Raw genomic sequence first — 72,089 nt, 5'->3', positions numbered from 1 at the left:
GCTACAGAACTTTGAATAGAGATCAGACCTGATGGCCCTCCCTAGAGGGTAGAATGAGCTTATTTTGAGAACTAGGGAACCTGGGGCAGGGTGGACAGCTCTTGGAAGAAACCACAAGCTGCCAGTGGGAAAACTGTTTTTTATATTATCTTTCTTCTGACCAGTCAATGTAAAGAAACATGTGTGGTCTGGTTTTTAAGTCTGGTTTTTTACTCTGTGCTTTGTATGCTCGGGGTCGTCTCTCGTCTTGAAGGGGTGACCCCATCGCAATCAGAATAAACTTATGCCTCTTGCTTTTCCATCGAACTACAGTCTGTGAGTGTCTTTGGGAGGGGAGCGGTCTGGAGTTCCTGCATCGGGACTGCAGGTCTTACAGGCATAACAATGGTTACTGGTTCTAGTGGTAAACTCACATGTACTGACATACTGAGAGCCAAATCTGAGAGCCAGACCATTCCTTCAATTCCAGACTCAAACATGTTTCTCTCAAATGTCCTTTAAGATCTGTGCTTAGAAAGATTCCTACTCCTTAACCCTTGTGCTGTAGAGCAAGGAGAACAGAAAATATTTAAGGGTATTCAAGACACTGTGCCCTTGAGAACAGCTAGAACTACCATTGCCAGCAGAGGCTACTATTTCCTGCCCATGGTATAAATATACCTAGTGTGGGCATAACGAACAGGGAGCTCACCCAAGAAAGTTGAAACCTCCTTAACAGGCAGTGCAATCACTGCTTTCTTTGTTATTATAAAACTCCACAGCCAAAGCAACCTATAAGAGAAGGCATTGAAGCTGACTTACTCAAGTTGGAGACACTGAAGGCAGGCCCAACTGAGAGCTCCCTTCTTGATCTGGAAGGAGGTAGTAAATATTTTGCAAATAAGGTTCAATGTTCAGGTTTATTTTTCAGATCCCTAAGCTTAGCTGGCTCTGCCTTGGTGTGACTTATAAACCTCAGGGTTTGTGAAAGAAATCGATATGTCAAAAACATTTAATGAAATCCAAGCAACAATGACCTTTCCCTATAAAAAGTTATAGATATAATTCTTACAGTTTAACAGTTTTATGGGAAGATAATCTTGATTAGGTAAACTAGGTCATACATGTAATTTGGATTTAACTCTTTTAAAAATATTTTATTAATTCTTTGAGCATTTCATAATATACATTTTTATCACATTCCCCTGTATCTCCCCCTTCTTAAATGTTCTCAGTTTGACCCTCCATTCAACTTAGACAGAAAAGAGTTTGTAGGTAAGTAGATAAAATTAGAAAAAAAAATCATTCTGAGTGATATAACCTAGACCCCAAAAGACAAGAAAATATTTATTCAGTATTTGTTCACTGTTCAGTCTTTGATAAGCAAGCTACTATCCTTATAACCACAGAGGTTAGGTATAGATATGGAGCTAGTGAAGAGGGAAGAAACTCTTTGGGGAAAGGGAAAAAGAATAGTTATGGATGAATAGGGAGGGGCAGGAAAGGGAGACTCAAAAGGTCAGGGGAGGAAAGAAGGGTCAAGAAAGGGAATACAGAAAGGAACAGCTAAAACTAAGTGTCATTTGAGGGGTTATCTGGAAATTTAATGCAGTAGAAGCTTCTGAAAATAAAACATATGTATGATATAAAATAACTATAAATTGGAAACATTAATAACAAGGGAGACAAAGCCCTAACTGGACATCTCTTATCATCAAATTAAACACCAGCACTGAGAATGGATTACATCTAACTCAGCTGTTGGCCCAAGGGGTACCAAGGAAATCCCCCAAATAACCCAGGCTATTGTCAAGGCTACTGTCTGCTGACTACAAACTGATGGCAAGGCTTTAGAGGTGACAACAATACCTACTTAACTCAGTGAACATAGAGATGTTGAGCTGGTGCTTACCTAGAGCTTTCATACCTACTGAATACTAGTGTTCATGGTACCAGAAGACACTCTGCGGACTCCCGGAGGGTAAAGATAAACATAATCCTGGCTGTAAAACCTGCAGTCAACATGGTGTTCTACCTACAAAGTTATCCTGGTGTGGTAGTGGCACAAAAGTCATGTGAGCAACCACTCTCTTATTGTAATTAAGGCCTACTCTTTGAGATAGAACCCATGCCTGACACTGCTCCAGTGGCAAAGAACATGAGGCTGGACAGGCCAGGGACCTAGGAGAAACCAAACACTATAGATCTTCTAAAGCAATGTAGCAATAGAATGACTCCTAATGACATCTTCTATGCTCATAGATCAGCACATTGCTCATTTGTCATCAGAGAAACTCCTTCCCTCAGAAGATGACAACAAATACAGAGACCCACAGCTGCACACTATGCAGAGCATGAGAGACTTGAAAGACTCAATCTCAAATGAATTGTCTTCATCAAAACCCTATATTCCTCAGAGGCAGAAGTCATGTAAGAGCCAGTAGGGATGGAGGGCACTATGGAAACATGGCCCTATAGACACAACAAGTCTTAAACAAAAGTGAATTCATAGAAACTGTGGTAGCATACACAAGGCCTCACAGGACTAAACCAGATGGGGTTCCAGTGCTGAGAGTGGAAATAGACACAACCTCTCTTTCCTACCCAAATCTATCTCCATTTGATAACGGCATTCAGAGGGAAAGGAGTTGTTTTTCCAACCAATTCTCACTGAGTATGCAAACCAGACTGAATGACAGGCCTCGTGAGAAGCATAGTTGGCCAACACAAAATGAACAAAATGGTATTTATTGTTTTTTGTTTACCCTACAGACCATTTGCTTACCTACTATGGTTCCCGATTTTGTTCTTATGGGTTTTCTGTCTGTGGAAATGTGTTATTGAACTGGAGGGAGTTGACATCTTGCTTCCAGGTGAGACTCTTGTGATGTCTATGGTACCTTGCCACGGACCAACCCAACCGGGTCCCACAACCGTGGGAGAATGAGGGGATTTGGATATCAGGAAGGCACAGTTTCCGGCGAATGACAGAATGAAAGTCAGAGACGACACCGAGATGGTTTTGACCCTGCTGTAATTTTACTGAAGTCAGGCTAATAATTTTATAGTGATTTCACAAGGAAGCACCTTAAAATTGGCATGCTTTCCAGAACATTCAAACTTTTACCAAGGATACAAAGTTTATGTTTTAACTCGAAAGTGTAGCCAAGCATAAATCAATGCCCACAAGAAATCTCAGCCTAGAAACTTTCTGACCAACGCAAACAAGAAACAAAAACCTCAAACTGTGGTTTCATTATCACTGACTAGTGAAGGGGAAAGTCAGGAGCTCTAATAGTCCTCCGAGCAAAGTCAAATACCTGCAAAAGTCTTTTTCTACATTAAAGTCTAAATACACCTTGGTCACCCATCCTCCTATATGTCTTGATAAGATTTATAATCTTCCTTAGAAACAAGACGCTAAAGGGAGGCATGCTCAAGCCTGCTGTACTTGCTTATGCTATTTTTTCCTAAGAAGAAGCCCATTATTTATTCACTATTCTTATAATGCTTTCTAATACTAAATCTGCTTTATTACTTATTTTTCTTTTCCTCTATTCTTGCAAAAGCTTTTAATAATCTATCAGAAGTATATTTTCTTGAATAGTTAGCGGTGCTGTACCAAGAATCATAGAGAAAAATCAAAAGGCTCATTCAATCCTTCATCTGAAAAAGCAGGATTTTTAGAGTACATCTTTTTGGCAAAGATGGCCAGGGGGAACAACCTGGGACTTCAAGGGAGCAGATTCCCGTAGGAAACATGTCTCCTCATCTTAGCAGCATAATTTTATGCTTATATAGCATATTTTTATGCTCATATAGACTCTGGACGTTTTCTTTGACTGAGGTATCCATCTCTTTCACCTTGTCTTCAGCACCCAAGAATCTCTTTTTCCATGTCTTGGACTGTGTGGTTTTTTGTTTGACTCCCTAAAGTTTTCATTTCCAGTTTTATCTCAGTTTGGGTGTTCCTTAGCAATTCTATTTCTACTCTTATGTCTTGAACCATTTTTTCCCTTTTACTTAGTGTTCCTTTATATTTTCATAGACATCTTTATGGGATTTTTTTTCATATTCTCTTCAAGGTCCTTGAACATAGTCATAATTGCTGTTTTCAAATCCTTGTGTTTTCATGTTGGTGTCTAGGCATTTAGTTAAGGGGCCCTGAAGAGATTCCAGGTTTTGATATCTGGTCTGTGTTGCGTGAGTTTTCTCTTTCTTGGTTTCTGTTGCCCTCTCTGGATCTTAGGAAAGTGTGGTGCCTGTGGGTTTCCTGGACAGAGTACTTCTACAGTTTGGTTGGTGGCAAAGAGGAGAAGAGGTGAGCTAGTTTTAAAAAGCTGAGCAGACTCCTGGAATGAGGTCAGGGGCTCCTGTGCATATCAAGAGATGGGGTCCCAAGAGAGCTGAGGTGTGGTGTGAAGAGGGCCTCTGCAAGTAGCTTGCACTAAGGCAAAGGATGATCTGGAGAGACAGGATTGAATGAAGCCTTCAAGGGTGGAATCTCCAGTGAAATCAACTGAAGCTGCTGAGAGTGGAGAGGTCCTAATGGAGGACAGGCAGGAGAGTGCGATTCACTAACCTAAATCCCTGCCAGATGTGGCCTGACAGTGCTGTAACACTCTCTTCCCCTCACTACCAAAAGGGGCTGGAGAAAAACATTTGTTCCCTCTCTAATAGAACTTTTGTCATAGCTCCATTATTCTTTCCTTCATTGTGTCACTCTTCACCAATCCAGACAAAAACAAAAATCAGAGGACACTGAGAAGAACAATTATATGAACTTAGAATACCACCTTAGGTTCAGGAAGACATGCTTTTTTAAAAAAGTGACACAGGTTGTTATTTCCCATCAGCTCTAGGAGCAGACAAAGCTTTCTCCAGAGCTCCTATTAGACAACCACAAAAGCCACTGGTTTCTGTTTGTCTCAGACATTCTCAGGGAATTGCTAACAAATATGTCAAACATAAATGTTAAAGAGCCAAAATCAGTTCCCCTGCACAGGAGAGAGAGCTAGCAAGAGAGAGAAAGAGGGAGAGGGGGAGAGAAAGAGAGAGGAAGTGAAAGAGAGAGGAAGAGAAAGAAAGAGAGGGAGAGCGATAGAGAAAACGCTGTGTCCATCCAAAGGAGTGGAATGTTAACCCCCCCCTCCCAGTAGAAGAGAGTGTCCACAAGGAATCAGTTTGCAATGCAGTTTCATGTCCCTACATGACAGGAACCCTAAGTTCACATGTTTCTTATCCAAAACTCTATAGAAATTGGGTTCAAATAAACAGGAGCCACTTTCTTAGGCAAAGAATTCTGAGAGACAAGCAGAATTCCTTACATTTTTAGAAACTGGAGAAAGTAAGTGAGAGGAATGAAGAACAATCAAGAACAGTTTACTGAGAACATTCCAATCATGAAAGCCAACAGCACAGCTTACTTGCAAGCAAGGTCAGGCAGGAACACATCACGTAATCTCTTTACCAAATGCATTACCAAATGAGAAATGCTGTTAATGGGGAGTTGAAGCCCATGGAGAGATCTCTGAGCAACAAGAAATGCTGAGAGATTAGAACCAGGAGCTGAGGCCCAGTGGCCTGTGTGTCCCTGGGCAGGTGCTTGGGGAAGAAAGCTTGTGGCTGGGTCAGTGCTGGCAAAGCTTCTGGAAACTTGAGGAAGACACTAAGGTGGCCTCTGTGTCAAAGGGTGGCAAGGGGACCAGGGTGATGCTTCTGTCTCTTTTGAGGACCTGACAATGATTTCTGATAACACCCAGGTCCACGTCTTTGCCATTTTCACATCACTGAGTCTTTGAGTTCAGTATCTCCTAAACAGTATCTCCTTTGATTTCAGTATCTCTTGAGTTCAGTATCTCCTGCTCCACTAGTGTCCCGATCCATGCTGAGATTTTTTGCTTGGCTTCCTCTCAGCTGACACGCAGTTCATAGTCCAGATATCTCTGAGCTTTCTTATAGGAGAAGGAAAACATGCTGTTTAACCGTGTGATCAAGTGGCGGTGAAAGGGATGACCTGGTCCACAGGTCATTTCCAACAAGACTTAAGATGGAAGGGGAGAAAGTCCTCCCCAATCTGAGGACTTGGAAAGGGGCAGGGAGAAGCTGAGGGAGGGAGGGTGGGATTGGGAGGGAATAAGGGAGTGGGATACAGCTGGGATACCGGGTTAATAAAATGTAACTAATAATAATAAACAATAATAAAAAAAAAGAAAAAAAGAGAGGGGCTGAAATTGGGTGGGACAAGAGACACAAAGAATGAAGACCAAAGCAGGCTGTCTGATCAAGGTCTCAGTTAACTACTTTTAGTATATCCTTTATATAGGCAGGGCAAAAGGAATGTAATTGCCTTTAGCAGGGTTACTAAGTAGTAGTCACAGGACGACCCACCACAGGAGTCACAATTTGTGTTAATAATGATTGTTTAAAAAGTTCCTCAGAAGTGTTGCTCAGAGTGCAATTTAAATCATCATAGTTTGGTGAGAGGTGTCAGTGGATATTTGAGGTCTTGTAGGCCCCTGGCTGCCATGTTTGCCCAGGTCAGATTATCAACATATACTAGATTTGCTCTGGAGAATTTGCCAGTAACATCCAGAACACCCATATTTTCAAGGGCCTGAATAATCATTAAGTAATCATTGTTTAAAATAATGGAATTTCTTTCTCCTTAAATGTACATGAGCCAGAAGGCAAAAGTGTGCAATATGCCATCATTTCTCAGTGTGCACTCACTGGCTTCTAGCCCCACCTTCTCAGCCATTTCTTTGCTGTATGGGTAAGGATCAGTCCATGAACTTTCCAGATGGTCTTCCTCACATCCATTCAGGACAGACTCCTTGTAGTTTGGTCCAGCTGCTAAGCTGCTGCAGATGAAGACTGCCACACTGACTGCCACACAAGCATCCAATAGGATCTGAGTACCCGCTCACAGGAAGCTCACCATCACTGTTGGGAAATTATCCAAAGGGCCCACTGTGGCAATGGAGTCAGAGCCAACTCCATCCCAACTCTGGTGGAAGGGTTACCCCAGATATAAATGCTTTCTTTTTTTTTTTTCAATGCAGTTTATTCAGGAACCTTGAACAATCCTTGGACCCTGGGGAAAGCCAGCCCACAGCTTAAATAGCCTCTGGGTAGCCATCCCAAGCGTGCCACGTGGGCAATGCAGATAGGTCCACATACATGGAAGCAAGCCAGATCCTCAGCCTTAGCCACATGTGGAATTGTTCGTGACAGAGAGCACTCACCATCGGGAAGGTGGAAGGCGGAAACCAGCTCCATCTTTAAGGCATAGCATTCCGCAGCTCTCTGCAGTTCCCCCTTTTTGTTTTAGACGCATCAGGCAAGAGTAGAGGTCTGATCTCTGATATTAGAAATAAATTGGGACTTTGTACAGATGTTCATTTAGGTGTCATCCACCCAAAGAGCATCAGACCCATCTGATACATTTTTCTCAGAGGCGGGACCTGGGGCATCAACCAGCATGCAATCAGACATGCTTTTCTCTGGGTCGAAAGTGGCTGACTCTGAGTGCAGTGCTTAGCCTCGCATCCTGAGCATAACATTTTAGCTTTTTATGGTATCCAACCATGCTTGGGGAGAATATCCTGCTTCAATGGCTGTAAAGGCCTGAATGATCATGGCTGCATCACACTGTTGTGAGACTCTAATCTTGCATATATACCACAGGCAAACCAAGGAGACCAACACCAGAAGGCCTGCTAACGCTCCCATGCCCGCCCATTCCTTCAGATGATTCATGGCTGCAGCAATCCATGTTGATAATCCTGTGGCTAGTCCTGCATCCACTCTGGTAGAATTTACTGTGACAATGGCCACTCTCAGCTGCTCCATCGTAGTATCGAATTCTCCAGTCCAATTACCTAAAATATAGCTCGACAATTGTTTAGACAGATTTGCAGCACAGGAAAAATTCTCATGTTATATGCTAGTGACCCAAAGTCCAGCATATTTTCATTGACAGCCAAGTTGAGCGTTTTGCCATAGGGTATCAATTTGCTCCTGCACGAGATCAATCCTCTGATTGAACACCATCAAGCTTCCTTTTAGTTGAGCATTAATTCCTTTATGTACAACTAAGGCATGAGCTACATTGGCTAAATGATTATTCAGGGTCTGAGCAGTCTGCCCAGTATGACTCATGGCTAATGCCCCGGTGGTAGCTCCAACAGCCTCCAATGAGATGGTAGTAACAATGGTGGCTGTACTTCCAAGATCCCAATGTAAAGAGGTGACATTGTAAAGAGGTGACATTTACATTCAGGAAAACAGAGATTTCCAGGTTTCTAAGTTTAAGTAGTTTAAGTAGTACACCCCCCCACCCCCCGTGAGTGTATGTGTTTGTATGTGCTTGTTTTTTTCGTTTGTTTTGTTTGTTTTCAGTCCTAGGGAACAACCCTAGGCTCTTCCACAGGTTACACACACCCCTCCCACTGAGCCACTGTCCTACGTTGTTCTAACAACAAGAGGAGAGAGGGGTTCATACACGTCCAGATCACAGCTCATCTCTGAGGAAAGTCACTGCAGGACCACAGGCAGCAACCATGGATGCTCCTACCTACTACCTTGCTTCCATAGGCTGCTCAGCTCACTTACTCAGATAACCCAGGAACACCTGCTCTATGTAGACACAGCCCACGGTAGGCAGGACCCTCCCATATGAATAATTAATCTAGGAAATAACCTACAAAAATACTCCCATGACCATGTCGTGGAATCAGTTCCTCAGTGAGGTTCCTTCTTTCTAGTTTACTTATATGTGTTGAGCTGAAGAAAACCAAATTTGTGATCTTACTTTGGAAAGTTCTTCCCTAGTTGTTCCTTTAGGTTTTCTAAAAACTGACACCAATAAATACGTTTGGGGATACTGCTCAGTGATTGATGGTTTGCATGTTTTCATGTTGTGATAGCTAGAAACAACAAAAAGTGTTTAAAAGGATGCCCACACCAAATTAAAGCACTTACTAATATTCATGCATTTCCTATCATTAAGGAGGGAGAGTTTTAAATCCGAGAATGCACATTCTCAGAGGTAGTTCAGAACTTACAACATGCACACTCAGGTATAGGGTATAGGCAATATGTATGTTTATTTACTTTTATTTTCTAGATAGAGTCCCTAATGGCAGTGTGCCTCATGCAGGGTGTACCAGTACTCCACACTGGCTGAGCTTGACACTTTTCACATGACTTTCTTAGTTTGCACTTTCCTTTTTCAGCTATCTCATGATAATGGGGATTCTGTTGTTCCTGGTATAGGTTGGGGAAACACAGAAAGCTCCAGGGACACACATCAGCCTACTGAAGGGTCTATTGTGCCTGTGCCTTAGTCCAATCCATGCTCACTTCATGCACGTAAGCACATGGCTGACTGTTTGGGGACAACTCTTCTGAGACATTCATGTTAACCGAATTTGCAGTGAAGCCAAAGAATAGTTTGACAGAGGCAGAAGTAGAAATACACAGCTGGGGATATGGATATCTCTCTTGGGACAGATTAAAACTTCTGCTGGATTAGTTTAGTCTAGGTTCCTCTCTCCAGTCAGGCAACCCCGAGGAAGGCCTTGAAGAAGAGAAAGATGGGTATGATAGTTAGGGTTTCTGTAGCTGGGAAGAGACACCATGATCAGGATAACTCTCATAAAGGAAAATATTTAATTGGACCTGGCTTACAGTTTTAGAGGTTTGGTCCATTACCATGGTAATAAGCATGGCAGTATGCAGGCAGACTGGTGCTGGGGGAGCCAAGAGTTCTACATCTTGATCCTCAGTTGGCAGAAGGAGACTGCCTTCCACATTAGGCATAACTTGAGCATAGAAGAGCTCAAAGCTCATCCCCACAGTGACATACTTCTAACAAGACCACCCTGCCTAATATGCCACTTTTTATGTGCTAGCTTTAACCACAAGTATTTATGGGGCTCATTATTATTCAAACCACCACAATAAGGAAAAGCTGTCCATGAAGAAGACAGGTACCAGGAGGTGGGTTTCTTTCTGTATGCTCTTTCCTCTCCTTTGCGCTGACTTTACACTGACTGTATCAAATGAATGGCTGTGACATGGCAGGTGGAGCCAGACACAGAGTGTAGTAGACTCACACCTTGTTCTTTGCTGGTGTTGTGATCCCAGGAGGGGGCATCGTGGGTGCTTTCTGGTAGAGCCAAGCTCCCATCTTGTCCAAGATACTGTGGACTTGGCAATTGTTCTGCAGTGTCACATCATGGAGGGGATGTCGTGCTGTGAGCTGCAGTAGAAGGAGATCAAGAGAGAGGTTCCCACACACCAACCTTTAAGAGGACAGAGCTCCTGGACCCCAGCCTTTCTTTCCCTTATCTTAGCTGCAGTCTCTTGGGGATTTCCCCTAACATCTGTATTGCCTCCTTCTCTGTGTAATCAGAAGACAAAGTCACCTTCGCTTACTCATTTCTTGGGACAGGGGTGGACAGTGTCATAAGACGTTTCCATCATTAAGATGTCTCTTTGGGTGGATGACACCTAAATGAACATCAGTACAAAGTCCCAATTTATTTCTAATATCAGAGATCAGACCTCTACTCTTGCCTGATGCATCTAAAAAAAAAGGGGGGGGGGAACTGTAGAGAGCTGAGTAATGCTGCGCCTTAAAGATGGAGCTGGTTTCCGCCTTCCACCTTCCTGATGGTGAGTGCTCTCTGTCACGAACAATTCCACATTTGGCTAAGGCTGAGGATCTGGCTTGCTTCCATGTAGGTGGACTTATCTGCATTGCCCAAGTGGCACGCTGGGGTTGGCTACCCAGAGACTATTTAAGCTATGGGCTGGCTTTCCCCAGGGTCAGATCATTGTTCAATTTTCCTGAATAAACTGTATTGAAAAAAAAAAAGATGTCTCTGATGCAAAATGGACACCAGAAGGATCTTCTGCTGTTACTGAGAGGAGGGAGCCTCAACTAAAAAAAAAAAAAATGCCTCTATAACATAGTGCCAAAGGAAGCCTGTAGGGCATTTTATCATTAGTGATCCACATGGGAGGGTACTTTCCATTGTGGGTGGGGCCATCGCTGGGCAATCATACATATGTTCTATAAGAGAGCAGGCCTATCAATCCATGAGAGCAGGCTATTAAGTAACACTTTATGTCCTCTGCATCAGCTCTTGCTTCCAGTTCCTGTCCCATTTGAATTCCTATCTTGGTTTCCTTCAATGATGAACAGTGATCTAGAAGCTTAAACCAAATAAACTCTTTTCTCCCCACATAGTTTTTGGTCCTGATGTTTCATCACAGCAATAATAACCCCTAACTTAGACAGAAATATCATGTTATTTATTTCTTTTTGCTTTCTTGCCTTGAGACAGGGTGTCTAGGTTGTTTCTAAGGATGTTACAAAAACTATAAAACATTTGGTATTTGGATATATGAAACAAAGGGAAACAACTAAGTATGAGGAGAAAGTGTGACATGTTTTAGTAGGATGTAGAAGGAGAATTATAAAATAGAATATTTTGCTGTGAATAAGGGTTAAGGTAATGTTTGTTTGTTTGCTTGCTTGTTTTCCCTAAAACTACAATCTGCTGTGTTTCCATTACTGAAGAGAGAGATAAGACCCAGAGTGATAGAAACTTTTGGATTATTCCCAAAGGGTTTCATAAAACTGCACAAGAATTTCAGAAAGGCACAGGACTTCTTGTAGATTCACAGAAGTTCTTGTGCCCACAGAAATGCACTGTAAGAACCTAGAATGTAAGCATACAGAGCTGGTCCTTGAAGGAAAGAAATGAAGTGCCAGTTATCTGTCCAGAAGCCTGGGATCAGATGTACATTCTAGCCTGGTGAGCTCTGTACAGTCTGTGTGGCTGGAGACCACACTGAACCCTCCTCTACACCCTTATCATACAGGTTGTTTTTCAATCTATAGAACCCATCTTTGTATATGGACTTTAAAAAGTGTTTCGATGTGTTATGTCTGGTATTTACCTTACTTTGTTCCTCAAGGAGATTTATGTGAGCTTTCTTGTGTACATGAGATTGAGGTATTTATCACCAGGGAAGTTTTCACCAAATTGTGCTGTGCTTTACAATTCTAAATTAAACCACTTGGATCACACTCCAGAAAAGTGAAGCAACACCAGCTACTTAGTCATGCTGATCTGAACTACCTTCTTGCCTCCCTTGGATTGTTACCCTGTTGGTCTTGGTGGTGGAAGAGACCCTCAACTTCTCAGACAGATACATATGAAATCAAACAATGTTGACTTTTGTAGATAAGAACAGATATTATATTGCCAGGTTCACGGGACCCTTAGAGACCATCAGGAGGTGACTCAATGCAATAGCAAAAGAGCTTTATTACGAGAGTGATAAACTCTGTACCCACGTCTCTATGACACAGCAGTAGAGAAGTGAGACCCCGAGCTCTGAGTGAACAGGATTTTTAAAGGGAAAGTCTGTGAGCAGGGCATTTCCATGGCAGCAAGGAGAGGGGCACAAGTCTTGGAGTTACAGAATTGGGTGAAGTTTTACACGGTGGGATGAACTTTTCTGAGGCACACAATCACAATGGCTAAGGCATATAATCACAATGGCTATTTTTCTAAACCATATCTGAAACATTGGGGAGAATTTTCCCACCCAATTCTCAGCTGATTCCCATTGATTATTGCCAGGGATTTTGTATCTATTTTCTATGAAGCATTTATTCTGCTGTATTTACTCGAGGCTCTTGCTAGGAGAGTTAACTTTGTTTTCTGCCAGCTGTATATTCTGTGATATTTCCTGGTACCTGAATTCAGTTCCCAATCAAGATCTTTATTTCAAAATGGAGCTATATTCAAGCTAAGTTAAACTCTTCAATATCAGGAAATAGGAAACATTGGTCTTGTAGTCAAGCCTTTGATTCTCTATGTCCAAATTTTAGAGTTTTCTCAACAAAGAAAGAAAGAAAGAAAGAAAGAAACAAACAAACAAACAAACAAACAAACAGGCTTTGGATTCAATCACCAATTCTATGAAAAAAATGAAACTTTGGTTCTCTATTTTCCATTGGAGAATTTTCCCAATAAACAAAAATCCTTTTTGTTCAATCCCCACTACTCTGTATACCAACAAAGCATATAGAGGTTAATTACATCTGATTTAGTAGAGGATTGTCACATCTTCTTGCTCGCTCTCTGGCACAGGTGGGAAATACAGATTCAGATATTTCTTATGCTTTTTTTTTTTAATTTGTGATTTGTGTGTGTGTGTTGTTTTGTAATATTTACCAAATACTGTAACCTCTTCTATCTTTTTCAAACTAAAATTATTTGGGTTTTTAAAAACTTGTCTTACTTATTTTTGTGTTATAGTCACTGACTTTAGCCTGCACATGTGCCTATGCAAGGGTGGCAGGTCCCTTGAAACTGGAACTATACACAGTTGTTAGTTGCCACGTGGGTGCTGGGATTTGAACCCCTGTCCTGTGGAAAAGCACCCAGGAATCATAACCACCAAGCCATCTTTCCAGACCCGAAATCCTATGTTTTACTACTGCCTCTGGGATTTCAGAAAGCCGTGCATATCCAAGGTATATGTATATAGAGATCCATATTTACAAATACGCCTTTGCACATGTCCCAAGTTTATATAAGCACTCTAGAAATCTGATATGTTTAAATATATTTTATGAACTGTCATTCTAGAATAATATATCTAAATGCTTCAAAAATCACCAAATCAATTTTTTCTATTTTTCTTAGGGCAAAAATGAAATTGCATCAAAAATGTGTTTTTTGGCTCAAAACTCCTATAGGAATAGAATTTGCTTTGTTTTTCTAGGTTTTTGCTTTGTGTTTGTGTGTGTATTTTCCTTTTAAAATTTTGCAACTGTCAGTTCCCAAAACTCTGAGGATTATTACTTTTAAAAGAAGAATACTGGCTCAGAACCTTGAGATGTTAATCGTTCTTCAATAATAGATAAAATTAAACTTGACTGTGGAGTCCAGATAAGTGTGGCCAGAGAACCAGTCTTTCTAATCCTCAAATGTGTCTTAGAGTGTTTACATACTGACTTGTGGTGGGTAGAATGAGAATGGTTCCAGGTTCCAGGTGATTTGTGTATTTGTATACCTGGTCCCGGTGGGTGGAAACATGAGGGGGTGTGGCCTTGTTGGAGGAGGTGTGTCAGTGGAGGTGGCCTTTGAGGCTTCTGAAGACTTGCAGCATTCCCAGTTAGTTCTCTGCTTTGTGCTTGTTGATCAAGATATGAGCTCTCAGCAACTGCAATAGTGCTATGCCTGTCTGCATGCTGCCATGCACTCTGCCATGATGGTCATAGGTTCTCATCATCTGAAACTGTAACTCCCTAATCTGTTCCTTCTATAAGTTGCCTTGGTCATGGTGTCTTATCAAAGCAACAGAAAGCTAACTAAGATGGGTTAGGGTTAGGGTTAAGGTTGAGGCTTCAGTCACCTTCCTTCTTCATAGGACCAAATCAGACCAGCTCCAGGGATAGGTTCACCTTGGGAAGTGGGGACAATGAAAATGAAACTCTAGGATTTCTGAGAAGTGATTTGATTCAGACTCAATCTGATAAAGCCAGGGATGGTTGAGTGGAATCCCAGAAACTCGTTGTAAATGAACTCTGGGGAATATGGAGGAAGTGATGGCATTTATGATGGCCTCACAGCAGTAGCAGAGGACCTTCAAGCCACCTCCACAGAAGGATGTAAGAATGTAGAATCTGGGAAACTACACTTGTATCCAGTGCTTACACTTGGCCTTGGGGTGAGGTAGAGAGAATAGAAAAAAAACAATAAAGTACCTCTCCAGCAAAGTGTTGTCACTTCCTCTGAGGATGAAAGACAGAAAGGAGGAATGATGGGAAAGACTTTTGGGGATTCCTGATGACACATGTGAAGTCCTGTGCCCCTCACTATGTTTCTGTACTGTCCATATGCTTTCCAATCTCCCTGCTGCCCCATCCTCACTCCCCTTCCCTACAGCCTTCATAAGTTTACCTTTACATTATAATCACTGCCTGCTATGATCTGAACACTCTTTCTAGTCATTAATAAACATAATAAACATAGGCAGATTGAGAACATTCAAAAGAGGCATTGGCCACTGCTAAGGTCTCTGAGTTAATAACCTTTTTAGTATGGCACAATATTGCACAATATTTCCAAGTTCAGATCCTTTAGGACATTAAAGAACATTTAGAAACAGAGAACCCTTATCTGCAATGTCTAAAGAGATCACCTGCAAACCCAAGGTGATCCCATCTGTTTCCACCATCTTCTAGTTCTGGGTCAGGCCAGAACCACTTTGTCCAACTGTGCAGTGGCTTTTGTGCTGTGCAAACCATGATTATTTCTGTTTAGGTCATTTATTGATCTGCCTGTGTTTTGTTTTGTTTTGTTTTTTTTTTTTTTTTTTTTGGGTGGGCAAACAAGTAAGCATTCCAAGAATGCCTAACTCTTCACTTCTCCACAGATCAGGAGACTGGGCTTTCCTGTATCAGTTAACAATAATGTCAACGTCCCATAGGCCAATTTGATCTAGGCAATTTTTCAATAGAGGTTTCCTTTTCCTCATGACTCTAGGTTATGTCAAGTTTACAACCAAGGCTACTCAATACCTGGCCAAAGGGTAGTCTTTCTGGGGCTTACATGTAATGCTTTCTGTTATTGTTTATAAAATCTTCTCTTGGCCTCAACCTCTTTGAGCATCTCACAGTTAACCGTAGTCATGCACGTGCTCATCTGAAAGACATATCACTGTTTACTGGAATAAGCTGCTTTTCATGTTTGTTTGTTCAGATTGACAACAGTAGCTGAGTAAATGAATAGCCTTATGGGAGAAACACACTAAGGCTTATGCAATCTACAGCCCAAAGGTCCATGTGGCCAAGAATCGCTCTGAATGCAGCCCAACATGAAGTTGAGATTTTACTTAGAACATGATGAACAGTTCATGCCATTTAGTGACTTTATTATGAGGTTTCTGAACATGAGCTTTGGAGGTGACCAAGTCTAGGTTCATTGAAGGGGTTCACTGCCTTTTGGTGTTTGAGGTTCACTTGGAGCCCAGTGTAGGGCCCACATTGGACTACTGTGCAGAACCTTTCTCTACAATCACAGCAGCCTTTACTTTGTACAGGAGAGCTCATATGTTGTGCTGGTTCACACCTAGCATAATACCTGAAAGTGGTATAAACATGGGAAGGGACGTGCTTAGGTCCTGCACGGGCCTTGGCATGCTGCCTCAGTCTCCGTGAGTTCACATGTGTATTGATCATAGGGAATAAAAAGGCATTGTGTTTTTGGTGTTCTCCAGGCCCTCTGGCTCTTGCTATTTTTGCCTCCTCAACCATGGGGTTTCCTGAGTCCTTTCTGGGCTCTCATATTTATATCTCTCAGCGTCCTAGACCATGTCCCATCTGTATGGTGCATGAGGCAGGCTGTTATCAGCTGGCAAGGACCATGCCCTTAAGGAGGCAATTACCAGCTGTGGACAAACTAAAGCCCAAACTAAAATCTTGCACTTGGCATAAAAACAAAAACGTATTTACAAAACACAAAGAAACCAAACGTTCCAGTACAGATGTGACCCAGTCCTGGTACCTGAAGCTTCATTTGCTGACAGGAGATACTAAGTTTGGGCTCTATCTTATCCAGTATTTGTTAATTTTATTTAGACCACCTTCATTTATGTATATATTTTAGGAAGTTTCTACTTTATCAGGTGTCCATGTTACCCATCAAATGGCCTTTAACTTTAGTTGTCCCCCAATATTACCTTCATCTTCTCCTTCTTTCCTCATCAACTTTATTCTCTCATTCCAGTCACTTCTCTTTATCCACTCATAGATATTTATTCTATTTCCTTTCCCTAGGGAGATCTATCTGTTTGCCCCCAAATCATTTATTGTATGCCTAAACTTGGTTGTTTTAGTAATTGTAGCTTCTTATCACTGACTCAATAGATAAATATCCACACATAATCAAATACATACCATATTTATCTTTCTGGGTCAGAGTTATCTCACTCAGGATGAGTTTTTCTAGTTCCATCTCTTCCACTGCCAAGTTCATGCTGTTACTTTTCCTCTCAACGGTTTTCCCACATTTTCACTATTCATTCATTTGTTGATGGACATCTAAGCTGTTTCTAACTTCTGGCTCTTATCGAGAGAGCATCGATACACTTGGCTGAGGAAGTATCTCTATGGCAGGATGAAATGTCCTTTGGGTATATGCCCAAAAGTCTTGAGGTAGACCAATTCTCACCTTCCTGAGGAACCCACAATAACTTCCATATTATTTGTACAAGTTTGCACTCCCAACAAGAATGGATGAGTGGTACCCCTGTTTTACATCCTCACCAGCATTACTCATTTCGTTGACCTTATCCACCCTGACTGGTGTAAGGTAAAATCTCAAAGTTGTTTTCATTTGCATTTCCCCATTGACTAAGGATGTTGAACATCTTTAAGTCTTTCTCAACCATTTGAGGTTTTTTTTTTCTTTTTCTTTTAGACTTATACACCACTTTTAACTGGGTTGTTTTCTTGTTATCTAGTTTGTTGAGCTCTTTATATAATTTGCATATTAGCCCTCTATATTGAATGTGTAGTTGGTAAAACACTTTTCCCATTCTGTAGTCTGCTGCTTTGTCTGAATTCTGGTGTCCCTTGTCCTGCTGAAGCCTTTCAGTTTCATTAGATCCTATTTGTTAATTATTGATCTTAGGGCCTGTGCTAACAGTGTTCTGTTCAGAATGTCTTTTCTTGTGCCTATGGGTTCAAGGCTATGTCCCACTTCGTCTTCTTTCAACTTCAGTGTATCTGGTATTTAGTTTTTACAGAGTGGTAAGTATGGATCTATGTGTGTTTTTCTACATTCAGGCATCTAGTTTGACCAGTACCATTTGTCAAAAATGCTGTGTTTTTTCCAGTGTACATTTAAATTTTTATTTAAAATTAAGGTGTCCATATGTTTGTGGATTTATGTCTCAGTCTTCCATTTGATTCCATTGATTGTATCTGCTTTTGTTCTAATAGCACACTGTCTTTAACACTATAGGACTGTTGTACAAATGAGAATCAGACATAGTGATACCTCTAGAAGTTCTTTTTTAATTCAGGAATGATTTATCTTGGCCAGGGTGTGTGTGTGTGTTTCCATATGAAGATCTTTGAAGAATTTTCTTGGAATTTTGGCAGGGACTGCACTGAATCTGCATGTTTGCCTTTGATAGGATGGCCATCGTTACTATGTTAATCCTTCCGATGAGCACAGACATTCTTTCCATCTTCTAATACCTTTTTCAAGGTCTAAAAAATTTTATCATTCAATCTTTAACTTGCTTGATTAAAGTTATCCTAAGATATTTTATATTATTTTAGGCTATTGTAGCGACTTTTGTTTCTCTGATTAATTTCCATGTCTATTTGTCATTTTTGTATATGAAGCTACTGTGGTTTGTGAATTAATTTTCTGTCCTGATACTTTGCTCTAAGTGTTTATCAACTGTAGGAGTTTTCTTTTCGAATTTTTCATACCATTTAAGTATACTATCAGAGTGTCTGCCAATAAAGATGTTTTGACTTCTTTATTTTCAATATGTATCCCTTTGTTCTCCATCAGTTGTCTTATTGCTCTAGCTAAGACTTCAAGTACTGTATTGAATAGGCATGGAGAGACTGAACAAGATTGTCTTGGTCCTGATGCTAATTAAATGTTTTGAGTTTCTCTCTGTTAGGCTGATGTTGGCTATAGGTTTGATGTAAACTGTCTTCACTATGTTGAAGTATGTCCCTTGTATCCCTTATTTCTACAGTACTTTTCTGATGAAAGGACTTTGGATTTTGTCAAAGGCCTTTCTGCTTGTAATGGGATGATGCTACACCCATGCCAGTGTCACCATAGTAGCATAAGCTACAGGGCGGGGATATGATTTCCCTGGAAATTCGCCCCCTGGAAGGTCCCTGGCAAACTCATCCCACTTGGAAAAGAGACCTGTTCTGAGATTTCTACGCTTCTTCATTTGTGGCTCTGGGGCTAGAATAATGAATTCTTCGATCTTTCTCTGTGACACCTGAAATAGCACAACTATCTTTATAAAGAAGTTTATTATTAGTAGATTGTTAAAGGCTTTAATAAAAATAAGTTTAAGAAAAGTAATGAATTAGATTTAGTATTAATAGGCATTAAGAATAGTGAAATAATAATAGGCTCCTTCTTAAGAAATAATAGCATGAGAGGTGCAGCTGGCGGGAGTTTCTCCCCTTCAGTATCTTGTTCCTAAGGAAAATCATAAATCTTAAGCAGGACATATGGGAGGAGGGTTAACAAAGGTGTAGTTAGATTTTGATATAGGGAGGCACTTTGGCAGGCATCTGACTTAGCTCCTGACTTTCCTCTTCATTGGTTAGCAATATTGAAACTATATTTGAGGTTTCTTTTCCTTTGTTTGCTCTGATCAAAAAGTTTTTAGGCCAAGATTATTCCTGGGTACTGCTTTATGTTTGACTGCATTTTGAGTTAAAATGTAAACTTTGTATCCTTGCTAAAAGTCTGAATGTTCTGGGAAGTATGCCAATTTTAAGGTGCCTTTTGTAAAATCATTATAAAAATACTAGCTTGATTTCAGTAATGTTGCAGCAGAGTCAAAACCATCAAGGTGTTTCTGTCTGTCAATTTTTCGCCAAAACCGTGTCTTCCTGTCTAAAGCCTTGTTCTCCCGCGAACGACAGGAGCCCGAGTGGGCCATTCTGTGGCAGGTGGCGCCCGAACAGGGACCTGGGACAGGTAACTTTCTCTTCTCTTTATTTTCTTTTATCAAGGCATGGTAAGGCTCTAGTCAGGATACTGCAGGTCCGCTGACAAGGAGGTCAGTTATAGACGAGTAATCAAACATGGGGCAGTCCAAATCAAAGCAAGAATAAATGTTCCTTTCGGTTTCAAAGCATATGTTAGCAAGTCGAGGCTTTAGAGTTTCAGAAAAAGTCTTAAAGGACTTTTTTGATTTTATTAAGAAGGTCAGCTCTTGGTTCCTGGTGGAAGGCTCCCTGACCTTAGCTGATTGGAAACGAGTGGGTAAAGACATGAGAAAATATGTACAAGAACATGGAGAAGGGGTACTCCCCAATCATGCTTATCCTCTTTGGCTACAAATGAGAGAATTATTAACTGATGAAACATATTTTGAAGGTCTGGTTCATGAAACCTCGTCTCTGTCTCTAGAGCAGACGAATGAGGTGAAACCTATTAATCAGCCCACTAAATCTTATGGAACAAAAAAATAAGCCATCTTTAAAATTTGATTATATTAAACATGAATCCTCCTCCTTGTCTAGTGAAAATGAAAATGATGATTCTTCTGATGGTGATGATCTGGAGGATGAGGCAGCTATATATGAGCCCTTTGAGGAAAGGGACCATTTTCATGATCAAGACCCTCCTCTGGTGGCTCTGGCCTCTAAAAAGCAAAGAAGGGATAAAGTTAGCAGGAGGAGAAAACCTCTGGCACCTGTTGGTTTTCAGGGAGCGGTGGAAGAAGCTAAAAGAAAAGGAGATCTAACATTCACCTTCCTGGTAGTGGAAGGAATAGATGATGAGGAACCTATTTGGAAACCTCTCTCGTTAAAAATTTTAAAAGAGTTACAAACTGCGGTGAAGACTTTAGGGGCCTCCACTCTTTATACTTTACAGGTGTTGGAGATGGTTGCAAGTAATTGGTTAACCCCACATGACTGGCATCAGACTGCAAAGGCTACCCTGAGTCCTGGAGACTATGTTCTCTGGAGAAATGATTATGAGGATAGATCAAAAATTACTGTTACCCAATTTACAAAGAAAAAAGGGCCAAAATCTGGGCTGGATATGCTGCTGGGTATGGGAAAATATACTACTCCTCAATCTCAAGTAAAAATACCAAAAGAGATCGTGGAGGCAATTACATTAAATGCTGTCCAAGCATGGAAAAAGTTGCCACCTCCTGGAACCAAGGGAACTACTTTATCAGGAATTAAGCAAGCAAATGAGGAATCATATCAAGATTTTGTGTCTCGACTTGAGGAAGCAATCAATAGGATGCTACCTCCATCTGAAGGAACAGAAATGCTATTAAAGCAGTAAGCATGGGAAAATGCAAATTCCCTATGCCAGGATCTGATTAGGCCTCTGAAAGGGACGGGGACTATTGAAGATTACATAAAAGCTTGTGTGGATGCCTCACCAGCAGTCGTGCAAGGCATGGCGTATGCTGCAGCTATGAAGGGTCAGACGTATAGTGCCTATGTTAAGAAAACATATAGAGGAGGGAAAAGAGACTCCTCCAAACCCACATGTTTTAAATGTAGAAGGACAGGGCACATACAAAAGATGTGTCGAGGAGAAGATAAACAGGAGAGGTCAAGGAAAGGTCCTACTCCTGGTATCTGTCCCTGATGTGAGAAGGGGAGACATTCAAAAAGCGAATGCAGATCCAAGTTCCGTAAGAATGGAACTGCTCTGACAGAAATAAAGGCGAAAAAGTCAGAGAATGAGACAAAAAACTAAATGAGGGGCAACCTCTCAGCCCCGAAGCAAAAAGAGAGAAAGAAAATTGTGAATTAAAAGGTTCACTTAATCCTGAGGCTCCAGAATTTACTATTCATGATTTGCCTAGGGCCACCCCAGGAAGTGCTGGTTTGGATCTCTCAGTAAATAAAGACACAATCCTCTCATCATGGGATGGAGTATCTCTAATCTCCACCTCTGTTTTAGGGACTTTACCTCAAGGCACAGTTGGATTAATTATTGGCTGAAGTTCAAATTACAAGAAAAATTTTGAGGTTTTGCCTGGGGTAGTAGATTCAAGGAGAAATAAAAATAATGGTAAAGCCGTTAAAGGAAACTATACAGCTACATAAGGGACAAAGAATAGCTCAATTGTTGTTGTTGCCATATTTAAATTTACCAAATTTAATATTAAAACAGGAAAGACAGCAAGGTCAGTTTGGCTCCTCTGATGTTGTGGCCTGGGTGTAAGACATAGGTTGTAAAAGACCATTTATGACAGTTAAAATAAATGGAAAAAATCTACAAGGCTTTATGGATACAGGGGCAGATAAAACTTGTAAAGCAGGGAAGGATTGGCCTTCCTCTTGGCCCTGTGAAAGGACTTCTTCCTCTTTATTAGGGCTGGGGTTGGCATCTAATGTGGCCCAAAGTTCTCAGATTTTAAAGTGGGAACTAGAGGGAAAATCAGGAATGATTCAGCCCTATGTTATACCATCCTTGCCATTTTCATTATGGGGCAGAGATATGATGCAAAAGATAAATGTAAAATTGGTTACCTCAGATAATTTAAGCGATCAGCATTTTTCATAGGGGTCATTGAGAGCTCACTTTATGCAGATAAAATTGATTGGAAGTCAGAAGAGCCTGTATGTCTCAATCAGTGGCCCCTAACGGAAGAAAAAATACAGGCTATAGAACAATTGGTAAAAGAACAGCTAGATAAAGGACATATAAAAGAGAGCAATAGTCCTTGAAATACTCCAATATTTGTTATTTAAAAAAAAATAAAAAAATGGAGACTTTTACAAGACCTTAGAGCTGTTAATGCTACAATGATTGATATGGGGGCATTACAACCTGGCCTCCCCTCTCCTGTAGCAGTCCCTAAGGGATGGGAGATAATAGTAATAGATTTGCAGGATTGTTTTTTCACAATTAAGTTATATCCAAAAGATTATAAAAGATTTGCTTTTAGTGTTCCGTTTGTAGATAAAGCTTTATCTTGGCCCATTTCTCCAGGGAATTTATACAAGAGCTTCTCACTTATACTATTAAGCAACTTACTAAATTTGGTTTAATTATAGCTCCAGATAAGGTTCAAAAGAATAGGTCAATTAATTTATGATGATTATATAAGTTCTCAAAAGGTATCTATCAGGCTGGATAAGTTACAAACATTAAATGACTTCCAAAAATTATTAGGCAATATTAATTGGGTCAGGCCTTATTTAAAATTGACCACAGGAAAACTGAGTCCTTTGTTTCAGTTGTTACAGGGGGACTCTAATCCAAAGTCTCCCAGGAATTTGACTCCTGAGGCTGTTAAAGCTTTGGCTTTGGTGGAAGAACAATTAAATAAAGCAAAGGTTAAACAGATAACTTATAATCAAGAATGGGATTTAATTATTTTCAAAACACCATATACTCCTACAGGATGTTTATGGCAAAATAAAATTTTAGAATGGGTGCATTTACCCCATACTCAAGCAAAAATGCTTGCTTCCTATCCATATATGTGTTCCTTAATTATAAAGCAAAGAAAGGATGAGATCAAAAGAATTATTTGGAAAAGAAATGCATAATATAATTTTTCCATATAATAAAAAACAAACAGATATATTATTAATAAAAGATGAAGACTGGGAAATAGCGTTACAGAGTTATTCAGGACAAATTAAATATCACTACCCCCGACATCCCTTAATAGAATTTTTTAAAGAAACAGAGGTAATTTTTCCAAGAAAATGTTCTTTACAGCCTATAGATGGCGCTCTTTGCATTTTCACAGATGGTTCCTCTAAGGGAAGGTTTGCAGTTTATGTCCCAGGCAGAGAACCGCTAGTAAAACAAGATGTACAGACTTCTGCTCAAAAGGCAGAGATTAATGCGGTTATTTTGGCTTTACAAACTTCTCAAAAATATTTAATCTTTATACAAATTCAAGATATGTAGCTAGCCTTTTTCCCGTAATAGAAACTGCTCTTTTGTCGGGGCATTCTCAAATTATTCATTTGCTTCAGGATTTACAAATTTTAATTAAAAATAGGACAAAAAAATTTTTTATAGGCCACATTAGAGGGCACTCAAAATTACCTGGTCCATTAAGTCAAGGAAACTATATGGCAGATGCCTTAACAAGAGGAATAGTAATAAATATATTAAAAGCTCAAAAAAGCCATGCTTTACATCATCAAAATGCATTAGCCCTTAAAAGGCTATTTCATATTACAAGAGAACAGGCAAGACAAATTGTAAAAAATTGTGGTGATTGTCCTCAGGTGTACCATCCATTAAAGATGGGGGTTAATCCTAGAGGACTTAAAGCTCTATCACAATGGCAGATGGATGTTACTCATGTTCCAGAGTTTGGAAAATTAGCATATGTCCACGTTACTGTGGACACATATTCTCATATGATATTTGCCTCAGCAAGAACAGGAGAGGCAGTTAAGGACATCATTCAACATCTAATCCAATGCTTTACAACTATGGGATGTCCAAAAAGAATAAAAACTAATAATGCTCCAGCATATACATCAAAAGCCCTTGCAATATTCTTACAGAACTGGGACATAGAGCATGTGACAGGTATATCATATAATCCCCGAGGACAGGAAATTATTAAAAAAACACATCAAATATTAAAAAATCAAATTATCAGACTTAAACAAGCTCACACTTATTTCTCGCCTGGTCATTTGCTGAGCCATTCATTTTTTGTATTAAACCATTTAAATACTGATGAGCAGGGCAATACTCCTGCTATGAAACATTGGTCTGGGCTTAAAAATGAACAGCTTCCACAAGTATATTGGAAGGATTTGTTATCCAGATCCTGGAAGGAATCCGGATGCTCTAATTTCCTCTGGAAGGGGATATGCATGTGTGTTTCCACAGGATGCCGACTCCCCCATCTGGATCCCAGATAGACTCATCCAGGCCGCTAATATCAAGACGGCAACAACAAAGACGAAAGCAAAAAAGAAAATAAATGGAAGCGAAGCTGCAGAAGCTCTCGTTGATGCCCAAGAAAATAACAACATGGACACAACTAAAACACCTGATAAAAAAAGCAGAGAAATTGGTGAAGGCTCAGCAAAAGCCTAAAACCCCTAAATTTATATTTCTGGCTATATTGTCATTACTTAAATGTCAGAATGCTGTTGTGCATAGTAAAAGTTATTGGGCTTATGTACCAAAACCACCCCTTATACACCCTGTGGGTTAGATGGATCCAGATTATGTAAAAGTACTAACTAATGATACTAAACTTCTCGGAGGTTTCCAGGATTATGAGGAAAAAATAAATAGCTCAGCTTATTTAAATTTTGAGGGCAGAACTGATTTGCTCCCCATTTACATTGCCCTAAAAGGATCTCCACCATATGGTTGTCTGCCTATAAATTATCAAACTTTTCTTACAGATGCTCCTAATTTGACAGTTAAAGGCAAAAGAAAAAATGATAAAAGATTAATGTGGGAGCTTCAAATTTCTACTTTGGGGTACCTTAATTATAATGTAACTTTTAAAAAGGCTCCTTTTATGCCTCTCCCTCTTTGTGCAGAAAAATTTAGAGATAAAGATCAATTTTGGGAAAGTAGCCTTACAGGTGCCCCTAAATGGTTAAAATGTGGCTTCCCTCAGGCTGCAGCTAAACATGTGCCTGTAGGGACCCATATGGAGGTTTGGGATTTTTCAATTGTTTCAGGTAATTATGATTATACTAAATATTTAAAAAATAATTCAGATAAGTTCAATAAATATATCCCTCCAGGATTGGGACAAAAAGTACAAAGATGGTTTTCACCTGGTTATGTGGAACCTATTTGGGTCTCTAGAGATCCTAAGACCAATGCTATAATTTCACATCATGAGTTGTTTAGATTGGCAGCTAGTGCCAATATGATTTTACAAAAAAGGCCTAAAAGAAAAAATTCTGTGCCTTTGGCAACCAGGGCATGTGTTGCTTATCCTTTTGCTCTTCTTATGGGATATACTTCTCAAATTAATATAACTCATGTTGAAAATTCTTATAAAATTCATTGTGTAGCTTGCAGGGTTACTAATTGTATTGATTCTAGTCTGGATAAAAACATTGCTGTTATGATTTTAGTTAAAAGACCTGCTTATGTTATGCTTCCTGTTGATTTATAGAAAAAAATGGTATGAAAATACTGCTTTAAAGACTTTAAAAAAGAAGTAAATTGATGAGGCCTAAGAGATTTGTTGCAGCACTTATTTTAGGAATTTCAGCATTAATTGCAATTTTGACCACCTTTGCTATTGCTACTACAGTGTTAGTTCAAGAGATACATACAGCAGATTTTATTAATGAGATAAATAAAATATTTCTTTAGCCCTTTTAAAACAATTTATTATAGATAAAAATTTAAAATCCAAGATAAATGCTCTGGAGGAAGCAGTTTTAGCCTTGGGACAAGATATGGTTAATATTACAACGAGGATAAAAATTCGATGACATGCTGCCTTCTCATATATTTGTGTTACACCTTTACCATACAATGCTTCTGACCAATGAAAAAAGGTAAAAAATCATTTACAAGGAGTTTGGAAAGATATGGATATTACTCATGAGTTAGAAAGTCTACAAAAGAATATAGCAGCTATTAGCAAGGCTCATTTGGATGAAGCAAGTTTGAGTTTTTTAACTTCTGATTTAGAGTTAGGAATTAAAAATTTAAATTCTTTAAATTGGATTCATTATTTAGGGATGATAGGGGCCCTGATTTTATTATTTTTATTGGTTGTGCTCCTGTTTCCTTGTCTTTTTAAATTACTGCTCCACTCCATCCGCACTGTAGAGCGAGATTTGTTTAAATTGCGTCTTAAAAACAAAAAAGGGGGAGATGCTACACCCACGCCAGTGTTGCCATAGTAGCACAAGCTACAGGGCGGAGGATATGATTTCCCCGGAAATATGCCCCCTGAAAGGTCCCTGGCAAACTCATCCCACTTGGAAAAGAGACGTGTTCTGAGATTTCTACGCTTCTTCAGTTGTGGCTCTGGGGCTGGAATAATGAATTCTTTGATCTTTCTCTGTGACACCTAAAACAGCACAACTAAATTTATAAAGAAATTTATTATTAGTAGATTGTTAAAGGCTTTAATAAAAATAAGTTTAAGAAAAGTAATGAATTAGATTTAGTATTAATAGGCATTAAGAATAGTGAAATAATAATAGGCTCCTTCTTAAGAAATAATAGCATGAGAGGTACAGCTGGCGGGAGTTTCCCCCTCCCTTCAGTATCTTGTTCCTAAGGAAGATCATAAATCTTAAGCAGGACATATGGGAGGAGGGATAACAAAGGTGTAGTTAGATTTTGATATAGAGAGGGACTTTGGCAAGCATCTGACTTAGCTCCTGACTTTCCTCTTCATTGATTAGCAATAATGAAACTATATTTGAGGTTTCTTTTCCTTTGTTTGCTCTGATCAAAAATTTTTAGGCCAAGATTACTTGTGGGTACTGCTTTATGTTTGACTGCATTTTGAGTTAAAATGTAAACTTTGTATTCTTGGTAAAAGGCTAAATGTTCTGGAAAATATGCCAATTTTAAGGTGCCTTTTGTAAAATCATTATAAAAATACTAGCTTGATTTCAGTAAAGTTGCAGCAGAGTCAAAACCATCAAGGTGTTTCTGTCTGACAATTCTTTGCCAAAATCGTGTCTTCCTGTCTAAAGCCTTGTTCTCCCGAGGACGATGGGAGCCCGACTGGGCCGGTCCGTGGCAGGATGATCCTAAGGATTTGGGCTGTCAGTTGGTTTATATGGCCTATGTTCATCAACATACACTTGTTGAACCATCCCTGCATCTCGGGGATTAAACCAAATTGACCATGGTGGATGATCTTTTTGATGTGTTCTCAGATTCATTTGAAAGTATTTTATTGAGTATCTTTGCATCTATGATCATAAAAAATTGTTCTGTAACTTTCTATTTTTTGGTTTCTAATTTGGTTTGGCTATCAGGGTATTTGTGACATCATAAAACAATTTGGTCACTATTTCTTTTGTTTCTTTCTTGTTTTTTTTTTTGGAATAAATTGAGGAGTATTGGCAATAACACTACTTGGAAAATCTCGCAGCATTCTCTTTTAAATTCCTCTGGCCTTGGGCTTTTGTTGTTGGTGGTGTTTCTGGGAGAATTTTAATGACTGTTTCTATTACACTAGGTTGAGTAAGTCTGTTTAAATTTGCTTATCTTATCTTGACTTAACTTTGATAGGTGATGGGTATTGAGAAAATTATCTATTTGTTTTTGATTTTTCAATTTGGTGGAGTACATGTTTTTACACTATGTCTTTATAATTGCAATTTCTTCAGTATCTGTTATGTTCCCTTTTGAGCTCATACTTGTTAATTTAGTTTTTCTCTGGCTTTTTGTTCATTGGTTATAAGGGTTTACCAATATTATTGATTTTCTCAGAGAATCAGCTCTTTCTGCTGATATTTTCATATGTTTTTGCTTATTTCACATATTTCAGCCTTGAGTTTAATTATTTCTTGCTGTCTACTTTTTTCCTGAATGCTAGCCATGGCATTGGGAAGCTGCATTAGGGTGGCTTTGAAGGCAGTAGTCTAGCTCTGGTTCTACCTTTGCTCTCTACCTCATGGTACACCATGATGTAAACAGGTTAGAGAATTCCTAGATAGTCATAAACATATTGTAAGGCATGACTGGTCACAGAGTAGAAGACTAGAATGCCAATATATATGTAAACACTATTTCCATATGAACTGTATTATTTCAAATGTAAATGAAGACTTTATTGGCCAGAAACCACTTGTCTTAGGTTTTGACAATCTCTTTGTCAAAAAGTGTAAGTGCAATCTCTTGATAAACCTAGGACAAGTGTTTTCTTTGGGCAGAGTGCAGGGAATTCTTTGAAAGAAGTGGAAAAATGTAAGATCAGGTGAGGACAGGAACTCTACAAGGAGAGCAAGAGAACCAAAAAATCTGAGCACAGGAATCTTTCCTGAGACTGATACTCCAATCAAGGACTATGCATGGAGATAACCTAAGACCCCAGCACAGATGTAACCAATGGCAGTTCAGTATCCAAGTGGATTCCACTGTAATAGGAACAGAGACTGGCTCTGATATGAACTGATTGGCTGGCTCTTTAATTACCTCCCCCTGAGGGGGAAGCAGCATTACCAGGCCACAGAAGAAGACAATGCAGCCACTCCTGATGAGACCTAATTGATTAGGATCAGAAGGAAGGAAAAGAAGACCTCCCTTATCAGTGTACTTGAGGAGGGGCATGCATGCAGAGGGTGGAGGAAGGGAAGGATTGGGAATGGAGGAGGGAGAGAATCACGGAGGGGGGGGAATACAAAGTGAATAAAGTGTAATTAATAAAGAGTTAAAAAAAGAGAGATAGTCTTTGTTTCATTCATCCTCTAAAATATTTGACTAAAGCTCAACTCAAAAGTAGTGGGCTAACTAATCTGGAAAAGGAAATCTCACTAGGCCACTGTGGTCTTTTGCATTTAGGCTCCACTGGATAAAAGTGTAAGTGCATTTGAATACACTAGCATTCAGAATACAGTAATTTTGAGAGGTCTAATCCTTGTCTCAGAAAGGAACATTCTTCTCTTCTCATAAATGTACATGGGCCTTAAGGCACAAGTATGAAAAGTGCCATCATTGGTCACCCATTGACTAACATTGTGTTCCTGCCCATTCCTTTGCTGTGTGAGTATGGATCAGACCATGTACTTTCTTTTTTATTGTATTTCAGTGTGTTTACTTTACATCACAAATGTATCCCTCCCTCCTCTCCTTCCAGTTCCCCCTTCACCTTCTTCCCTCTTCCCCTCTTCCCTTCTTCCCAGGAAAGGGGAGCCTCCCTCACCCCATATCAACCCTCACCAGAACATCAAGTCACATCAGAACTGAACATATCCTCATCCCCGAGGAGAGGCAAGGCAGCACTACCAGAGGGAATTGATCCCTGTGCAATATAGTGTGAAATCAGAGATGTTGCACCACCACTATGATTACCCTATAGTTTTACCTGTAGGAATTTAAGAAATTGCCGAACACTTAAGGGGAAACCAGATAAACAGAGAAATCTTCATCCTCCTCTTTGTAGGATTAAGCCTGTCCTCTCATCAGGAGGGGAAAAAGGGGCCTCTGGAAAAGCACTAGTACAGACACAGCTCCTGGCTGACAACTTCCAGGACTCGCTTGACCAGGTCATGGCTTCCACAGCCTCCAGTCCCTCCAGCAGCAGATAACCTCCCTTGTTGGGTTGTCTTACAAAGCAGGAGAGCTCTTGACCTGCTGACAGCTGGGCAGGGAGGGACTTGTGTTGTACTGGGGGAGGAATGTTGTTTCTCTGTTCATGAATCTTGGCTGGTGTAAGAAAAGATACAGGTATTAAGGATCTCCAGTGAGATTTCTGAGCCTGTTATGCCCAATTACTCAAGCTCTCTGGCAGCTTGGATCTTCCCCATTTTGGCCCTTTACTGTCCATTGGGACCTTCCTCCTCTTGGCCCCCTGTTTCAATTTCTAAAAGAGAAAACCTCAAAGCCAAGTCAGTTTTCCTACACAGTCAAGGGGGAGAGGGAGGGAGTAAGAAAAGAAAGGAGGGAGAAAGAGAAGGGGGGAGTGAGAGAGAGAGAGAGAAAGAAAGAAAGAGAAGGAGAAAGAGAGAGAGAGAGAGAGAGAGAGAGAGAGAGAGAGAGAGAGAGAAAGGCATAGGGAGGGAGGGAGGAAAAGAGAGAGATGTTTTCAGCCCCAGGTGTGGAATATTACCATAGAAGAGAATTGTCCACAAGGAATCACTTTGCAATAGTTTCAGGTATGGAGAGAAGTTCCTACATGACAGGAATCCTAAGTGCACCTTTTTCTTATCCAACCCTTTACACAGTGGGTTCAAACAAATAGGGGACCCTTTCTTAAAGCAAAGAGTTCTGAGAAGAAAGCATTCTTCATGTTTTCAGAAACTGGAGAATGGAAATAAGAAGAATTAAGAATTATTAAGGACAATTTACCGAGAACTTTTCAGTTACAAAACCCAACAGTACAGCTTTCTTTCAAATAAGGCCAGGCTGGAACCTAATGCTAAATCTATTTATGAATATGCCTTAAGAGGCAGTTGATACAAACAAGCTCTGAAAAGCAGAGTGGTGGTGGTGGGGGTCTCCCTACCCAAAATGCTGGAACCATGCAGCAACAAGACAAGACACTCTCTACTGGGGAGCCTTGTCAAAACCTGGTCCTACAGTCTGGGATCTGAGGACCATCTCTCTGTGCTTTACAAAGAAAAACCAGAAAATCAGTATCTTGTGAAGGGGAGTGGGTTTATTTATAGTTCTGTCTTGACTAAGGAGGGAAACGTTCTTACCTCTCCCTCCCTTTCCTATACCAGTGTTACAATTTTATAGAAGAACTGGAACAAAATCCTCCAGCCAGGTGTCCATTTTATTGTGAGAAAACGTGTAAATCTGAGAATGTTCTTTTAGAGGGAGCCTCACCAGGACCCAGCATGGACGGGATCTCCTGCAGAAACTGTGGATCTTTAGCATTCCTTCTCTCATGGTCATTCCTACATAAAATAGAGTAATGTGTTGTAGTCATGTTTTACAACGCAAAGGACAATGTGCTGGGATTAGTCTCACATCCCCATCAGTTCATGGTTTTCCTCAATCCCTCGAATCCACAATCCATTTCTGATCCAGCATGGCCACGTTTATTGATGTAAAAATGTCTGCGGATGAGCTCTTAACACATGTTTATTGTTTCTTTCACTCAACTTCGTAAACCAAAGCAGAATTTTCCAAAGATGAGAAATGCTGTTAATGGGGAGATGACGCCCATGGAGAGAACTCTTGAGCAACAAGAAGTGCTTAGTAGTTAGGAACCAGGAGCTGAGGCACAATGGCCTGTGTGTCACTGGGCAGGTGTTTGGGGAAGAAAGCTTGTGGCTGGATCAGTGCCTGGCAAGGATTCTGGGTACTTTAGGAAGACACTAAGGTGGCTTCTATATCAAAGGGAGGCAGTAGGACCTAGGTTGTGCCTGTATCCTTTCTGAGGACCTGAGGATGATTTCTGATAACAGCCAGGGCCATGTCCCTGCTATCTTCACATCACCGAGTCTTTGAGTTCACTGTTTCCTTGTGCTGTTCCACTAGTGTCCCGATCCACTCTGAGGTTTTCTGCTTGGCTTCCTCCCAGGTGACACAGGGCTCATAGCCGAGATCATGCTGGGCTTTCTTGTAGGAGAAGGCAAATGTGCTGTTGGACAGCGTAACCAAGTGGCAGGTAAAGGGGGGCCGGTAGTTGTAGATTGGAAGCAGCAGGAAGCTCACAGTTTCCAGCAGGAAGGCAAGCCAGTAGAGCAGGGGCAGAGGAAGGCTCCAACTGGAATCAGGGCAGAGGCCCCATTCCTTGCTCAGGGCATAATTTAAATCATCATAGCTTTGGTGAGGGGTGTCATCTGAGATGTAGTAGAATTGTCCTTGGATGCTGGGGGACTTCTTGGGGTCGCGTAGGCCCCTGGCAGCCAGAATGTGTGCCCAGGCAACGTTGTCCACATACACTGGGTTGGCTCTAGAGTATTTGCCAGTAGTATCCAAAACACCCTTATTTTTCACGGCCCTAATTACTATATTATAAAGGAATGAGCATTTTTCCCCATGAATGTACATGCGCCTTAAGGCACAAGTATGTAAAGTGCCACCATTTCTCAGGGTACACCCATTGGCTGCCAGCACTGCCTTCTCAGCCATCTTTTTGCTGTATGGATATGGATCAGACCATGTACTTTCTAGATTGTCTTCTTCATGGCCATCCAAGATGATCTGCTTGTAGGAGTTGGGCCCTGCCACCTCAACTGAGCTGGTGAAGATGAAGACTGGCACACTAGCTTGGACACAGGCTTCCAGTAGGTTCTTGGTACCTAATCATAGACAATGCATTGTCAGTGTCAAGAGATAAGCCAGGGGCCCAGTGTGTGCACAGCTTCAGGATTATTCTTGTCTTTTTGCCCAACAATACAACGTTTACAGATTACAGTTCATCTTCCCTACCTGGACTCAGCTACCAAGCTGTTCCCAGAAGACAACAGGTGGGTTCCAGAGAGCACGTATGTCTAGGCTTTTGTGTTCATTGCCTCGTGGCTATGTGTAAGTTTGAGTGTATGTGACTGAGTGTTTTTTTTTTCATTATTACTTTAAAATGCTTTAAAGCTTCTCATTAATCCATTCCTAACATGCCCATGAAATAAGTATAATTTTTTGCATATCAATTCATCCATGATTTTTAAATTATAGAACCAGATCATATTCTTAGATTGTGAATGAGAATAGTTCTTTTTCTCCAAGAATCATTGAAGAATTAACATCATTCAGGCTCAAGAATAGTGTGTACAGTTGATATGCATGTTATGTAGTCATTTCATAGGTACAACTTTTTGCTATTGTTATTTGATTAGAATCAAAATGGGCCGAGTACCAAAATGAGTCAAGTATGACCCAGAGAACAAATGGTTATTGGGTTTGGAGAAATGTAGAGATACGCCTATATTCCTGATTGTACACACAATGTTTAAAACACTTTTGGTTCTAGCTATGACTTTATTTTTACCTGGTTATATAAAGTAGGGGTGATACATATTCCTTCTAGTTTCATGCTGGCACCCAGCACTTGTATCTGTTGCTCTTAGTAGGAAACTAAAAGAGCTTGTGAGCGTCCTGCTGGGCATTCCTGTAATGGTAGGACCTTGTGAGGTCCTGAGGATAGAACAGCCTGCAGAGCAGGTTCCTCCAATGTCTAGGCAGAAAATGGCTGGGTGCTTGTCTACTGCATGGAGTTGGAGTTCAGTCTCCTCTGCATGGAGGACAACAGAAGAGCTTTTCTTGAAGGTGGAGTGACAGGGCTGAGGCCTTACATCCAGGGTTACCTACTTTCTACCTGCTGGGCCTTAGCCATGGAATAGCACTGAGCTCTTCCAGCAGGGTATGGTGAGCAGAGGCATTAGTCTCAGAGAATGGCAGGGATTCTATGGTGAGAGCATTCCTTCCCGATATGTGTTAACATTTTCAACCTCCCAAATCTCACCTTCTCCTCTCCAGATACTCTACCTTTCAGATTGACATCTAGGATGGTCTGTCTGGGAATGACCCCTGAGACATCAATGACAGCAGCGGTGTGGATGACCACAGAGATGCCCTGGCAGGCTCTCCTCAGGTACTGGGCATCTAGAATGTTTCCCTCCAGCACTGACACCTTTGTGTTTGTCTTGAGGTCTGTGGAACACAAGGCAGGTCATTGAGAAGCTCTTCTCTGGGCTAAGATGTTCCCTGTACACAGGTGTTGACTACCTATGCCATCAAGAATTGTCCAGAAAGACATACATGGTATGTGTCTGTATAAGCACATTTTAGCTACATAGTCCAAGATAGACATAATACAATTTACAGACCCAAAGAAGATAAGGTACAAGGAGAATCCAAGGGTGTTGCTTAAATCTCACTCAGACTGGGAAATAGAATTGGCAGGAGAAGTGTCTGAAGAGAGGGAACAAGACAAGACCCTACCATAGCTGTTCTCTTAGAGGCTCCACCCAACATCAGATGAAAACAGATGCTGAGACTCACAGGCAAATATTTGGTGAAGAGCAGGGAATGTGAAAAAGTGGCAGGAAGGATAAAAAGACCTGAAAGTGCCAGAAGCTCCACAAGAAGCCTACCAGAGCAAACAAACCAGGGCCCAGAGGGGCTTTCGGAGACTGAAACACCGACCAAGGATCATGTATAGACTGGACCTAGGCTCCCTACACAGGTGTAGCAGATGGGCAGCTCAGGGTTTGTGTGGGTTACCTGGTTAGGGGAGAAGAGGCTGTCTCTGACATGGACTCTGTTGCCTGCCTGCTCTCTGATCACTGCTTCCTGTCAGGGCTGCCTCACCAGTCCATGGGGGAAGAGGATTCCATCAGTTCTGATTTGACTTAATGAGTTGGGGTGTGTGGGTATGTATGGCTCCCCTTATCTGAGGAACAGGAGAGGGAGAATAGGTTTATAATGAGGAAGCTTGAGAATGAGAGCAGAGGAGGGAGAGGGCTATGATCCAATTGTAAATTGAATAAATAAATTTTTTTTGGTACAATAGTTTATTGCAGACATTGATAAGTTAATGCATATTTTATTACCAGCTTCAAAACATTATATGCTAAGCAAAGAAATACATCTAGATGTTCATATACCAAGACTACATCGTTCAACTATGCTGATACAGAGAAAAAACTTCCTAGTATTTTTAAATTTGAGCACTTCTTTTCTTTTTTTTTCCTAGATTTTCTTTTTATTATTATTATTTTTTTTATTATTATCAGTTACATTTTATTAACTCTGTATCCCAGCCGTGTCCCGATCCCTCATTCCCTCCCACTCCCTCCCTCCCTCCCTCATCTCCACTGTGCCCCTTTCCAAGTCCACTGATGGGGGGACCTTCTCCCCATTCATCTGATCCTGCTTTATCAGGTATCTTCAGGACTGATTGCAAAGCCCTCCTCTGTGGCCTAACAGGACTGCTCCTCCCTTTGGGGGTGGGGAGACCAAAGAGCCAGTGAGGGGAACAAGGACTATTTCTAACAGGAACTCAATGAATAAATAAATTTTTAAAAGAGAATTGTTCTAGAGGGAAACCGGTTAGAGAGGAAGGCTGGAAAGAAGGGAAAGCATTGTTTCTTTCTTCCGGAAAGCAAATCAGCTTAGGAAGCTGTCAAATGTGCCTAGGACATGAACTTGTTCAAGAGAGTGCTGGGAAGATCATCCATCCACAAAGTGACTCAGCAGGTAATAGAGAGGTGGGGAGAAGTGGGTTAGCAATCAGATTGTCTGTCCCAGGGTTTTCATGAGGAACACATTTCTAGCAGTGGCAGCAGAAGGAAGACTCACAAATATATATCTTGGGTGTTCCCCTTGCCAGAGCCTGGTATTTTCTGGGTCTCTGCTGGGCAAAAAAGGAAAAGTTAACTCAGAACCAATGGCTTGGCTTCAGTGACCCAGGGAGGTCAGAAACACTGGCAACAAGATTAGGATGGCCCAAGTTGGATACAGTGGAATATCTCCTCTGAAACAGTATCAGGAGCAGATGTCAATGATCTACCTGGCTTTCTCAGGACTTCCTTGTACCATCTATTCCAAGGCCCTAAATACACCTGCATCTTCATACTTCTTCTGGACTTGGTGGGTTACACTGCCTATTATTTTGTCACTTAATTCACAAAATGAACTGTTTGCCACACACAGTCTGTGCCAGTACCCTACACTTGCTGTGCTTCATAATTGAAACCCAGCTTCAAAACTATGCTTCCTTCCTTCCCACACTTCCTAGAGACTGGTCCTGTGTGCCCTGCTTAATAGATGAGCAAAGTGATGCCCAAGAAGCCTGAGGACACAGTTATACCTATACCTACTGAGGACACCTTGCTTGCCCTCTGCCTACACCTGTGCCATTAGCCTGTGCTCTGGCATTGCTTGGAATCAATTTTTCAGGGACAGATTAAGGACATTCAAGTGACCTGAAATTGTCCCTGAAGCCAAACAGTGAGAAAGACAGAAGAAATCCAAGGCTAAAGAAACATCTCCAAGGGACAAAAATAGAATGGCTTTCCCCTAATTCAGTATTCAGCATACCCTATCCAAGCCCCTCTTCTCACCATGCAACTCCCAGAAGGCCCGGAATTAGAAAGATTCGAATTTGGGGCTGCTCAGAAGGTATTACCTGCCTGAGGGTTGAATTCTATTATTATGATCTGATCTCCCCACTTCTTCCTTTTTCTTCCTTGATACTGATGTTAGACCTGTGGTGACTCCCAACCAAAAAAATTATTTTCAGTTGCTACTTCATGAGTGTAATGTTGCTACTTTTATGAATTGTATTGTAGTATCTGGTAGGTAGGATACCTGATATGAAGTCCCTCTAAAAGGTTAGTGAAAGCTCAGTGGACTTGTTACACACAGAATAAAAACCACTGTTCTAGACAGACTGGTTCAGGGATGTGGCTGTGACAAGAGGAGAACTCCTGACCTGTAGCGAAAGACTCACATCCATGAGCTCTCTGGGGACCCTGAGGTCCTAGGAGAGGGCCTGTAGAGAGTGTTTTGGTGGAGCCATGGCTGCAGCATGATCTAAGTCTTCCTCATGTACTGATAATTGCACAGCAACCACATGGGATGGTACAACTTATGAGCTGGATCAGAAGGAGACCCAGGTAAATGCCTTCACCCATCGGATGTGAAGAACATAACGGCTGCAGCTAGTCTTCCTGGGCTCCACCCCAGTGTGTTTATTCTAACTGTGGTATTTGTGCAAACGAGTTAACCTTTGCACTCTTCCTCTACAGAAATAGACGGGAGAAGCATTAACTACACCCCAGGAATGGTACACACAGCTAATGAGTTATCTCCACAGTTTGCCCCATGGTGCCTGGCCCAGAAAGGGCACTTCTAGGAGATTCCTCATTCTTATCTTTATGCAGGGCCTTCTGTGTCCATACCCACAGTGGAGCTATTTCTCCATCTGAACCTTGGCTGTTTGCAAATAATGCTGAGGAACAGTATCCTAATTAATAGAATTGTTGACTATGTGTTAATATTTCACTTCTGGAAGGAACACTGAAGCTGACAGGAGGAAATTGACATCGGAGGAGATCAGAGACAAGAAATAGAATAGAGGGTGAGTGCTGTTTCAGAGGACTGTGGAGGGTCCTGAGTGCAGGGCAGATCCCTAGGTAGAACAGATTTACACTTGACTCTGCAGAGGGGCAAAGATCCAGCTTGAGTCACATAGGAGCACCAGGAAACACTGAAGACTCTGGGCCCAAGAGCTGACCATTGGTCAAAATAGTGGAGCATAGTGAGGAACCTCTGTCTTCATCTGTGTTCCTCATTAATCAGGTGACACTGCTATAGTCATTTTTCTTTTTCCAACTCAAAGCCCTTACTGACAAGGTGAGTGAGCCTGCTTTCCCTCTTTCCCTGCAATTATTTTAATGACCCAGGGTGCAGGCTGAATAGATGGTAAACTATACTACAAAATCAGTTGTTCCAGTTGTACCCAGTTAAACAAATTGGCATACTAATAACAGCCTGCACTAGTGAATTCTGCAGTCTTACTCTTAGTGATGATAAACTGCAGTGAGGAATGGTAAGAAATCCTTCAGAACAATCCAGCAAGGTATGGACAGTCCTGCTCATGCTGGCTTTGTTTCTGTCCCTTGGTTTGACCACATGCATGTACTCAGAAATTCTCTTCTTCAGTCTCTATCTCTTTCTGTCTGGCTGTCCATGTTCCTATCCCTACCTCTGTCTTCTTATACATCTTTTAATTTGATATTTTTTTCACTCATTTTATTTTACTTCTGCCCAAGATGCTAAATGAAGACCACCACAAAGCAAACCAGAACAAAAGAATTAGATCAGTAGCAATTAGGAGAGACAGGGAGCTAGTGCTGAGCCCTCCAGCTTAGTAATGACAAGTCCTACAGGAAAAGAGCTACAGGAAATGGAGAGAGAACTTGTCAGTACAAACCCATTCTCTTCCTGACTGTACAATGTCATTTTTGCTCAGTGGTGTGTTTCCTCCTGATGAGTGTGGACATGGAATGGTGTTATGACTACAAGTGTGTATGTACTAGACAAGGGAGGAGTCCTCCCTGCATCTACTCAGTGTTTGTTATGCAGTCACAGGACGAATTCTCAGGTTTACTTACTGAAGAAATCTTTCCTGGTTTCTGGTCTGAAGGCCTTGCCCAGGACCCTGATCTCCTCCAGGTCTTTCTCCTGCACCAACATGTGGACGATTCTCTGGCCCAGAAACCCTCCTGCTCCAGTCACCAGGCAGCTCCACCCAGGCATGGCAAACACAGGAAGCAGATTATAGTGGGAGGTGGGGTAATATAGGGTGACCCTGGAGATGGCAAGAAAGAGAGACAGGGTGATTTACCCATGCCCAGTTTTCCCACCACCCATTCATAACACAGATCACAAGACATGGGGCTATTTCTCCGCTGCACTAAGCATTTCATGTCAATGTATGTCAAGAGACTGTCAGACTCACAGTGTGTGGCTATGTTGTAAGATTTCTCCTTTTCCTAGATACCTGTTGCTAGCCCATGTCATTGCACCTTTGCTTCATAACAAATGGTCACAACCTGGGATTGAATAAAACCTTACCAAGCATGGCCAAGTTATATAAGCTGTTTGTGGAACTTAGAGAAGTGTTTACTTAACTTTATGGCCATAAAATGTTGGGATGAGGAGAGTCACAGAGTGAAGCATGAAGGGAGAGAACAGGAGTTTCTATGCTCTTGGGTAATATACTGCCCTCCAGAAAGCACTACAGTTTCAGTGATCTGGGAAGACAGGGAACTTGGCACTTGGGCTCTGTTTTGGACACTTCACTTATGGGCATGCTTGAACCTTGTGCTCTTTTGTTGAAATGTGATGGGACACAGAGTTTAGCCAAGTGCTGTCCGACTCCCTGGGTGGCTCAGTAATCCCTATCTTTGGAAATTCCTCAGTATTCCTTCCTTGATGTTGTGCAGCTCAACACAAATTTGAGAATTCTGCATTTTAAAGAAAGCCTCTGAACTCAGAGCAAGGTATAGGAAAGATAGATTCCCTGTAGGAAGCCCACTAGAGACTGATGCATGGGGCTACAATGGTAATGCATAGCTGCAATGTAGACCTGATGATTTTAGAGATGTGTTGGAGGTTGGTCTGATGTGTGTTATTGGCCCTCAAGATCTGGGTATAGCTATCCTTGTTTTGTAAACCTACCTGATTGACTGATTGTCCTGGATAGGGCAGAAAGTGGTTAGGTGTGGCTGAGGTTTTCTGACTTTTGAGGGCAGGAGAAAGAGGGAAGAAACAGGCCAGGATGGGTTAGCATGTAGGAGGAAGCAAGTGGTCTGGGAGGAAGGACTCCAATAAATATCATGCAGAGACCCAGGTGAAGAATAAAACAAGTATTTATCACATTATGGATAGAAGGTAGTTCAGATGAGGATGGTTAAGGAGGATCGCATTGGATGGGGCCTGGGAGGTAGATGATGAGGTTATTGAGTCAGCTTAGGTGAAATATTTATCCTGCCCAAGGTAAATAAGGCAATTATAAAATCTAACAGGTGTCTCTGTCTTAGTACTTGAGTTAGCAGGGTAAATAACACCACTGCAATGATTATAGAGTTAAAAAAAATGACAAATAACATTATACAGCCCAACATTTAATTTTTTATTTACTACAGCAAATGGCTCTGAACTAATTTTATGTATCCACACTCTTTAAATCAAACTTTATTATAATTTATTGGGAGGAGGGGAATAAGCTTCTACCTATACAATGCAAACTTAAAACCTAAAAACTCCAGGGTGAAATAATGTCTCTTTAAGAGACTGTCTTAAACAGACACACAAGCAAATGGCATCCTACTGCAGAAAGACCCAAACTGGGAAGCGAACAGAGCAGACTTAAGGTCAGTTTCCTCTGGGGATGCACAAACATTGCTTCCTGCTGTTGCTGCTGGCTCAGCTCTCATAGAGCAAAAGCAGCCATGGTTATGAAGACATGGCAAGTTGGAGAGGTAAAACTGTGAGGCAAAGCTAGGTCTGGAACTGCATCTAAAATAAAAAATTCCATGGCTAAGGATGCTTGAATTTCTTTTGGCTTTGTTTTGGTTTCCATAGTCATGGATCTGTTTACAATGTGTTTAATGGAGGTGGCTCATTTCCATGCCTTCTCCAAAAAATATTCAAGGAGAAAATGGGGCGAAAGCCAAAAGATGGAATACTAAGTTATGGACAATAAAAAAGACATCCTTCCTGATATAAACTAGGTTAATAATGGCTAAAACTCAAAGCTCTCTGGCTACAAGATGCTTGTCATCTCTTTCTGGGAAGGGCCACTCATACCCTTTATGAACAACTAAATTCCAAAAAATAATAAACTGGGCTTTACTTGTTACAGCTTAAATTTGTACATTTGGCCTAAAACTTCTGGATCAGCCCAACTTACTCAAGTCAGAACAGGAACTCCTAGTGATTAGCCACTTGCAAAATCAGTTTAGGATTCAAAATGACAAACTTCTTCTTAAGATTTCCGTGTATATTCTCTTTTCTTAATAATGAATGCTATGTCCTTATTGATCCACAGGTGGTTGGATTCACATCACTTTTAGGTTTCTATGAAGAGAGATGTCACACTGCTTAAACAGGCTAGCCAATCTCCTCAGAAGATGGGACTTCGACAGAATACCTGATGTCAAAGGCATTTGGGCTGAAGACATATGTTCTATTGGTCAATGTGAGGACCCAAAATTAGGCTGGGAGATAAACATGCAAACTGCATGCCTCCCACGTGAAAATGGTTTTAAATACTAAGTAAATTAAGAAGTCACACTGCTCTGGAAGCCAGCTTATCCTTTTGGACATGAGACATTTTCACGGAGGACAAATGTTAGTCATGCCTAATGCAAAAAATTAACTGGAGACTTACAGATGGCAAAATACAGGTCAGCCTAGTTAGGTCCTAAACACTCAAAAATTACCACTCTTGTTTTTAAAGAAATGAAACTGTCCATTTGATATGAAAACAGAAAACAAGCCAAAGATAGCCAGAACAAATGTAAAAACGCAGACACAAGATGCCTAGGATATACTGAAACTCTTTCAAGATAGAAAAGAGTTTATATAAAGTTTGGCTATCAAGACATTACCACCCATTCCATATAATAAAGGAAATAGGACAAAAATAGCCACAACAAATATAAAAACAAATGCAAAATAGCCACAAGAAATATAAAAAAATGCATGTTTTATTTTAAACACATGCCTTTTCTATTGCTGAGTACAACTGGCTTGTCTCTTTACTGGGAGGCCTTCTTTCAGGAGACAGGTTGTGGCTTGGCCTAATGCAACAGGCACTCACGAGCCCAGGGAGGATATTTAGAGGTATACAACCATGTTTTGATTTCAACATGATAATTTTTATATGGTCAATAATAATGGTAACTTATATTGCTGATCCCGCTAAATGGAAATAGTTGTAAACCTGACTGAGACATGGATGTCCATGCATAGCCAGTAATTCTTGTTGGCTACAGAATCCACATTCTATCCTTTCATATGACATGAATAAAGACTTCCAGATACCTTTTTTTTCCATACAAAGTAGAGAGTCATCCTTAATTGATCTACCTGTGCATCCTGCACATCTTATCCAATTTATTTTTGGTACTTTATAATGCTTGTGAGAAATTAGGTATTTTCAGAACAAATAAACCAGACACCAATGGCATTGGATCAAACCTGACAGGACTCATCTTTTCAGCATGCTGAGATGCTGATACATCTGTTCCAGCATCATGCATGTTCCAGTATTCTGCTTGTTCTAGCCTCATCGTCTTCAGTTGCTGTTCCTCATCAAAGCCTGCTCCCAAGAGAGCTTTGAAGAAAGCCACCACTCTTAATTGTTCCAGCATTTCAGACTGTTCCAAACAAGACTTCTATTTAGCCTGAAATTTCTCACAAATGATATTGCTAGCTTGGTTAACCATTTTTTACGAATTTCCTTTGGGCCAAATAGGATTGCTTCATCCCAAAAGTGAGCTAGAAGAAATCCCTGATAATGATCCCCCATTTCCCTTAAGGAGGGTTGAGTAGGTTTTTGGTTGTATTCTTGGGCTATGAATGCTATTGTCCTTGGGAGTTGGTATACGCTATTAATGGTCTTATTTGAGAGAAAATGAAGTTAAGCTCAGGGATGTCTCTCTTTTCTTTTCCTTGTCTTTTTTAGTTAAGGAGAATTGAGTTGAAAAGAAAGAAGAGGAATATAGGGATATCAAATAGGAATAAGACAAACAGTAGGTTATTAAATCGACTCCTCAACTTAACGCTTTGTTTGTTATTTTCAAATAAGGTTTTTTTTTAACTGATTGCTATAGGATTTTGTATAGTGGTGCAAAAATAAATGTATTTTTGACACATTGATATCAATGTTAGTGTATTGATACAATTTCAAAATTACTTACAATACTTTGAAACTGCTATTACAAACTGTTTAGGATATTAGGTAATGCAAGTTACCTAATGTAAGATAATCTACTCATGGTCATGTCAGACCCTAGTTTAATTTATCACAGGAATATGCATCCTAGGTTTAACAAATATATTCTATAGATAGATTATATAAAAATAAATAGATAAGTCTTTAAAAACCCAAGAGACCTAAGAGACCTACAAAATATTGTATATAAACTGTTTTATTATTTTAAAGATTCTTTGACAATTGGAAAGATCATCTCCTGACAGAACCCTGACTACCTCAAAGAAGATGATGAGCATCGAAGAAGCTCCATATGGAGATGGCTTCAAATATGGCAGACCAGCCCCCTAGGCAAAGAAAATGCCCTCACTTCACAACAAAGAGAATTCTGCCCAAAATCAGCAAACTCAAATGCAGGCCAAACTGACTGCTGAACTCTGCCAAAACAGGGTAAGCAAATCCTAAATGGTTTTTGCTTCACATATATGTTGGTCAAGATACTGAGCCAGAAGGCTGAAGATGATGCTCCACCATTATAGAGAGTTTTGGGTGGTTGTTCAGGTAGCAAACTGTCTCTGTCAATTTCTATTTTTAGAAGCTACTAACATGCATATCCTGTTTATTTAGGGTATAAATTTTATTCCTTCTTAAGTCTCTGATAGTGTGGAGAACCAGATGGTCTTTGTTTTACAATTAGCTTAGTTGCTTACAAATTAAAAAGATGTTTTAGGTCTAGATAGATGTTTTTAGGTTGATAGAGACAAACTCTAAAAATAACTGAAGCACAAACCTTAGACCCTCATATATAAGATATTTTTCTCAAGGTTGCCAAGTGAATTTAAGTTAGATATTATTCATAATCGTCTTACCTATTTTAAAAATGTTTCCTATTTTTTTTATAGTAAAAATGTGGCCTTTTTATTTAGACAGAAACAGGGGAATTGTTGGAGGTTGGTCTGAGGTGTGTTACTGGCCCTCAAGATCTGGGTACACTTATCCTTGTTGTATAAACCTCCCTGATTGACTGCTTAAACAGCCTATACCTTGGCATGACAGAATGGGGTAGGCATGGCTAAGGTTCCCAGGCTTTGTAGCACAGGAGGATCACGGGAAACAAATGGACAAGAAAAGAGGAGGAAGTAGGACGCTGTGATGGGTTATCATGGAGAAGGAACCACATGGGCTGGGAGGAAGGACTCCAATAATGGCATGAAAGGGCCCAGATGAAGAATAAATGCAAGTATTTATAAGATTACGGATAGAAGATACTTCAGATTAAGATGGTTAAGGAGAATGGCTTTGGATGCGGGCTGGGATGGTGAGGTTATTGAGACTGTGTAGGTGAAATATCTTCCTGCCCCAATGTAAATAAGGCAATTATGAAAACTAACAGGTCTCCTATTATTTGTGTAAAGATGGTTAAATAATACTACCACAAAAATTATGGGGCTACTACTAATAATTGAAAACATTACATATACCAACATTTAGTTTTTTATTTAGTACAACGGAGGTGCAAAAACATTGAGCACCTGTAGAGGACACTTACAGGTGGAATCAGCTGGAGACCATGTGTGCTACAATAGCAAAGCCATCTGCATAGCATTGCCCAACCCTGTTGCAACATACTAGACATGGAGGGCAAAAGTCTTTCTTTACAAGTATTGTCTCCTTTCATTCTTGCCTTTTTCAAGTTCATGCAACTCATTTTTGGACCCGATTTAGATATGAGCACAGGTTTTTGGTACAAGGTTCTCAGGTATTCTTCTAGAGTCGAGACAGACTTGTGGGGGGATCAATAAGTTAGTGAACAAGTACAGTCATCAGGAAGTGTGAGCCCCTCAGCCTGTATTTAACTTTCTCCAGCAGGCTGGAGAGTCCTTGGGAAAGGTAGCCTGAAGCAAGAGGACATGTCTGAGGAGCTGTATGAGACAAAGTGAGGTGTGCTGCAGAAGGGCTAGTCCTGGAGGAGCCTTGATGTAGATGGAGTGTTTTCAAGTGATGGTAAAGGATGGTTTTCTCCCTCACTGCTTCCCTTCTTCTCTCCCTCCCTACATATGGTCCTCTCTCCCTCTTTCTCTTTTGACCATAGACTTCTAGTGGCTTTCTGTTCTTTGATTCTCTTCAGGATTTTACAACTGTCTCTTGTGTGTTTTGAGTTTATAAATTTTTTAAAATTAATCAATTCATTACACTGTATTCACTTTGTATCCCAGATCTAGGCCCCTCCATTATCTCCTCCCAGTCTCAGCCAACCCTCCCTCTTCTCCCCCATACCCCACTTTTACAACTGGCTCATGTTAATCAGTACTTGAAATTCCCTTGTATATTTATAGTCAAAGCATTCTGTCTCTTGTCCACCCTTCCCTCTTGTAACAGCTATTTGATAACATTTGTTTTTGCTGGACACCGTTTTTCTGTTCAGTTACTCAGATTTGCTTGCCTTGTCAGACAGTGTTGACATAGCAGTGATATAAGACATATCCCCTCAATACATAAAGAGGTAAATGACACTCATCATATTTATCGGTTATAGCACTTAGTTATAGAGAACACATGGAGGAATTGTAGTAAGAAACATTGTATAGTGAGGGATTAAGGAGTTCAGAAGACTGTGTTAGCAGAAGACACATCTGGTGAGAGGTCCAAAATGCGAAATTTAATTGCTGGGGTAACATGATTGTGGTCCTGAGTACAAGTTTAGACAAAGAAGCAGACAAGTTAGGACAGACCCTTGTGCCCAGCCTTGAGGCCCTTGAAAGGTATCATTGCTTGGCAGCCAGAACAGATGGCGGGCAGTCTCCCATACAGCTAGACCCTAGCTGGTGACCAAGGTCATATAGTCCTGCTACTAAGAAAAACAAACAAACAAACAAACAAACAAAAAAAAAAACAAGATGTGCTAATCATTCCCCCTCCCTAACAGGAGCAGATACCCTCCAGATGCATGGGCCAGGACCATTATGGCCTTGTTGCCATAATAAAATAAAGGAAGGCTTGAAAGTTACCTGTTTGTTGTTTTTCCCTTTAAAAACCCTGTTCCTCCAGAACTCAGAGACACATACCTCTCTTTTTCCACAGAGATCTTGCACCTGAGCTTGGGCTTGTATTAAAGTCTAATATGTTTGCAGTGGAGTCAATTCCCTGTGGTCTTTGGGGGTCTCGAGAACTGGGCATAACATTGGTTACTGCTTTTGTTGGTAAACTTACATGTACTGACATACTGAGAGTGAAACCCGAGAGCCAGACCATTCCCTCAATTCCAGACTCAAACATGTTTCTCTCAAATATCCTTTAAGATCTGTGCTCAGAAAGATTCCTACTCCTTAAACCTTGTGCTATAGAGCAAGGAGAACAGAACATATTTAAGGGTACTCCAGGCACTGTACCCTTGAGAACAGCTAGAACTACCATTGTCAACAGAGGTTACTATTTCCTGCCCATGGTATAAATATACCTAGTGTGGGCATAACGAACAGGGAGCTCACCCAAGAAAGTGGAAACCTCCCTAACAAACAGTGTAATCACTGCTTTCTGTTGCTGTTACAAAATGCCACATCCAAAGCAACCTATAAGAGAAGGCATCGAAGCGGACTTACTCAGTGTTGGAGAAGCTGAAGGCAGGCCCAGCTGAGAGCTCCCTTCTTGATCTGGAAGGAGGCAGTAAACATTTTCCAAATAAGGCTCAATGTTCAGGTTTATTTTTCAGATGCCTTATCTTAGCTGGCCCTGACTTGGTGTGACTTGTAAACCTCAGGGTTTTGCAAAAGAAATCGATGTGTCAAAAACATTTAATGAAATCCAAGCAACAATGACCTTTCCCCATAAAAGTTATATTCTTACAGTTTAACAGTATGGGAAGATAATCGTGATTAGGTAAGCTAGGTCATACATGCAATTTGGATTTAACTCTTTTAAAAATATTTTATTAATTCTTTGAACATTTCATATAATATATATTTGATCACATTCCGCTGCATCTCTCCCATCTTAAATATTCTCAGTTTCACCTACCATTCAACTTAAACAAAAAGAGTTTGTAGGTAAGTAGATAAAATTAGAAAAAAAATCATTCTGAGTGATATAACCTAGACCCCAAAAGAAAAGAAAGTATTTATTCAGTATTTGTTCACTGTTCAGTCTTTGATAAGCAAGCTACTATCCTTATAATCACAGAGGTTAGGTATAGATATGGAGCTAGTGAAGAGGGAAGAAACTCTTTGGGGAAAGGGAAAAAGAATAGTTATGGATGAATAGGGAGGGACAGGAATGGGAGATTCTAAAGGTCAGGGGAGGAAAGAAGGGACAAGAAAGGGAATACAGAAAGGAACAGCTAAAACTAAGTGTCATTTGAGGGGTTATATGGAAATTTAATACAGTAGAAGCTTCTGAAAATAAAACATATATATGATATAAAATAACTGTAAATTGGAAACATTAATAACAAGGGAGACAAAGCCCTAACTGGACATCTCTTACCATCGAATTAAACCACCAGCACTGAGAATGGATTACATTTAACTCAGTTGTTGACCCAAGGGGTACCATGGAAATCCCCCAAATAACCCAGGCTATTGTCAAGGCTAATGTCTGCTGACTACAAACTGATGGCAAGGCTTTAGAGGTGACAACAATACCTACTTAACTCAGTGAACATAGAGATGTTGAGCTGGTGCTTACCTAGAGCTTTCATGCCTGCTGAATACTAGTGTTCATGGTACCAGAAGACACTCTGCGGACTACCAGAGGGTAAAGATAAACATAAACCTGGCTGTAAAACCTGCAGTCAACATGGTGTTCTACCTACAAAGATATCCTGGTGTGGTAGTGGCACAAACGTCGTGTGAGCAACCACTCTCTTATTGTAATTAAGGCCTATACTTTGAGATAGAACCCATGCCTGACACTGCTCCAGTGGCCAAGAACATGAGGCTAGACAGGCCAGGGACCTAGGAGAAACCAAACACTATAGAGCTTCTAAAGGTATGTAGCAATAGAATGACTCCTAATGACATCTTCTATGCTCATAGATCAGCACATTGCTCATTTGTCATCAGAGAAACTCCTGCAGCAGATGACAACAAATACAGAGACCCACAGCTAGACACTATGCAGAGCATGAGAGACTTGAAATACTCAACCTCAAGTGCATTGTCTTCATCAAAACCCTATATTCCTCAGAGAACTCTTCAAAAAAAGAGGCAGAAATCATGTAAGAGCCAGTAGGGATGGAGGGCACCATGGAAACATGGCCCTATAGATACAACAAGTTTTAAACAAAAGTGAATTCATAGAAACTGTGGTAGTATACACAAGGCCTCACAGGACTAAACCAGATGGGGTTCCAGTGCTGAGAGTGGAAACAGACACAACCTCTCTTTCCTACCAAGAATCCATCTCCATTTGATAATGGCATTCAGAGGGAAAGGAGTTGTTTTTCCAACCAATTCTCACTGAGTATGTAAACCACACTGAATGACAGGCCTCGTGACGAGCATAGTTGGCCAACACAAAATGAACAAATCGTATTTATTGTTTTTTGTTTACCCTACAGACCATTTGCTTACCTACTATTGTTCCCAATTTTGTTCTTATGGGTTTTCTGTCTGTGGAAATGTGTTATTGAACTGGAGGAAGTTGAAATCTTGCTTCCAGGTGAGACTCTTGTGATTTCTATGGTACCTAAAGTCAGAAGAGACAATATCCAAGTTTTCAAAGGTGTCCACATTTATCCCTGCAAGACTGCCAGCCTCATACATCATTTGAATTGTCACTGTCTCTGTGGACATGACAGGGGTTTTAGGTTTCATTTCCTTGTATAGCTAAGAACCATTTTATAAGCTATTCAAACTTATTGTTTTCTCTCACATTTATTTATACATTTATGTATGTATGCATTTATCTATTGTATATGTGTACATATGCATGTATGTCTCTGTGCATGCATGAACTTGCATGTCTTGGCAAGTATGTCTAGAATCAGTTCTCTTATTCCACTAGGTAGGTCCTAGGGATTGAAATCAGGTGCTCCAGCTTGATGGCATGTGCCTTTAATCTCTGATTCTTGCCCTGCCTCAAATGTGTCTTGATTTGTTCTTTCTTTTCAGGAAAATAGGGAGATGACAAGAAAGGAAGTGGACTAAGGGTCAACGAGGATGCAACTGTACATAGGAAGAGATGTGGATATGGAGGAGAAAGGAGAAAAAGTTAAATATAAATGCAAGGATAGTGCCTCAGAGCTCGCATTCAGTGGGAGATACCTTTGGGGAGAAACTAAATATTTTGTCTTCATTTTCCTGAGACTCATAATTTGTCTCCTGGGTGTGAATGAAAACTGAAATGTGGGAATAACCATATACCCAGCTGTGTTCTAGAACTCTCTCTTTTCCTGAGAGTGGACGTTGTTGGTAAAATTCTTTCCCTTGAGGAGAATTAAACTGTCTTTCTCCTTCTCTACTGTTCAACTGACACACTAAGGCAATGGTACCAACTTTCATCCTTAATACTAATGGGTTGACTGTGCTTACTTTCAGTGCAGAGGTGAGAGGTTACTTCCATGAGTATGGTGCTCCATGTAAAAGGATGTCCTAGAAAGTCTTTTCCTAGCCGGGTTCTGACTTTTTCATAGTTGAATAGACAGTGCTCTCTTTACCCTAGTCTTTCCCACCTGTATACCCTAGCCTCTCCATTAGGCCACATGTAATTAGAGTAGAATCATATATAACATGCTATGGAGTGGCTGGATACCCAGGTGAGGGTTCCTTGATCCTCCCTGTCTCCTTTTTCTACAGGGTGATAGCAAGGATTGACAGTCCAGCTAGGATGATTTTCTGCATTTAGGGACAGCTGGACTTTTAAGACAGCAGTTGTTTGGCTGGCTAGATAGTCTTGTTCAACAGAAGTGTAAGCTAAGAACATTTCTGCTTCTTCTTTTCTGACTAGGACATTGTATTAAGACCCATAGGAATTCTAAGTCCCCCTACAGGCTTTTGCTGATCCATTGAGGATCATGTTCAGGGCTGTGCTGGAGGGAATCCAAGAGATCCAGGGCTCTATCAGGGAGCACCAGCCCATATTCATTGCTCTAATGTTCCTCTGACAAAGCAGTACAGTCATAGGAGCCTGTGGGAAGATGAAGGCTTTCAAACCAAAAGCCTTCATCTGGTGAACTGTGTTTTCTCCTTTTAGAGGAAAGCAAGATGAGAAAAAGAGCCAGTTCATCAGGAACAGAGGACTGGTCCAGTTGGAATTAAGGCAGAGGACCCAGACCTTGCATAGGGTGCATTTTAAATCACCATAACTTTGGTGAGGTGTTTCATCTGTGATGTAGTAGAACTGTCCTTTGGTACTTGGTGACTTCTGGACTGAGGTCCCTGGCTGCCAGAAAATTTGCCCAAGCCACATTGTTGACACAATTTGTTTGACTCTGGATAATGTGCCAGTAACATTCAGAAGGCAGTGTGCTGGCTTGATATCAGGCAGGTGGAGCAAATAGGAGGATGGCCAGTCTGGCTGGACACCCTCTGTGGCTGAGCAGGTTGGTGAGTGTCAACAGCCTGGACCTCCCTGGATGCCCCAGGGAATTAAACACCATGGAGCTGGGAGATCTGTCAAAGCAGAAACTCAGTTTTTTAAATTAAGCAGCCCCTCTTATAGGTTTGAGTCAAGAGGCAGGATTAAGGAAGTGAGGTAAGATGACATAGAGGGTGAGGTTAGGTAATACAAGGGGAGGTGGGCCAGTGAGAAAACTCCATATAACAGTTACCTGGCAGGGTTGATTTTTTTTGTGTGTGTGTGTATTTTTCATTTGCATATTTTATTTATTATTATTATTATTTTAATTTTTTCTTAATTACACTATGTTCATTTTGTATTCCCCCATAGGCCTCTCCTTCCTCCCCTCCCGATCCCAGCCTCCCTCATCTTTCTGCATACATGCCACTCCCCAAGTCCACTGATAGGGGAGGTTCTCCTCTCCTTTCTGGTCTTAGTCTATCAGTTCACATCAAAAGTGGCTGCATTGTCCTCTACTGTGGCCTGGTAAGGCTGCTACCCCCCCAGGGGGAGGTGATGAAAGAGCAGGCCAGTCAGATTATGTCAGAGGCAGTCCCTCTTCCCATTACTATGTAACCCACTTGGACACTGAACTGCCATGGGCTACATCTGTGCAGGGGTTCTAGGTTACCTCCATGAATAGTCCTTGGTTGGAGTATGAGTCTCTGGGAAGATCCCTAGTTCAATTTTCTTGTTCTGTTGCTCTCTTTGTGGAGACCCTGTCCTCTCCAGCTCTTACTATTTCCCACTTCTTACATAAAATTCCATTCACTCTGCCCAACAGTTGGCCATCAGGCTCAGCATCTGCTTTGATAGTCTGTAGGGCAGAGGCTTTCAGAGGCGCTCTATGGTAGGTTCCTAGTTTGTTTCCTGTTTTCTTCTTTTGGCTTTCAGTAGTCCTCTGTAGCAGGTTCCTAGGTGGTTTCCTGTTTTCTGTTTTCTTCTTCTTCTGATGTCCATCCTCTGTCTTTCAGGATAGGGATTGACCGTTTTAGTTAGGGTCCTCTCTCTTGCTTAGTTTCTTTAGATGCACAGATTTTAGTGGGTTTGTCCTATGTTGTATGTCTATATGAGTGAGTATATACCGTGTGTGTCTTTTTGCTTCTGGGACAACTCACTCAGGATGATCCTTTCCAGGTCCCACCATTTAACTGGCAGTGTTGATTTTAAGGCAGATATGCTGAAACACTTTTGCCCAGAAGTGGCACCTCTTAAATCAGAAGCTAAAGACAGGTCTCCAAATTTAAGCCAGGCTCAGGTAGATGCAGCAGGCCTTATCAGGCCCAACAGCAGTGAATTTTGAGAGCCTTGATCAATGTGTTGAAAACATATGTTCTTTTCTTCTCATAAATGTACATGAGTTTTAAAGCACAAGTATCCAAAGTGCCAGTCTCTTTCAGGGTCACCCATTAGCTGCTAGCACTGCCTTCTTGCCCATTTTTTGATGTATGAGTATGGCTCAGACTCTGTACTCTCATGATGTTCTTCCTCATGGTAATTCAGGACCATTTCTTTTATGAGTTGGGTCCTGCCATATCAACTGAGCTAGTAGATGAGGGATGGCACATCAACTTCAACTTAGGCCTCTAACAGGTTCTAGGTACCTAATCATACACAACATCTTGCTAGTGTCTGGTAATAAACCAAGAAGTCCACATGATTTCTGTTCATTTCTATTGTTAATCCCAGCTCCTTTGTGCAATCTTCACATTTCCTGAACCAACACAACTATGCATTTGTCACAGGAGCAATGAGAAAACAAGGAATTGACTCCTGTTATTTGCTTGCCCACAAACACTGGGTTGGGTATCAGGAATTTGCCAGGGATACCTCAAGTACCTTTATATTGAAGACCCCAATCATATTGTCAGAAAGGAACAGTCTTACCTTTCCGGGAATGAACATTTTTTCAGGCTGCCAGCACTGCCTTCTTGGCCATCATTTTGCTGAATCTGGTGTGGATCAGACCATGCATTTTCATGTTGCTCTTCCTCATGGCCATTCAGGTGAAAATTCTTATAGGAGTGGGCCTTGCATCATCAACGGAACTGGTGAGGATGAAGGCTGACACATCCTTCAACACAGTTTGGACACCGACCTTCAACACATTTGGGCACCTAGTCACATACACTGTTGGTGTTAGAAAATAAATCAGGAGTCCCCATGCTTCCTACTCATTTCTACCTAACCCTGGCTTCCTAGTGCATTCTTCACTGTTCTTGGTTAAAGGGGACCATGGATAGCATGGGGATAGTGTGAGGACATGAGCAATTTAAAAAAAAAATGGAATGACTGTGGTGTCAGGTTTCTAGCCCTCAGCTTCTCTTTCTCTCTTTCTCTCTCATTCTTATTAAGTACCTTGATTTTAGAAAAGATGAAAATCTTTGTAGTGTATGCTTTGTCAACACAGATTTAAAATGATAATTTTTCATTTCATTATGCAGAAACAATTTTTAAACTGAAATAGTTCATGCAGCACATTCAAGGACAGTTTAGAATCCAGATGCTACAGTACCACCCCCAGTTGTACAAAGACAATTGTACACTGAGATAGATGTTATGATGTTGGAGCTCCTCTTAATCTAATGAGGGCCCTAAAAGTGTCAAGAGGACCATCAACAGTGTCTGAGCAGTGAATGCTGATCTGTGGAGAGATTTAATGTTTTCTTTGACTGAGGTATCCCATCTATTCCACCTTGTCTTCAGCACCGAAGAATCTTTTTTTCCATGTCTTGGACTGTGTGGTTTTTGTTTGATTCCCTAAACTTTTCATTTCCAGTTTTATCTAAGTTTGGGTGTTCCTTAGCAATTCTATTTCTACTTTTATGTCTTGAACCATTTTGTTCCTTTTACTCAGTGTTCCTTTATATTTTCATAGACATCATTATGGGATTTTTTTCATATCCTCTTCAAGGTCCTTGAACATAGTCATAATTGCTGTTTTCAAGTCCTTGTGTTTTCATGTTGGTGTCTAGGCATTTATTTAAGGAGCCCTGAAGAGATTCCAGGTGTTGATATCTGGTCTGTGTTGGGTGGGTTTTCTGTTCATTGGTTTCTGTTGCTGTCTCTGGATCTTAGGAAAGTGTGGTGCCTGTCGGTTTCCTGGGACAGATGGTTTTACAGGTTGGTTGGTGGCAAAGAGGAGAAGAGCTGAGCTAGTTTTAAAAAGCTGAGCAGACTCCAGGAATGAGGTTAGGGGCTCCTGTGCACATCAAGAGATGGGTTCTCAAGAGTGTTGAGGTGTGGTGTGAAGAGGGCCTCAGCAAGTAGATTGCACTAAGGCAAAGGATGATCTGGAGAGACAGGATTGAATGAAGCCTTAAAGGGTGGAATCTCCATTGAAATCTATTGAAGAGGCTGAGAGTGCAGAGGTCCTAATGGAGGAAAGGCAGGAGAGTGCGATTCACTAACCTAAATCCCTGCCAGATGTGGCCTGACACTGCTGTAACACTCTCTTCCCCTCATTACCAGAAGGGGCTGGAGAACAATATTTGTTCCCTCTCTAACAGAACTTTTGTCATAGCTCCATTATTCTTCCCTTCATTGTGTCACTCTTCACCAATCCAGACAAAAACAAAGAACAGAGGACACTGAGAAGAACAATTATATGAACTTAGAATACCACCTTAGGTTCAGAAAGATATGCTTTTTTAAAAAAGTGACACAGGTTGTTATTTCCCATCAGCTCTAGGAGCAGACAAATCTTTCTCCAGAGCTCCTATTAGACAACCACAAAAGCCACTGGTTTCTGTTTGTCTCAGGCATTCTCAGGGAATTTCTAACAAATATGTCAATCATAAATGTTAAAGAGCCAAAATCAGTTCCCCTGCACAGGAGAGAGAGCTCACAAGAGAGAGAAAGAGAGAAAGGGGAAGAGAAAGAGAGAGAGAGAGAGAGAGAGAGAGAGAGAGAGAGAGAGAGAGAGAGAGAAGGAGACAGAGAGAAAATGCTGTGTCCATCCAAAGGAGTGGAATATTACCACCACCACCCCCAGTAGAAGAGAGTGTCCCAAGGAATCAGTTTGCAATGCAGTTTCATGTGTGGAGAGATGTCCCCACATGACAGGAACCCTAAGTGCACATGTTTCTTATCCAAAACCCATACAAATTGGGTTCAAAGAAACGGGAGCCACTTTCTTAGGCAAAAAATTCTGAGGGACAAGCATTCTTTACATTTTTAAAAACTGGAGAAAGTAAATGAGAGGACTGAAGAACAATCAAGAACAGTTTCCTGAGAACGTTCCAGTCATGAAAGCCAACAGCACAGCTTCCTTGCAAGCAAGGTCAGGCTGGAACAGATCACGCAATCTCTTTACCTAATGCATTACGAAATGAGAAATAATGTTAATGGGGAGATGAAACCAATGGAGAGAGCTCTGAACAACAAGAAATGCTGAGAGATAAGAACCAGGAGCTGAGGCCCAGTGGCCTGTGTGTCCCTGGGCAGGTGCTTGGGGACTAAAGCTTGTGGCTGGGTCAGTGCCTGGCAAGGCTTCTGGAAACTTGAGGAAGACACTAAGGTGGCCTCTGTGTCAAAGGGTGGCAAGAGGACCAGGGTTATGCTTCTGTCTCTTTTGAGGACATGACAATGATTTATGACAACACCTAGGGCCGTGTCTTTGCCATTTTCACATCACTGAGACTTTGAGTTCAGTATCTCCTAAACAGTATCTCCTTTGAGTTCAGTATCTCTTGAGTTCAATTATCTCCTGCTTCACTAGTGTCCTGATCCATGCTGAGGTTTTTTGCTTGGCTTCCTCTCAGCTGACACGCACTTCATAGTCCAGATATCTCTGAGCTTTCTTATAGGAGAAGGAAAACATGCTGTCTGACTGTGTGATCAAGTGGCGGTGAAAGGGATGACCCGGTCCACAGGTCATTTCCAACAAGACCTTAAGATGAAAGGGGAGAAAGTCCTCCCCAATCTGAGGACTTGGAAAGGGGCAGGGAGAAGCTGAGGGACGGAGGGTGAGATTAGAAGGGAATAAGGGAGTGGGATACAGCTGGGATACAGGGTTAATAAAATGTAACTAATAATAATAAACAATAATAAAAAAAAGAGAGGGGCTGAGAATTGGGTGGGACAAGAGACACAAAGAATGAAGACCAAAGCAGGCTGTCTGATCAAGGTGTCCGTTTATTACTTTTAGTATATCCTTTATATAGGCAGGGCAAAAGGAATGTAATTGCCTTTAGCAGGGTTATTAAGTAACTAGGAGTCACAGGACGACCCACCACAGGAGTCACAAGGTGTGTTAATAATGATTGTTTAAAAAGTTCCTCAGAAGTGTTGCTCAGGGTGCAATTTAAATCATCATAGCTTTGGTGAGGGGTGTCATTGGATATTTGAGGTCTTGTAGGCCCCTGGCTGACATGTTTGCCCAGGTCAGATTATCAACATATACTGGATTGGCTCTGGAGAATTTGCCAGTAACATCCAGAACACCCATATTTTCAAGGGCCTGAATAATCATTAAGTAATCATTATTTAAAATAATGGAATTTCTTTCTTCTTAAATGTACATGAGCCAGAAGGCAAAAGTTTGCAATATGCCATCATTTCTCAGTGTGCACTCACTGGCTTCTAGCCCCACCTTCTCAGCCATTTCTTTGCTGTATGGGTAAGGATCAGGCCATGAACTTTCCAGATGGTCTTCCTCACAGCCATTCACGACAGGTTCCTTGTAGTTTGGTCCAGCAACTAAGATGCTGCAGATGAAGACTGCCACACTGACTGCCATACAAGCATCCAACAGGAGCTGAGTACCTCCTCACAGGAAGGTCACCATCACTGTTGGGAAATCAGCCAAAGGGCCCACTGTGGCAATGGAGTCATTGCCAACTCCGTCCCAACTCCGGTGGAAGGGTTACCATAGATATAAATGCTTTCTTACCTGATCATGAATCCAATCTAACATCCTGTGACCACAGAATGACCCAAAATGTAAAGAGGTGACATTTACATTCTGGAAAACAGAGATTTCCATGTTTCTAAGTTTATGTAGTACACACCCCCCGTGAGTGTATGTGTTTGTATGTGCTTGTTTTTTCGTTTGTTTTGTTTGTTTTCAGTCCTAGGGAACAACCCTAGGCTCTTCCACAGGTTACGCATGCCCCTCCAACTGAGCCACTGTCCTATGTTGTTCTAACAACAAGAGGAGTGAGGGGTTCATACACGTCCAGATCCCAGCTCATCTCTGAGGAAAGTCACTGCAGGAACACAGGCAGCAACCATGGATGCTCCTACCTACTACCTTGCTTCCATGGGCTGCTCAGCTCACTTACTCAGATAACCCAGGAACACCTGCTCTATGTAGACACAGCCCACGGTTGGCGGGACCCTCCCATATGAATAATTAATCTAGGAAATAACCTACAAAAATACTCCCATGACCATGTCGTGGAATCAGTTCCTCAGTGAGGTTCCTTCTTTCCAGGTGATTTATATGTGTCGAGCTGAAGAAAACCAAATTGGCGTTTTTACTTTGGAAAGTACTTCCCTAGTTGTTTCTTTAGATTTTCTGAAAACTGACACCAATAAATACGTTTGGGGATACTGCTCAGTGATTGATGGTTTGCATGTTTTCATGTTGTGATAGCTAGAAACAACAGAAAACATTTAAAAGGATGCCCACACCAAATTAAAGCACTTACTAATATTCATGCATTTCCCATCATTAAGGAGGGAGAGTTTTAAATTTGAGAATGCACATTCTCAGAGGTAGTTCAGAACTTACAGCATGCATACTCAGGTATAGGGTATAGGCAATATGTATGTTTATTTACTTTTATTTTCTAGATAGAGTCCTTAATGGCAGTGTGCCTCATGCAGGGTGTACCAGTACTCCACACTGGCTGAGCTTGACACTTTTCACATGACTTTCTTAGTTTGCGCTTTCCTTTTTCAGCTATCTCATGATAATGGGGATTCTGTTGTTCCTGGTATAGGTTGGGGAAACACAATAAGCTCCAGGGACACACATCAGCCTACTGAAGGGTCTATTGTGCCTGTGCCTTAGTCCAATCCATACTCACTTCATGCATGTAAGCACATGGCTGACTGTTTGGGGACAACTCTTCTGAGACATTCATGTTAACCGAATTTGCAGTGAAGCCAAAGAATTGTTTGACAGAGGCAGAAGTAGAAATACACAGCTGGGGATATGGATATCTCTCTTGGGACAGATTAAAACTTCTGCTGGATTAGTTTACTCTAGGTTCCTCTCTCCAGTCAGGCAACCTGAGGAAGGCCTTGAAGAAGAGAAAGATGGGTATGATAGTTAGGGTTTCTGTAGCTGGGAAGAGACACCATGATCAGGATAACTCTCATAAAGGAAAATATTTAATTGGACCTGGCTTACAGGTTTAGAGGTTTGGTCCATTACCATGGTAAGAAGCATGGCAGTATGCTGGCTGACTGGTGCTGGGGGAGCCAAGAGTTCTACATCTTGATCCTCAGTTGGCAGAAGGAGACTGCCTTCCACATTAGGCATAACTTGAGCATAGAATAGCTCAAAGCTCATCCCCACAGTGACATACTTCTTCTAACAAGACCACCCTGCCTAATATGCCACTTTTTATGTGCTAGCTTTAACCACAAGTATTTATGGGGCTCATTATTATTCAAACCACCACAATAAGGAAAAGCTGTCCATGAAGAAGACAGGTACCAGGAGGTGGGTCTCTTTCTGAATGCTCTTTCCTCTCCTTTGTGCTGACTTTACACTGACTGTATCAAATGAATGGCTGTGACATGGCAGGTGGAGCCAGACACAGAGTGTAGTAGATTCACACCTTGGTTCTTTGCTGGTGTTGTGATCCCAGGAGGGGGCATCTTGGGTGCTTTCTGGTAGAGCCACAGCTCCCACATTGGGACTTGTGGGACAATGTGAACTTGGCAATTGTTCTGCAGTGTCACATCATGGAGCTGATGTCCTGCTGTGAGCTGCAGTAGAAGGAGATCAAGAGAGAGGCTCCCACACACCAACCTTTAAGAGGACAGAGCTCCTGGACCCCAGCCTTTCTTTCCCTTATCTTAGCTGCGGTCTCTTGGGGATTTCACCTAACATCTGTATTGCCTCCTTCTCTGTGTAATCAGAAGACAAAGTCACCTTTGCTTACTCATTTCTTGGGACAGGGGTGGACAGTGTCATAAGAAGTTTCCATCATTAAGATGTCTCTAAATGAACATCAGTATAAAGTCCCAATTTATTTCTAATATCAGAGATCTGACCTCTACTCTTGCCTGATGCATCTAAAACAAAAAGGGGGAACTGTAGAGAGCTGCGTAATGCCGCGCCTTAAAGATGGAGCTGGTTTCTGCCTTCCACATTCCCGATGGTGAGTGCTCTCTGTCACGAACAACTCCACATTTGGCTAAGGCTGAGGATCTGGCTTGCTTCCATGTAGGTGGACCTATCTGCATTGCCCAAGTGGCATGCTGGGGTTGGCTACCCAGAGGCTATTTAAGCTGTGGGCTGGCTTTCCCCAGGGTCAGATGATTGTTCAATTTTCCTGAATAAACTGTATTGAAAAAAAAAAGATGTCTCTGATGCAAAATGGACACCAGAAGGATCTTCTGCTGTTACTGAGAGGAGGGAGCCTCAACTAAAAAAAAAAAAAAAAAAAAAAAAAAAATGCCTCCATAACATAGTGCCAAGGGAAGCCTGTAGGGCATTTTATCATTAGTGATCCACATGGGAGGGTACTTTCCATTGTGGGTGGGGCCATCGCTGGGCAATCATACATATGTTCTATAAGAGAGCAGGCCTATCAATCCATGAGAACAGGCTATTAAGTAACACTTTATGTCTTCTGCATCAGCTGCTGCTTCCAGTTCCTGTCCCATTTCAATTCCTATCTTGGTTTCCTTCAATGATGAACAGTGATCTAGAAGCTTAAACCAAATAAACTCTTTTCTCCCCACATAGTTTTTGGTCCTGATGTTTCATCACAGCAATAGTAACCCCTAACTTACACAGAACTATCATGTTATTTATTTCTTTTTGCTTGCTTGCCTTGAGACAGGGTGTCTAGGTTATTTCTAAGGATGTTACAAAAACTATAAAACATTTGGTATTTGGGTATATGAAACAAAGGGAAACAACTAAGTATGAGGAGAAAGTGTGACATGTTTTACTAGGATGTGTAAGGAGAATTATAAAATAGAATATTTTGTTGTGAATAAGGGTTAAGGTAATGTTTGTTTGTTTGCTTGCTTGTTTTCCCTAAAACTAAAATCTGCTGTGTTTCCATTACTGAAGAAAGAGATAAGACCCAGAGTGATAGAAACTTTTGGATTATTCCCAAAGGGTTTCATAAAACTGCACAAGAATTTCAGAAAGGCACAGGACTTCTTGTAGATTCACAGAAGTTCTTGTGCCCACTGTAAGAACCTAGAATGTAAGTATACAGAGCTGGTCCTTGAAGGAAAGAAATGAAGTGCCAGTTATCTGTCCAGAAGCCTGGGATCAGATGTACATTCTAGCCTGGTGAGCTCTGTACAATCTGTGTGGCTGGAGACCACACTGAACCCTCCCCTACACCCTTATCATACGGGTTGTTTTTCAATCTATAGAACCCATTTTTGTATATGGACTTTACAATGTTTTTCGATGTGTTATGTCTGGTATTTATTTACCTTACTTTGTTCCTCAAGGAGATTGATGTGAGCTTTCTTGTGTACATGAGATTGAGTTATTTATCACCAGGGAAGTTTTCACCAAATTGTGCTGTGCTTTACAATTCTAAATTAAACCAGTTGGATCACACTCCAGAAAAGTGAAGCAACACCAGCTACTTAGTCATGCTGATCTGAACTACCTTCTTGCCTCCCGTGGATTGTTACCCTGTTGGTCTTGGTGGTGGAAGAGACCCTCAACTTCTCAGACAGATACATATGAGATCAAACAATGTTGACTTTTGTAGATAAGAACACATATTGTATTGCCAGGTTCACGGGACCCTTAGAGACCATCAGGAGGTGACTCAATGCAATAGCAAAAGAGCTTTATTACGAGAGTGATTAAACTCTGTACCCAAGACTCTATGACACAGCAGTAGAGAAGTGAGACCCCGAGCTCTGAGTGAACAAGATTTTTAAAGGGAAAGTCTGTGAGCAGGGCATTTCCATGGCAGCAAGGAGAGGGGCACAAGTCTTGGAGTTACAGAATTGGGTGAAGTTTAGCACGGTGGGATGACCTTTTCTGAGACAATCACAATGGCTAAGGCATATAATCACAATGGCTATTTTTCTAAACCATATCTGAAACATTGGGGAGAATTTTCCCACCCATTTCTCAGCCGATTCCCATTGATTATTGCCAGGGAGTTTGCCTCTATTTTCTTTTTATTTTTTTATTTTTTTTTTATCAGTTACATTTTATTAACTCTGTATCCCAGCCGTGTCCCGATCCCTCATGCCCTCCCAGTCCCTCCCTCCCTCCCTCATCTCCACCGTGCCCCTTTCCAAGTCCACTGATTGGGGGACCTCCTCCCCATTCATCTGGATCCTGTTTTATCAGGTATCTTCAGGACTGGCTGCAAAGCCCTTCCTGTGGCCTAACAGGACTGCTCCTCCCTTCGGGGATGGGGAGACCAGAGAGCCAGTCATTGAGTTCCTGTTAGAAATAGTCCCTGTTCCCCTCACTTTGGGAAACCAATTGGTTACTGAGCTACCACAGGCTACATCTGAGTGGAGGTTCTAGGTTATATCCATACATGGTCCTTGGTTGAATGTCAGTCTCAGAAAAGACCCTGTGCCCAGATATATTTGGTCCTTGTGGAGCTCCTATCCTTTCCCCATCAGACTAACTCCCCTTCTTTCTTATGATTCCCTGTACTCTGCCAAAGGTTTGGTCATGAGTCTTTGCTTTGAAAACACTGCTAGTTAGAGTCTTTCAGATGCGCTCAGTAGACTCCTGTCATACGTTCAATGCACATCCCATCTGTCTTTCTAAACGAGGATTGATCATCTTACCCCATGTCCGCTCAATTGATTATGTTTTTTAGGTGTATAGATTTCGTTATGTTTATCATATCTTATAGGTCTATATAAGTGAGTATATCCCATGTTTGTCTTTCTCCTTCTGGGATATTTCACTCAGAATGATCTTTTCTAGATCCCACCATTTGCCTGCAAATTTCATGATTTCCTCCTTTTTGATTGCTGAGTAGTATTCCATTGTATAAAAATACCACAATTTCTGTACCCATTCCACCGTTGATGGACATCTGGGTTGTTTCCAGGTTCTGGCTATTACAAATAGAGCTGCTATAAACATGGTTGTGTAAGTGTCCTTTTTGTGTACTTGAACAAACTTTGGGTATATACCTAGCAGTGGTATAGCTGGGTCTGGAGGAAGCACTATTCCTATTTGTCTTAGAAAGCGCCAGATAGCTTTCCAGAGTGGTTGTACCAGTTTACATTCCCACCAGCAGTGGAGGAGGGTTCCCCTTTCTCCACAACCTCTCCAGCATGTGTTATCGCTTGAGTTTTTCATCTTGGCCATTCTGATGGGTGTAAGGTGATATCTCAGGGTCGTTTTGATTTGCATTTCCCTGATGGCTAATGAGGATGAGCATTTCTTTAAGTGTTTTTCTGCCATTCGATATTCCTCTGTCGAGAATTCTCTGTTTAGCTCTGTTCCCCATTTTTTAATTGGATTACTTGGATTGCTGCTTTTCAGCTTCTTTAGTTCTTTGTATATACTGGATATTAGTCCTCTGTCAGATAAAGGGTTAGTGAAGATTCTTTCCCAATCTGTAGGCAGTCATTTTGTTTTGATGACGGTATCCTTTGCTTTACAGAAACTTTTCAGTTTCATGAGGTCCCATTTATTGATTGTTGCTCTTAGAGCCTGTGCTGTTGGTGTTCTGTTCAGGAAGTTGTCTCCTGTGCCAATGAGTTCTAGGCTGTTCCCCATTTTTCTTTTCCAATTGATTTAGGGTATCTGGTTTTATGTTGAGGTCCTTGATCCACTTTGACTTTAGTTTTGTGCAGGGTGATAAATATGGATCTATTTTCATTTTTCTGCATGTAGACATCCAGTTGGTCCAGCACCATTTGTTGAAGATGCTGTCTTTTTTCCATTGAATGGAATTGGCTTCTTTGTCGAATATCGAGTATTCATAGGTGTGTGGATTTATTTCTGGGTCTTCTATGCGGTTCCATTGATCCTCCTTTCTGTTTCTATGCCAATACCATGCAGTTTTTATTACTGTTGCCCTGTAGTACAGCTTGAGATCAGGAATGGAGATACCTCCAGATGATCTGTTGTCGTACAGGATCGTTTTGGAGATTCTGGGTTTTTTGTTTCTCCATATGAAGCTGAGAATCTTTTTTTCAAGGTCTGTAAAGAATTGAGTTGGTATTTTGATGGGAATTGCATTGAATCTGTAGATTGCTTTTGGCAGTATGGCCATTTTCACAATGTTAATCCTACCAATCCATGAGCACGGGAGATCTTTCCATCTTCTGATATCTTCTTCGATTTCTTTCTTCAGAGACTTGAAGTTTTTCTCAAACAGGTCTTTCACTTGCTTGGTTAGAGTCACACCAAGGTACTTTATGTTATTAGTGGCTATTGTGAAGGGTGTTGTTTCCCTAATTTCTTTCTCAGCCTTTTTGTCTTTGGTATATAGGAGGGCTTCTGATTTTTTTGAGTTGATTTTGTATCCTGCCACTTGCTGAAGGTGTTTATCAGCTGAAGGAGTTCTCTGGTTGAATTTTTGGGGACGCTCATGTATACTATCATATCATCTGCAAATAGTGACACTTTGACCTCTTCCTTTCCGATTTGTATCCCCTTGATCTCCTTTAGTTGTCTTATTGCTCTGGCTAGGACTTCACGTACTATGTTGAAGAGATATGGGGACAATGGACAGCCTTGTCTTGTCCCTGATTTCAGTGGGATTGATTTAAGTTTCTCTCCATTGAGTTTGATGTTAGCTATAGGCTTGCTATATATTGCCTTTACTATGTTTAGGTATGTGCCTTGTATCCCTGATCTCTCCAAGTCTTTAAACATGAATGGGTGTTGGACTTTGTCAAATGCTTTTTCAGCTTCTAAGGAGATGATCATGTGGTTTTTCTCCTTCAGTTTGTTTATGTAGTGTATTACATTGTTGCATTTCCGTATGTTGTACCACCCTTGCATGCCTGGGATGAAGCCTACTTGGTCATGGTGGATGATATCTTTGATGTGTTCTTGGATTCGGTTTGCAAGTATTTTATTGAGTATTTTTGCGTCAATGTTCATAAGAGAGATAGGCCTGAAGTTCTCTTTTTTTGTTGGGTCCTTGTGTGGTTTAGGTATTAAGGTGACTGTGGCTTCATAGAATGAGTTTGGTAGTGTTCCTTCTGTTTCTATTTTGTGGAATAGCTTGAGGAGAATTGGAGTTAGCACTTCTTTGAAGGTCTTGTAGAACTCTCTAGACACCAGAGAGAGACAGCACCAGTCTGATCTGCAGAATCCAAAAACAAACAGGGAAGGTTTCAGATAAGCCAATGGCCAGAGGTAGGCGAAAGAACACTTCCAACATAAATCAGGACATCATAACTTCACCAGCAAACCCCAAAATTGATGTATACACCAATTCAGCAGAAGCACAGGAAAATGATTTTAAAGCCATGCTTGCCCAATTATTTGAGGCTCATAAGGAGGAAATGAACAAGTCTTTCAAAGAGATGGCCAGTCAATTGGGGACAAAGAAAGAAGAAATAGACAATATCCTTAAAGAAACACAGGCAAACATAGCCAAACAAATAGATACACAAGTAGAGGAAAAATTAGTGGCATATAAGAAGGAAATGAAAAAAGAAATAGAGGCCATCGTAGAGAGACAGGAATTCAAATTCAAACACATGAAAGAAATGGTGCAAGGCATGAAAACAGAATTAGAATCAATAAAGAAAACACAAAATGAGAAAACCCTTGAGCTGGAGAACTTGGAGAAAAGATCAGGAACCACAAAAGTATGCCTCTATTTTCTATGAAGCATTTATTCTGCTGTATTTACTGGAGGTTGTTGCTAGGAGAGTTAACTTTGTTTTCTGCCAGCTGTGTATTCTGTGATATTTCCTGGTACCTGAATTCAGTTCCCAATCAAGATCTTTATTTCAAACTGGAGCTATATTCAAACTAAGTTAAACTCTTCAATATCAGGAAATAGAAAACATTGGTCTTATAGTCAAGCCTTTGATTCTCCATGTCCAAATTGGAGAGTTTTCTCAACAAACAAACAAACAAACAAAGAAACAAACAAACAAATAGGCTTTGGATTCAATCACCAATTCTATGAAAATAATGAAAATTTGGTTCTCCATTTTCCATTGGAGAATTTTCCCAGTAAACAAAAATCCTTTGTGTTCAATCCCCACTACTCTGTAAACCAGCCCCGAAATCCTATGTTTTACTACTGCCTCTGGGATTTCAGAAAGCCCTGCATATCCAAGGTATATGTACCTAGAGATCCGTATTTACAAATACGCCTTTGCACATGTCCCAAGTTTATATAAGCACTCTAGAAATCTGATATGTTTAAATATATTTTATGAACTGTCATTCTAGAATAATATATCTAAATGCTTCAAAAATCACCAAATCAATTTTTTCTATTTTTCTTAGGGCAAAAATGAAATTGCATCAAAAATGTGTTTTTTGGCTCAAAACTCCTATAGGAATAGAATTTGCTTTGTTTTTCTAGGTTTTTGCTTTGTGTTTGTGTGAGTATTTTCCTTTTAAAATTTTGCAACTGTCAGTTCCCAAAACTCTGAAGATTATTACTTTTAAAAGAAGAATTCTGGCTCAGAACCTTGAGATGTTAATCGTTCTTCAAAAATAGATAAAATTAAACTTGACTGTGGAGTCCAAATAAGTGTGGCCAGAGAACCAGTCTTTCTAATCCTCAAATGTGTCTTAGAGTGTTTACATACTGACTTGTGGTGGGTAGAATGAGAATGGTACCAGGTTCCAGGTGATTTGTGTATTGGTATACCTGGTCCCGGTGGGTGGAAACATGAGGGGGTGTGGCCTTGGTGGAGGAGGTGTGTCAGTGGAGGTGGCCTTTGAGGCTTCTGAAGACTTGCAACATTCCCAGTTAGTTCTCTCCTTTGTGATTGTTGATCAAGATATGAGCTCTCAGCAACTGCAATAGTGCTATGCCTGTCTGCATGCTGCCATGCACTCTGCCATGATGGTCATAGGTTCTCATCATCTGAAACTGTAACTCCCTAATCTGTTCCTTCTATAAGTTGCCTTGGTCATGGTGTCTTATCAAAGCAACAGAAAGCTAACTAAGATGGGTTAGGGTTAGGGTTAAGGTTGAGGCTTCAGTCACCTTCCTTCTTCATAGGACCAAATCAGACCAGCTCCAGGGATAGGTTCACCTTGGGAAGTGGGGACAATCAAAATCAAACTCTAGGATTTCTGAGAAGTGATTTGATCCAGACTCAATCTGATAAAGCCAGGGATGGGTGGGTGGAATCCAAGAAACTTGTTGTAAATGAACTCTGGGGAATATGAAGGAAGAGATGGCATTTTTGATGGCCTCACAGCAGTAGCAGAGGACCTTCAAGCCACCTCCACAGAAGGATGTAAGAATGTAGAATCTGGGAAACTACACTTGTATCCAGTGCTTACACTTGGCCTTGGGGTGAGGTAGAGAGAATAGAAAAAAACAATAAAGTACCTCTCCAGCAAAGTGTTGTCACTTTCTCTGAGGATGAAAGACAGAGAGGAGGAATGATGGGAAAGACTTTGGGGGATTCCGGATGACATATGTGAAGTCCTGTGCCCCTCACTATGTTTCTGTACTGTCCATATGCTTTCCAATCTCCCTGCTGCCCCATCCTCACTCCCCTTCAATACAGCCTTCATAAGTTTACCTTTACATTATAATCACTGCCTGCTATGATCTGAACACTCTTTCTAGTCATTAATAAACATAATAAACATATACCTATGTTTATAGGCAGATTGAGAACATTCAAAAGAGGCATTGGTCACTGCTAAGGTCTCTGAGTTAATAACCTTTTTAGTATGGCACAATATTGCACAATATTTCCAAGTTCAGATCCTTTAGGACATTAAAGAACATTTAGAAACAGAGAACCCTCATCTGCAATGTCTAAAGAGATCACCTGCAAACCCAAGGTGATCCCATCTGTTTCCACCATCTTCTAGTTCTGGGTCAGGCCAGAACCACTTTGTCCAACTTTGCAGGATCTTTTGTGCTGTGCAAACCACGATTATTTCTGCTGAGGTCATTTATTGATCCACCTGTTTTTTTTTTGGGGGGGGCAAACAAGTAAGCATTCCAAGAATGCCTATCTCTTCACTTCTCCACAGATCAGGAGACTGGGCTTTCCTGTATCAGTTAACAATAAGGTCAACGTCCCATAGGTCAATGTGATCTAGGCAATTTTTCAATAGAGGTTTCCTCTTCCTCATGACTCTAGGTTATGTCAAGGTTACAACCAAGGCTACTCAATACCTGGCCAAAGGGTAGTCTTTCTGGGGCTTACATGTAATGCTTATTGTTATTGTTTATAAAATCTTTTCTTGGCCTCAACCTCTTTGAGCATCTCACAGTCAACTGTAGTCATGCATGTGCTCATCTGAAAGAAATAATACTGTTTCCTGGAATAAGCTGCTTTTGGTGTTTGTTTGTTCAGATTGACAACAGTAGCTGAGTAAAGGAATGGCCTTATGGGAGAAACACACTAAGGCTTATGCAATCTACAGCCCAAAGGCCCATGTGGCCAAGAATCGCTCTGAATGCAGCCCAACATGAAGTTGAGATTTTACTTAGCACATGATGAACAGTTCATGCCATTTAGTGACTTTATTATGAGGTTTCTGACCATGAGCTTTGGAGGTGACCAAGTCTAGGTGCATGGAAGGGGCTCACTGTCTTTTGGTGTTTGAGGTTCACATGGAGCCCAGTGTAGGTCCCACATTGGACTACTATGCAGAACCTTTCTCTACAATCACAGCAGCCTTTACTTTGTACAGGAGAGCTCATATGTTGTGCTGGTTCACACCTAGAATAATACCTGAAAGTGGTATAAACATGGGAAGGGCTGTGCTTAGGTTACTGAGCTATGTAGGTAAAGAATCAGAAGATTCCAGAGAAGGCACCAGAAACAGACTCATGGGTTTGCACATCCAGGAATCCTATAAAAACAATCAACTGAAAGACATATACACAAGGTATCTGTATGATAAAAAGAGAAAATATAAAAATTAAATAAAGTAACATAATAACAATTAGATAAAAATAAGAGAGGTCTGACATGATCTTATGAAACAAAAAACACCTCCAATGATGCCATTGCGTTAATCTTCTGTTGGCCAACTAGTGCCTGACATGCATTCTACACTTATGAGTAAGTAGTTTGTTTCCCCAGTGAGACTTCCTTAGAAGAAACTAAATTTTCACTTGCAAGTGGTATGAACTGGAGATTGCTTCTTAGCTAGGAATGGGAGCATTTGTTCACGTCTTCCTTCATCTCCAGGACTCCAGTCGATGCAGACCTGCACAGGCCTTGACGTGCTGCCTCAGTCTCCGTGAGTTCACATGTGTATTGATCATAGGGAATAAAAAGGCATTGTGTTTTTGGTGTTCTCCAGGCCCTCTGGCTCTTGCTATTTTTGCCTCCTCAACCATGGGGTTTCCAGAGCCCTTTCTGGGCTCTCATATTTATATCTCTCAGAGTCCTAGACCATGTCCCATCTGTATGCTGAACGAGGCAGGCTGTTATCAGCTGGCAAGGACCATGTCTTTAAGGAGGCAATTACCAGCTGTGGACAAACTAAAGCCCAAACTAAAATCCTGCACTTGGCATAAAAACAAAAACGTATTTACAAAACACAAAGAAACCAAAACTTCTAGTACAGATGTGACGCAGTCCTGCTACCTGAAGCTTCATTTGCTGACAGGAGATACTCAGTTTGGGCTCTGTCTCACCCAGTATTTGTTCATTTTATTTAGACCACCTTCATTTATGCATATATTTTAGGAAGTTTCTACTATATCAGGTGTCCATGTTACCTATCAAATGGCCTTTAACTTTAGCTGTCTCCCAGTATTACCTTCATCTGCACCTTCTTTCCTCATTGATTTAATTCTCTCATTCCAGTCACTTCTCTTCATCTACTCATAGATATTTATTCTATTTCATTTCCCTAGGGAGATCTATCTGTTTGTCCCCAAATGATTTATTGTATGCCTAAACTTGGTTGTTTTACTAATTATAGCTTCTTATCACTGTCTCAATAGAAAAATATCCACACATAAGCAAACACATACCATATTTATCTTTCTGGGTCAGAGTTATCTCACTCATGCTGTTACTGTTCCTCTCAATGGTTTTCCCACATTTTCACTATTCATTCATTTTTTGATGGACATCTAAGCTGTTTTAAATTTCTGGCTCTTATCAAGAGAGCATCGATACACTTGGCTGAGGAAGTATCTCTATGGCAGGATGAAATGTCCTTTGGGTATATGCCCAAGAGTCTTGAGGTAGATCAATTCTCACCTTCCTGGGGCACCCACAATAACTTCCATATTATTTGTACAAGTTTGCACTCCCAACAAGAATGGATGAGTGCTACCTTTGTTTTACATCCTCACCAGCATGAGCTATTACTCATTTCATGACCTTATCTACCCTGACTGGTGTAAGGTAAAATCTCAAAGTTGTTTTAATTTGCATTTCCCCATTGACTAAGGATGTTGAACATCTTCAAGTGTTTCTCAACCATTTGAGGTTTTTTTTTTCTTTCAGTCTTGTACACTACTTTTAACTGGGTTGTTTTCTTGTTATCTAGTTTGTTGAGCTCTTTATATAATTTGCATATTAGCCCTCTATATTGAATGTGTAGTTGGTAAAACACTTTTCCCATTCTGTAGTCTGCTGCTTTGTCTGAATTCTGGTGTCCCTTGTCCAGCTGAAGCCTTTCAGTTTCATTAGATCCTATTTGTTAATTATTGATCTTAGGGCCTGTGCTAACAATGTTCTGTTCAGAATGTCTTTTCCTGTGCCTATGTGTTCAAGGCTATGTCCCACTTCCTCTTCTTTCAACATCAGTATATTTGGTTTAGTGTTCGAGGTCTTTGATTTATTGGGTGTTGAGTTTTTACAGAGCGGTAAGTATGGATCTATGTGTGCTTTTCTACATTCAGGCATCTAGTTTGACCAGTACCATTTGTCAAAAATGCTGTCTTTTTTTCCAGTGTACATTTAAATTTTTATTTAAAATTAATGTGTCCATATGTTTGTGGATTTATGTCTCAGTCTTCCATTTGATTCCATTGATTGCATCTGGTTTTGTTCTAATAGCACTCTGTCTTTAACATTATAGGACTGTTGTACAAATGAGAATCAGACATATTGATACCTCTAGAAGTTCTTTTATAATTCAAGAATGATTCATCTAGGCCAGGTGTGTGTGTGTGTGTGTTTCTATATGAAGATCTTTGAAGAATTGTCTTGGAATTTTGGCAGGGACTGCACTGAATCTGCATGTTTGCCTTTGATAGGATGGGCATCGTTACTATGTTAATCCTGCCTATGAGCACAGACATTCTTTCCATCTTCTAATACCTTTTTCAAGGTCTAAAAATTTTTATCATTCAATCTTTAACTTGCTCGATTAAAGTTATCCTAAGATATTTTATATTATTTTAGGCTATTGTAGCGACTTTTGTTTCTCTGATTTATTTCTATGTCTATTTGTCATTTGTGTATAGGAGGCTACTGTGTTTTGTGAATTAATTTTCAGTCCTGATACTTTGCTCTAAGTGTTTAGCAGCTGTAGGAGTTTTCTTGTGGAATATTTCATACCATTTAAGTATACTATCAGAGTGTCTGCAAATAAAGATGTTTTGACTTCTTCCTTTTCAATATGTATCCCTTTGTTCTCCATCAGTTGTCTTATTGCTCTAGCTAAGACTTCAAGTACTGTATTGAATAGGCATGGAGAGACTGAACAAGATTGTCTTGGTCCTGATGCTAATGAAAATGATTTGAGTTTCTCTCTGTTAGGCTGATGTTGGCTATAGGTTTGATGTAAACTGTCTTCACTATGTTGAAGTATGTCCCTTGTATCCCTTATTTCTACAGGACTTTTCTGATGAAAGGACTTTGGATTTTGTCAAAGGCCTTTCTGCTTGTAATGAGATGATCCTAAGGATTTTGGCTGTCAGTTGGTTTATATGGCCTATGTTTATCGACATCCACTTGTTGAACCATCCCTGCATCTCGGGGATTAAACCAAGTTGACCATGGTGGATGATCTTTTTGATGTGTTCTCAGATTCATTTGAAAGTATTTTATTGAGTATTTTTGCATCTATGTTCATAAAAAAAAATTGTTCTGTTACTTTCTATTCCTTGGTTTCTAACTTGGTTTGGCTATCAGGGTACTTGTGACATCATAAAACAATTTGGTCACTGTTTCTTTTGTTTCTTTCTTTTTTTTTTTTTTTTTTTTTTGGAATAAATTGAGGAGTATTGGCAATAACACTGCTTGGAAAATCTGGCAGAATTCTCTTTTAAAATCCTCTGGCCCTGGGCTTTTGTTTTTGGTGGTGTTGCTGGGAGAATTTTAATGACTGTTTCTATTACACTAGGTTGTGTAAGTCTGTTTAAATTTGCTTATCTTATCTTGACTTAACTTTGATAGGTGATGGGTATTGAGAAAACTATCCATTTGTTTTTGATTTTTCAATTTGGTGGAGTACATGTTTTTACACTATGTCTTTATAATTGCAATTTCTTCAATATCTGTTATGTTCCCTTTTGAGCTCATACTTGTTAATTTAGTTTTTCTCTGGCTTTTTGTTCATTGGTTATAAGGGTTTGCCAATATTATTGATTTTCTCAGAGAATCAGCTCTTTCTACTGATATTTTCATATGTTTTTGCTTCTGTTTCACATATTTCAGCCTTGAGTTTAATTATTTCTTGCTGTCTACTTTTTTCCTGAGTGCTAGCCATGGCATTGGGAAGCTGCATTAGGGTGGCTTTGAAGGCAGTAGTCTAGCTCTGGTTCTACCTTTGCTCTCTACCTCATGGTACATCATGATGTAAACAGGTTAGAGAATTCCTAGATAGTCATAAACATATTGTAAGGCATGACTGGTCACAGAGTAGAAGACTAGAATGCCAATATATATGTATTTGTAAACACTATTTCCATGTGAACTGTATTATTTCAAATGTAAATGAAGACTATTGGGTCAGAAACCACTTGTCTTAGGTTTTGACAATCTCTTTGTCAAAAAGTGTAAGTGCAATCTCTTGACAAAAGCTAAGACAAGTGGTTTCTTTGGGCAGAGTGCAGGGAATTCTTTGAAAGAAGTGGAAAAATATAAGAACAAGTGAGGATAGGAACTCTACAAGGAGAGCAAGAGAACCAAAAAATCTGAGCACAGGAGGCTTTCCTAAGACTGATACTCCAATCAAGGACCATGCATGGAGATAACCTAAGACTCCTGCACAGATGTAACCAATGGCAGTTCAGTATATAAGTGGGTTCCACTGTACCAGGAACAAGGAATGTCTCTGACATGAACTGATTGGCCTGCTCTTTAATTACCTTCCCCAGAGGGGGAAGCAGCATTACCAGGCCACAGAAGAAGACAATGCAGCCACTCCTGATGAGACCTAATTGATTAGGATCAGAAGGAAGGAAAAGAAGACC

General features: G+C 40.7%; 1 protein-coding gene, 1 long non-coding RNA gene and 1 pseudogene across 3 annotated transcripts; 1 reads left to right on the top strand and 2 right to left on the bottom strand.

The window, feature by feature from the left end:
• Positions 1 to 31,060: 31,060 nt before the first annotated feature.
• Positions 31,061 to 46,574, bottom strand: LOC132656962 (3 beta-hydroxysteroid dehydrogenase/Delta 5-->4-isomerase type 6-like). 2 transcript variants are annotated; one of them, XM_060393006.1, is made up of 5 exons: positions 46,425 to 46,534; positions 40,798 to 40,964; positions 38,495 to 38,691; positions 33,861 to 34,025; positions 31,061 to 32,677 (listed from the first exon to the last, which is right to left on the bottom strand). In XM_060393006.1, exons 3-5 carry the CDS (start codon positions 38,637 to 38,639, stop codon positions 31,866 to 31,868), a joined length of 1,122 nt encoding a protein of 373 aa, XP_060248989.1. In that variant the 5' UTR covers positions 38,640 to 38,691; positions 40,798 to 40,964; positions 46,425 to 46,534; the 3' UTR covers positions 31,061 to 31,865. The 2 variants fall into 2 exon arrangements, with proteins under 2 accessions (XP_060248989.1, XP_060248988.1); XM_060393005.1 differs by lacking the exon at positions 40,798 to 40,964 and having other exon boundaries at positions 46,425 to 46,574.
• Positions 40,959 to 46,091, top strand: LOC132656964 (uncharacterized). Its single transcript, XR_009594804.1, has 3 exons — positions 40,959 to 41,293; positions 43,057 to 43,275; positions 44,695 to 46,091. It is a non-coding gene; the product is annotated as an uncharacterized LOC132656964 (long non-coding RNA).
• Positions 46,575 to 55,327: 8,753 nt separating the features above from the next.
• LOC132657115 (3 beta-hydroxysteroid dehydrogenase/Delta 5-->4-isomerase type 1-like) lies at positions 55,328 to 58,248 on the bottom strand (annotated as a pseudogene).
• Positions 58,249 to 72,089: the final 13,841 nt, after the last annotated feature.

This window comes from Meriones unguiculatus, chromosome 10 (genome assembly GCF_030254825.1).
Source record: "Meriones unguiculatus strain TT.TT164.6M chromosome 10, Bangor_MerUng_6.1, whole genome shotgun sequence".
In the NCBI taxonomy this organism is placed as follows: domain Eukaryota; kingdom Metazoa; phylum Chordata; class Mammalia; order Rodentia; family Muridae; genus Meriones; species Meriones unguiculatus.
This window is presented reverse-complemented; position numbering and strand designations above follow the sequence as displayed.

Coding starts and splice junctions, on each gene's coding strand:
- LOC132656962 (XM_060393005.1), bottom strand. CDS start 38,639: ATGCCTGGGTGGAGCTGCCTGGTGACTGGAGCAGGAGGGTTTCTGGGC. Junction 34,026..38,494: donor AACCAGGAAAGATTTCTTCA/GTAAGTAAACCT, acceptor TGTGTTCCACAG/ACCTCAAGACAAACACAAAG. Junction 32,678..33,860: donor CCTAGATGTCAATCTGAAAG/GTAGAGTATCTG, acceptor GTCTATGATTAG/GTACCAAGAACCTACTGGAA.